General features: G+C 40.2%; 1 protein-coding gene, 1 long non-coding RNA gene and 1 other non-coding gene across 6 annotated transcripts; 1 reads left to right on the forward strand and 2 right to left on the reverse strand.

Annotated features, from left to right (window-relative positions):
* Nucleotides 1-677: 677 nt before the first annotated feature.
* On the reverse strand, nucleotides 678-3318 carry LOC127384789 (uncharacterized). 2 transcript variants are annotated; one of them, XR_007889495.1, is made up of 5 exons: nucleotides 2871-3318; nucleotides 2409-2509; nucleotides 1864-1968; nucleotides 1412-1485; nucleotides 678-942 (listed from the first exon to the last, which is right to left on the reverse strand). It is a non-coding gene; the product is annotated as an uncharacterized LOC127384789 (long non-coding RNA). The 2 variants fall into 2 exon arrangements; XR_007889494.1 differs by lacking the exon at nucleotides 2409-2509.
* On the reverse strand, nucleotides 1615-1732 carry LOC127384995 (small nucleolar RNA SNORA26). The gene has a single exon (XR_007889558.1). It is a non-coding gene; the product is annotated as a small nucleolar RNA SNORA26 (small nucleolar RNA).
* Nucleotides 3319-11250: 7932 nt separating the features above from the next.
* USP46 (ubiquitin specific peptidase 46) lies at nucleotides 11251-44516 on the forward strand. 3 transcript variants are annotated; one of them, XM_051618380.1, is made up of 10 exons: nucleotides 11254-11675; nucleotides 24222-24302; nucleotides 24953-25036; nucleotides 25133-25346; nucleotides 27593-27822; nucleotides 32089-32165; nucleotides 35595-35678; nucleotides 35971-36168; nucleotides 36976-37054; nucleotides 38041-44516. In XM_051618380.1, exons 1-10 carry the CDS (start codon nucleotides 11640-11642, stop codon nucleotides 38140-38142), a joined length of 1185 nt encoding a protein of 394 aa, XP_051474340.1. In that variant the 5' UTR covers nucleotides 11254-11639; the 3' UTR covers nucleotides 38143-44516. The 3 variants fall into 3 exon arrangements, with proteins under 3 accessions (XP_051474341.1, XP_051474340.1, XP_051474342.1); XM_051618382.1 differs by lacking the exon at nucleotides 11254-11675 and adding an exon at nucleotides 13282-13299; XM_051618381.1 differs by lacking the exon at nucleotides 24953-25036 and having other exon boundaries at nucleotides 11251-11675.
* Nucleotides 44517-72089: the final 27573 nt, after the last annotated feature.

Genomic DNA, 72089 nt, shown 5'->3' on the forward strand with positions numbered 1-72089 from the left:
CTACAAACATATCACCAAATTCTCACCCCATTTAGCATGTTTAAGCAAAGATAACCAGAAACACTTCCTGACCAGATGGGGGTTAAACTTGACCAAGTACGTGTGAGTTTGGTCCTAAATCCACAATAACTGACTTTCCTGGGGAGGCAGTGGGGAGTGCCTGGCAGCTACTTCTATCTTATACTCTGCATTTGGAGGAAGCACTGGCTGGCAATAGGGTGCACATAACCCACTTCATGTTAAGACCTACCACTGAGGAATAATTATTTAATATTTATTTAGACATAAGCAACAGAAAAGCACATACAAGCTTTCAATCACTCAACAATATTGATCTTGCTTTTCAAGGCTCTTCACACTGGATGTTCTTTAGATGGAATAATGCAACTTTTTTTTTATTTGAAATAGTCAGGTAATGGGATTCTTGATAATTGTTACTGAAATAGTTGGACAGTTGATCTCAAACTGCTTTTGCATTTTCAAATACTTCAGAAAACCTTGATCCAACATTCAGAATACAAGGCTAAGATTAAGAGGGCTATTTTCAATGGATCTTTAAGTTAAAGGTTAGGCTTATTAGGTTTGTACGTGGCAACAGAATATTTCTGCAGTGTTCACATCCATCAAACCAAATCCTCAGAGGAAGTACCTGGAAAATAAAACAAGAACACACAAACTTCTGGCACCATTCTTATGTTTTAATTTGATTCATTTACAGAGATAAATTACAGCAGTTTATGTTCAGAAACCTCAGTTTTAATAAAGTATGTGCTTAAACACGGTCCTTAAAGATGTGTGGTTTTAGCCATCACTTGCCTTAATTCCACTTTCAAGACAATACATTACAGGCAACAACTGGAGTCATCTCATATGAACTGAGGAGTTAGCCACTCATCACATCCTAAGCTGATGTTCAAAAACCTGCATATGCTGGTTTCAACCCTGTAAAAGAAGTTTTATTTAATTTGCAGTCAGCATCATGCACACAGAAGAGTTAACTGGCCTAAGGCTGAACTACATGAATGTGCTACATGACAAACCCTCAGGTCAGAGCCATTTCTCAATACAAATTTCTTCATCTCTACAGGATGGGATTTTTCTTTCCTGTATCATTAGTCCATTCCAGAGGGCCAGGCAGATTAGACCAAATGGATCCAATAACTACCATGCCTGTTAATTTCCCTCAGATTTTTTTCCAGTTTAGATTGGCTAAATATATATTAAGTTCTAGCCATTTTCAGACAGGTTTCCACTAGCCCAAAATAACTCTGGTTTTAGGGTTGGGTTTTTCTTGGTTTTGTTTTCTTTTCTTTTTTTTTTTTTCTTTTAGTTTCCAGGTAAGGAATAGCTTCAGCTTCTTTAGATGTAGATCCATTCATTAACATCTGATAATTCTTTTTACATTACATACCTGAAGACCAATCAATTTACAAGGAACTCTCTTCAGTTCAAGATGTTAACAAAGCATCAACACATTTGAGAAACCTGGAAAAATAAGATTTACATGAACCTGATACTAAGACTCAGCATGATAATTAGATGACAGTTCAAAAGCTACCTACAAGCTATTTTGAATGCAATAGAGTTAATCTGCTAAGTCCAGCAGTTTCATTAATGTGTTCCTCTCAGCATGATCCAAAGAAGAGTTTCAACCTCAGCTCTGGGTTTGAGAGAGAACTTTTATACCCCTCTGTGTTGGCCGCTTAAGACACTGCCAGACTTAAGAGGGCAAAGCATAAAAGGGGAGTAGACTATAGCACAATTTTTTTCTTATTACATAAGATTATCTGAACTTACATGTACTCAAGAGATCACAGTTTAGCTGAAATTTGTGAATTATCAATTGCAGTAGATCACACTTACCTTCTAGCAGAAGTTACTCTTAAGAAATCTTGAGCATTGCTTCTAATTTAGGTGTGATCATTCATGTCTAGAATGTTTCAAACATGAAGTTGCTGAGCAGGAGCTCTAAACAGAACAAAAAAAAAAGTATATGAAATTATAATTTGTATCTAATTATTTACCTTCTTAAAGCCATATTCTACAAAGTTGCAGAAGTCATTTACATGAAGTTTGTTACCAAATCAAGACCTCTAGAAAAAGAGTAAATGGTTATATCTGTTGAAAAGATTCTTTTTCAAACAGCCCAACTACATGGAGCTTCTCTTCAAATATACTACTAATCAGAAGCAAGGAAAGTTTATTAAACCGAAATTGTTTAGTGTTGCCACTACCTTGAAGTAAACAGTAAATTTCTAGATTTAACAGACTGGTCTTTGCCAGGCAATTCATTGCTACGTTGTGCCTACTTATGACCTGTAACAAATTATACAGAGCTCAACCCGACATCAAAAGTTACTGTTACAGACATACTAAGAAACTGGGCCAAAGGCCTATGCAATCGATACCTTGTGTTTTAAAAGATTTAAAGTCCACTTGAATTTAAGTGCCGTACAGCATTCAATACCCCAAACGCTGAAGGTCATAACTGTAATTTTCTCAATACAGCCTATAAAAAAAACGAAACCACTGCACTGAATCAGATTTCAGGTCAGTGCAGCTCAACACCTATACTTTAAGGAAACATTTTAGATCTGTCAGTCTAAAGTTTAAGGAGGGAGACTTGAAAGGTCATCAAGGTAGCTAACAAAGAAGTATTTTTTAATATACCAAGAACAGGTAAGACCTGAAGATCTTTAAAAAAAAAAACCTAGGCACGGACAGTCCCACAGCGACAGGCCGGTACCCCGAGGCATGTGCTTGTCTTAAAGCAGCACAAAATCTCAGGATTCAAAGCTTCCGAAGCCCAAAGCCCCGCCTGAGCAGCCCCGGGCGGTGGGATAGATGTGTGAGGTGGGTGTGCCCCTTACCTGACTGCAGATCCTCAGCAAGGGGCCACCGGCGAGGCCTCCGCATGGCGCCGCAGGCCATGGGGCGCCGGCCCGGGGACGCCGCCAGGCCTCGCCAGGCCCTGGGGACGCTTCCTGCCTCCCTCCTGCCGGGCGGCCGCCATGGGCTGCGAGCGGCCCTCGCCACACGCTGCGGAGGGGGCGAGAAGTCAGCCAGGAGCGGCCGGGGGGGGAGGGGAGGGCAGGGGAGGGCGTGTGCCTCACGACAGGCTGCAGGGCGGAGGGGAGGGCTCCGCGCTGGGTTTCTGTGAGGGAAAGGTGCTCTATCCCCCTGTGTTGACTCCCCGGAGCACGGCCAGGCTCCGAGAGGGCAAGATGTGAAGGGAAGACCCGAGCAGGCCCTCCCAGGCCTACCACCCCGACACCCGCCGCCCGCCCGGCGGGAGCGGCTGCCGCCACCTTACCGAGCCCGGCGCAGGGAAAGGGCGGCCCCGGCCCGCCGCCGCCTTAAATACCGCCCCGCGCGGCGGGAGGGGCGGGGCCGGGGGCGCCAGCGCTGCCGATTGGTGGGGCTGCCGCACGTGATGCCGCGAGCACCGAGGGGCGGGGGGGGGGGGCGCGGGGGGCAGCCGGGCGCGCGGGGCGGGGCGGGGCGGGGCCGGTTGCCCCGGTCCCCGAGCGGCCGTTGCGGGGTGAGGCGGCCGTGCTGGGCCTGTGCCCCCGGGGCTGCGTCTGTGCCCCTGTGCCTGCCCCCGGGGCTGCCCCCGGGGCTGCCCCCGGGGCTGCCCCCGGGACTGCCCCCCTGCCCCCGGGGCTGCGTCTGTGCCCCTGTGCCTGCCCCCGGGGCTGCGTCTGTGCCTGCCCCCCTGCCCCCGGGGCTGCCCCGCAGCGGGGCCCGGGGCCGCCGCAGGTCATCCGGTCCAAGATGCCACGGGAAAGGGAGCCTCGATGAGCCCGCACCTTGAAAACCTCCGGAGATGAGAACTCCGCCACACGTCTGGGAAGCTGTGCCAGTCCCAGATTGCTCTTTCTGTAAAACATAATAACAGTGACAACAATAATCCTTGCTTACCTTTGGTGTGGCAGCAGCTGTGTAGCAGTTTTAGGAGCTAAACACCGCTGACCTCCGCCCGAGCTCCCCGCACGCCCTGCCTTGCGAGGCTCGGGGTGTGTCTCCAGGGGCAGCCAGGCCGGTGCCCCGCACGCCGGGACACGCGGGGTCGTTCCGCCCCGGCTGGGACCTGCTGTCTGACCGGGGGCACCTCCGGGGCGCGCAGGCAGATGAGCACGAGCGGGCAATTAACAACTTGTAGCACAGAGACATGTTTGCGTGTTGCCCAGCAAAGTTAGTAGGTAGGAACCACACCATCCCTGTTCCCGTGCTGTTAGGAATTCAGCGAGACTCTGCTTCCTAAAGACGTATTGTGGATGTATTGCTGATAATTAATTGCCTCCTGTTTCAGTCAGAAGCAGTGTGTCTCGGCTCATACTGAGTTGCTACCAGCACACCACCTCTAAGTGTGTGGATAAAAAATAACAGTTTGGTCCACTACCCCCAAGAGTTTTCTGAGCCCTGCTTCTACATTACCCTCGGAAGCCCCAAACGCATCATTCGGCCTGAACCTATGGTCACATAGTTGCAATCCAGGGAAAGCGCTAGAAATTGTTTCCTATCACTTCTGGTTTACCTCTTCTGTCTAGTTCCTGATACTTGCTTAAAACATTGTTGCAGGTGTAATCCCTCTGTCCCTGAATTTACTGTGAGCACAACAGGGTTCAAAAGCTGCCTCAGGGCTCAAGGTAAGACATGAGTTCATGAGGCATGTAGCTTCTGGTTATTTCAGGTGGGGCTCTCTGCAATGACCATTTTCTACCGTTAGACACATAGGTCAGATCAGTGCTTTACTATAAGGCAGCCAAGGAGACGAAGTGGGATTCAGCATTTACGTTTTTACCGATGGGATGTATGTCAAGCTCAGCTTCTTTTCCAGTACGGAATGTAAACTGGCACCCCTGTTAGCACAGCAAACCAGTGATCAGTATCCATCCCAGCTGAGCATTTTAATAATTCAGACAAAATCCTACTCCTCCTTCTGCACAAACTTTCTTGTCTTTCCCATGCAAACTTTGGATTGTTTGCCTTCTCTCCGGCTCAATGAAACTTACTTCCTTGTCTGACAGTGGCACGACTTCAAGAGGAGAAATGCAGAGGTCACCTGCCCTGTCTGTCCCTTCCCAGACATTCCCTACAGAATGAATTACTGTCCTAACAATGGTCAGATGCAGATTTGAGCCTCTTTACAGGCAGGCAGAGTTCTCTGCTTCCCTGGGCAAGTGCTGTAACCATGGAATTATTACATACAAGGCTGCAGGCAGATCTGCCCTTCTGTATTTTGCTTGAGGGAAAGGGCTGCCTCTAACTTTTATCTAAACAAACTTCTCAGCTGGGCACTGAGTCTGCCTGCAAGTCTGGGTATCTAGGGGCCTTGTGGCAAAGCGCGTATTACTGGTAGATCTCAGTAGATCTTAATTATGAGATGAATCCTGGATCGTTATCCAGGAGAGATTAATGTTTGGTCATGAGTAGAATTTGTAGGAACTTCCCCTTATGGGAGCTTGACTAGTGGAAAACATTTGGAAAACTAGTGGAAAAAAATGAAAACATTTAAGGGGGAAAGAGGTGATTATGGACAGTTGTTACACAAACTGCACTAAATAATCAGATACTTCATGTGTTACCTTTATTCCACGTTGGTCACCTCATGGTGAAGAAGAGCTTTTGCTTCTTTTCAGTGTGAGAGGTTAGCAGGTTCTACACGTGCCTGGGCAAAACTGTCAAGCACCTGGTAAACATGCCAATAGATGTTAGTTCTGTTTACTTCCAGGCACTTACACTTCAGGTAGGTATGGAGAAGATTATCTCTGGGTCTGCATTTTAAGTGACATGTATGGGTGTCTTGGTTTTTTTGTTTGTTTTGTGTTTGTTTGTTTTTATTTAATGTTGAGTTTTTTAAGGAGTCTTTGGTGATCCAAACTCAGTTGTTCCAATCATGAAGAGTGGTGCTCCAATCAGCCAAGTCTCTCTTTGTGGGATGCACGAATTTAATCTCAGAGTCACTGTTCTGATACCTCTCTTAGCTGAAAGACCTTGGGGGGGGGGGGGGGGGGGGGGGGGGGGGGGGGGGGGGGGGGGGGAAATAAAAAATAAAAAAAATAAAAATTGAAAGCATCATATTTAGTTCACCACAAAGCACAGTTACCATTATTATTTAATTTCAATGTCACTTTCTCCACACTGATTTGAAGGAAAACCAAGCAAGTAAAATCTTGATGTGACCATCAGTCTTTGCAGATAGATGATTGGTCTGCATTAAGTAACTGGCAGGTTTGAGACCTTAAAATGTAGCAGTGTAGCTGCTAATGTAGCTACTTTTAACTTGATTAAAGCTTTGAGATGCTAATATTATAAAAATGTAATTTGATTAATTTATGCCACAATTTACATAACATGAAAGAGTTATTTTAAATTCATGCTGAAAATAGACTAAATGCCACTTACAGCTTGTCTGCTGTCAAAATATCCTTTGTGTTTTGTCCTCAGAGTGTATGTTAGCTAAAATAAGAGCCTGTAGAACAGAAAAAAAAAAAAAAAAAAAAATCTTTGGAGAAGAAGAGGAAAGCAAGCAATAATTATTTACTTTCCAGAGGCAGAAATAGCAATACATTCCTGTTAGAAACTTAACATTTCTGTTATTTTTGCTCAGTGATTCTCTTCTTGTTTGATAAATTACTTCCGTGGCTAAAAAAGTTGTTTATCTTTAGCCAATATGTTTGATTAGCATTTAAATAGTAGCTTTCCAACATAAAGCACACTTAGTATAGGTAAGAAAAATGCCAGTGAAATTTGGTAGTGAACCTCTTTGCTGAACAAAATACCTGATCAGTTCTTCAAGCTTGTACGTTACAGAAATGTGAGAATTTTTTCAGTTGAGTAATGAGAGTAAGAGAAGACAAAACTATGTAAACTGCTGAAGCAATCTACAGAAGTTCTCTTATTCTCTTATTCTCACTGTTCAAAACTCCCAATATGATTAAAAAAAACCAGCCAACCAACCAACCAAACAAACAAAAACAAAACACAAACCAAAACACAACAAAAAAAAACTAAACCAAACCAAAAAGAATGAAACAAAAGGAGAAAGGCCAGAGTAAGATACTGTGACATTATCACACCTGTAAGACATTATCAAGTATCAAACTGACTGTAAAGGTCTAAATAGCCTCTTCAGAGAACAGATAGTTTAATGGTTATCACTGTAGAACTATCAGCCTATTTTACCTACTCAGTCAGCTTTTGGTGCATTTGACATCAATGTATTTGCAACTGTCTTGTTCTGCTGTCTTTGGGCTTTCAAATATGTCAGGACAAAAAATAAAAAATGAAGACAGGTGCTGTCAATGTATTTTGTTCTCTTCTGTAAAATAGCAGTTCCTTAGAAAAAGGAAGAGATGATATTCCCTCTCTGCTGAATATTATAATGTTTACATTAGCAAAGATAGGAAATTTAATTCAGAATTTAATGTAATGCAAAGTTTTATTCTCTATGCTTCATACTTGGTAGGTGACAATATGACTTGTTAGGATCCCAAAGATAAAGTTTTACCATATTTTAAATGAAGAGAAATAATTTCTCAGATAATTTGAAAATGTTGGGTAGGGGTTGCTTTGAAGCTGAGTCTTAAAGAATAGTGATTCCAAAGTTGGGGTTTACTTTTTTTTTTTTCCCCCTTTTTTTTTTAAGACTAAGGGATCCCCAGGAGACTATCCACATTTTCTGAGGATTCCCCTGACTTGTTCATGAACTACAACTCACTCTTACAACCAGAATTTTAGGTGTAAATAGAGTGGCTTCCAAGGGCCTGCTATGAGCCAGGCATTACAGCTTCAGTCCAGGGATTGCAAGTTGACATTTGGCATTGTACTGCAGCTCCCAACCTGTTCTGCAAGGATGGCCAAGCTTCATGGAAAACCTTTAGTCCTTATGCTTGTGTCTACATATTTACCATTCTGTTCAAGACATATTGATATTTTCTGTAGAACATAATTTAATGTGAGATACAAAATATTAAAAGCATTTTTAAAGTTCTAAACATACATGGTCAGCACTAAAAATATTTAGAATATCTGAATTCTGTTTCAATTCTTATTATATATTCTCCCACCTTCCAGAAAACCGGAGGATTGTTTTTTTCCACTAAAATGCCCTTTTAATTGCCCGGAAATGTATCTTAAATTTGATTCTGTTCCAAACACTTGTTCAGCAAAACTGGCTGATGATTACCTATTTCTGGACCAGAGTTTATTACAAGAAAATAAAAACAAAAAATGAATCCTCTGTGGAATTTTCCAAGATTTCTGGATAGGAAATGCAATATCCTCTGTGTGGCACAGAGCAAGCAGGTATTCTAGTCCCAGATTTGCTACTTTCCTGTGTAACTTTGGAAAAGTTGCTTATTTTCTGCTGTCTGTTTTCTTGCTCTGTAAAAGAAGCTAATATTAACTCACCACCCAATAATTTGACAAGTCTGAGTGAACATTTGCAAAGTGCTCTGAGAATGTAGGATGGAAAATGTTATGAAAGTTCAAGTCTCTGCTAGCCAAAGGGAATATTTACAATAGGTTCTTATTCTATGCAGTGAAATAAGATATTGAAGTGTGTAACCAGATGAGACCAATACTGATCTAAAATGAAATGCACAAGGCATTTTTTGACCTTTCAACAGGAATTATATAAGCACTCTCAGGTTATAAATAGTCCTTTGTTTTCCTTCTCTTTGTCTAACACTCAGAAAAAACACAGAGTTAGTTGTTTGTTATGAAGAGATAGGGCAATGCTTTAGAGTGGAAACAAATGTTCACTGTTCTTTATTTATACAGTGCCTATAATGTTTGTAACTAACATTTGTTGCTTACCACTTTTTTATCTTCAAAAAGCTACAGAAATAAACTTCCTAGTCCTGAAAATGACAACACCAGAAAAAAACCCAAAACACTCACTAGCCCACTTCAAGTATGAAAGTTTCTTTCCTCTTTCCCAGTTTGATATGTGACTGAAGAACAAAAACAGTCAGTGCTAAAGTATTGTTAAACTGGCACACAAACACTGGTATATTATTTCCTATTTTTAGTATGAATCCTCAGGAATAAGGCATGAAATTTGCCCACCCATAAACAAAAGTATTTTTATTATCACTATTGATGATACTCAATTCTTCACATAATTATGTGTGTGTGTATGTATGTGCATATTTCCAAATAATTCCAAATAATATTTTCAACAGCACCCATTTCCTTGAACAATCAAAAATTCTTAACTGATAGCAATTTAATTTTGTGTTAAAAAAAAAAAAAAAATTAACAAACAGAAACCACCTGAAACCTTATCCTGAAGTCAAGTAATTGGCATCAGTGAGAGAGAAAAAGTATGGAAGTAACGCATTTTTCTTACATTTTTCTTTTCCTACTTTGTTTTATTTCTTTGGGGTTCATATTATGGGAATTATGTCTTGACATTAAAATACATGTGAGATAAATGGCTTTATTAGTTACCACTTTTTGTTTCATTTAAATTTTTTATCACATTTCAAACCCATTAATTTGCTTCATAACTTTTTACTGAGAGCAAGTACAATGCTCTACATTACACTGGAATAAATGGGCTGCAGCAAAGAGTACACAAGTAACTTTCTGGAATAAAAGGTGTCTGAGTTCAAAAAACAGATATAGTGCAGTTCTATCAGTCTCTAGAAGCTACTTAGAAATGCCCTGGAGACCAATCAGGCCTTGATTGCTTCAGAATTGAGGCAGGGGGTGGCCAGTCCTGAAATGACACCTCAGCTTAATTTTCATTTCCCTTGGTTATGTTGAGAAAACCTGTGATACTATGTAAAACGCAGTCTCCGGAGTTTAATTAGCTTAAAATCTAGGGATCAAATTCACACATAAGACCATTAACTTCTGAGATTTATACAAAAGCTTATTTTTTCCTCAGTGTTACATTATTTGATGGCTCTTTTACATAGTGATTTGTGGATTTATGAAGCAGTTTAGGTACTCCTGAACACCTCACTCCATAACGTCCAAAAATCTTTCTCCATCCTGTATTTTAAATGTCTTCAATGATTTAATGTAACTAATCCAGCTTACTGATTGAAGTAAATTCCGTCTCTGTGACAACTCCATTTTGAGTCTTTGCTGAAACTGTCTACAGGATGCCAACTAATGGCAAATTTGATACGATTTTTATAAAGTGGGCTCTTTAACAATGAGCTGGATCAAGGCCACTTACCTAACACTATTCTCAGAGTAAGAATTTATCTTCAGATGCCACTGCTGGTGCCAGATTTTTATTAATAATAGTAGGCCTTCTCTTGAAATAAAAAAAAAACAACCCTACTGACTTCAGAATGTTCCCACTAAATAAAGTCTGTGGGGCCAGGCTCTACAGATAAGTCATTATATTCTAGCATCATTAAATAGAAAGCGTAGATAAGGAGGATTGTGCCATCCTGCCAGGCACTATTTGGAGCAGAGGTACCTGTAGAAATGTTAGAAGTTCTCTCAATTTAAATGATTTGCACAGCATAGCAGAGGAACAATAAATGGGCCTTAAGCTTCTGCTGAGAACAGCAAGGTCCGCTGAGGAAGGGGGGCTGTAAAATGAGGCATTGTGCTAGCTGAACTCTGCTCCAGCTTCTCTCAGGGATTTGTTGTGCGGCCCCAAGTCACCTGTTTAACAACCTTGTGCTTTTTACCACGTGTGTAAATTTAATTCACTCATCCTGCTCTAGCTGGGAGAAAGGCCCGGGCCTCGAGTTACTTGTGTGCGAGGAGGAGCCGGGCTCGCGCACTGACAGCCTGGCGTGGACGCCACGCGCTGGAAACTTGCGAGTCCTTCGGCACCAAGATGTGCGGTGTGGACGTGGTCCCGAAACGGCATTTGTGAGCGTGTTGTCTGCCTGAACGGCAAAGCCCGTACTGTGGGCAGTAAATTACATCCCAGCCGACTCTTCCGGGGTTTGCTAGTGCCTGCGCTGCCCTGTGCTCGAGATTCGCTGGAGAGAGCAGGTCCCACGGCACGGTGCCGCTGCCGCACACCCGTGTGCCCCGCCGGGCTCTGCCTTCCTCCCCTTCACCCTGCTGCCCGCCAGCACGGCTTCGTGCGCGGCGAAACCCGGCTTCTGCAGCGCTCTGCGGCCGCTCCGGGCCTGGCGGCAGCGAGAGCCCGTCCCGGCGGCGCCGCGGGCCGGGCCGCCCCCGCCCCCTCCTCCCGCGCGGCCGTGCCCCCTGCGGTCCCCGCCTCGGACCTGCCCGTCCCCGGCGCTGTCAGAGCGGATCAGCGGGCGCTGCAATGGAGCGGCAGCCGCCAGACGAGGAGGAGGAGGAGGAGGAGGAAGGCAGCGATTAGCGCGGTGCCGGCGGGCGCGGAGGCGCGGCCGAGCGCTCCGGCGGGAGCCCGGGCCCTGCGGCAGGAGCGGAGATGCCGCCGCTCTCCCCGCGCTGCTAGAGCTGCAGGCCGCCCGTCCCAGGGAGGGCAGGAAGGTCCGTCCTTCCCGCAGCCTCTGCGGGCGCCAAGGCTGCCCGTGCAGTCCCCTCCTCTTGCTTTTATCCCAGCCCTGGAGCAGTCGCCGCCGCCGCCCCCTCTCCCTTCCTGCGCTCTCCCCAGCATGAGCGCGGCTGTTTTCACCTCATAAAGATGGCGGTGTGGGATCGCTGCAACCTTTAGACTAATGACTGTCAGAAACATCGCCTCCATCTGTAATATGGTGAGTGCTGGCGGGCAGGCGCGCCGGCGGGGGCGGCACAGCAGCCCCTCGGGGGGCAGGCCCTGCTGGGGCGGCGGGGGGTCCCGGCGGGGGGCCGGGCGGCGGGGAGCCGGGCTGGGGCTGGAGCTGGGGCTGGGGCTGGGGCTGGGGCGGGAGCTGGGGCTGGGGCTGGGGCGGGAGCTGGGGCTGGGGCTGGGGCTGGAGCTGGGGCTGGGGCTGGAGCTGGAGCTGGGGCTGGGGCTGGGGCTGGGGCTGGGGCTGGGGCTGGGGCTGGAGCTGGGGCTGGGGCTGGAGCTGGAGCTGGGGCTGGGGCTGGGGCTGGGGCGGGAGCTGGGGCTGGGGCTGGGGCGGGAGCTGGAGCTGGGGCTGGGGCTGGGGCTGGAGCTGAGAGTGGCGGTGTCCCGAGGAGTTTGCCCGGAGCGACCGGGGAGTGGGCCGGGGAGGGAGGGAGGCGCGGAGCCGGTGCCGGGCCCTCCGGAGGGGCGCTGGCCCCGGCCGATGCGCATTGCAGCCGGAGCCGCGGGCTGCCCTTCCCTCCTCCGGCTGCCCTAGTAATTCTGAGAAAAGATCCCAAAGTTGGGCTCTGAATCCACATTAAGACAGTGACACCATTTAACCCTCTCAGGCCGGCACCCTGTAGCCTCGTGAGGCCGGGAACTCCCCGGGTTACGCGGATGTTTACATACCTGATGCTACACTTTTGGATCCTGATGCTGAGTACCTTTTCTAGGAAATCTTGGCTTAGGAGCTAATGTCAGGGTTTAGCTTGTACAGCACGCTGCTCAGAGGGCACTGGTGTTTGTTGAGAACTCTTGAATCACAGCTTTCTCTAAACCAGACTAAGCAATTAGGAAGGAATAAGGAAACATTAATATTTTTGTTTATTATGTTCAGAGTTTGCCACTTTCCGCCCCAGGAACAGCTGAAAGGACACCTTCTGCATTGTGCCTGGGTTTATTTTTAATCCTAACAAACTTGGAGCATCTGATTCGGTTTAGATTTTTCAGACTTCTTGGGGGTTGAAGGGACAGCTCAAACTTTGCCTGTCAAAGGATTATGAATACAGTGAGGCAGTAATAACCTTGCCTGAGAAATGAGCGTGTGCTAAGCACCCCAATGCAAACAGAAGAGAAGCCTATTTCTGCACATTTTGTTGTTTTAGTCTCTATTTCCCCCCCTTATTTCCAGGTTATTCAAGAGCAGCTACACGCAGTTGCCAGCTTCCCTCCACGTGGTGCCCCAGCACGCCTTGTGCTGGTGATGCCACACATAACACTCATCTTCCCTGGAGAATGGAGCCTACCTCTAGGGTAAGGCAGCAGGCACAGGCCCAGAGGCCTGGCTCCTGCAGGGCCAGCAGCAGTGGTCTGGGGGAGGGAGCACACATTGCAAGCTTGCTCCCCTTCCACATGTCCACACTTCCACTTAAATGGGCTTGCTCTTTTGCTTCCAGCCAGATGCCCAGGACATCCCACACATAGTTCTGACTTAAGACTCAGTCCTCCCTTTGAAACACCTGCTCTGAAATGCAGAGGAGGAGAGTTGGATTTGGGGTTAAAAAAAATTAATACAAAAAACAGACTTGGGGTACGTTAACCTGGGTGCTCACCTTTCTTCACCAACAGTAAGTAGTTTTTTAAACCTTTCATTGTTCTCAATAATTTCCAGTCCTGTGGGCCAGGGATGCTGCAAAGAAATGTTTAGGAAACATTTTTATTGCTGATGAATGGTGAGGGTGATGCCCTGCAGACTGCGTAAGAGAGCACCGCATGAAGGGGAGCTGGAGACTGTTAGGCAGTTGTAAGACTTTGGCATTGGCATAAAGTAATAGGAGCTCTGTGATTTCTTTTGTGGGCTTTAGGCAGATGCACTAGTATACAATACACTTCACCCAAAGACTGAACAAATTCACAGCAAAACTGATGAGGTGGTTCTAATGGTGTGCTGCTCAGCCCCTGCTGCCAGTGTATCCTGCAAAAGTAGCATCCAAGAAATAGACACATTGAAGGGTCTCAGGTAGAAAAGGCAAACAAGGGCTCATTCTTCCAGGCAGTTCTAGCTCGTGTTACCAGTACTGTGGCAGCAGGTGAAGTTGGTTTAACAATAATGTTTTAAAGCTAGGTATTCCTTGGGGTCTGTGTACTTAGCTTTTAGAGATGTTGTGTGGGTCACATGTAGTCTCTCATGGATAACCCACAGGGAGTAGAAGATCTTTTAGGAAAAAATAGCTGAGATTTTCAGAAGGCTAGAGGGCTTCGGGGCTGTAAGAGAAACATACATTCTTGGAAGTACTGGCAACACTGCATTATGGCTCCTCCAAAAAGATGTCTGCTTAAATAAGGTGATAGGCTTGGATTCAAGAGTCAAGATGTGACAGCCCTGCTTAAGAATGAAACTTTGAAAGGTTAGAGATATGTAAGAAAACCTTTTACCTTTATAAAACCTTAATATTTGCAGTGCTAGTTTGATTTAGGTCATGTGTAGAGATTTGCCAGACAAAGATGTTAATTCCCAGACCTCGTTCCTGCACCATATAACATTGTGCTTGAAGAACTGAACTACTTATTATTTGTGGACTGAGAAATGGCTGCGTAACTTTTAGGTAGTGTATTTTGATATATAATGCTGCATAATAATATGTTTCTAAGTTTTCTAACTTGGTTGAACACAGTAATGGAAAAAAAAAGGTTCTGTACTTCTTTATATTTTCCCATTCCATTACACTTGAGAGTGTTCACAGAGATTTTTTAATTTTTCTTAGCTTTTGCAAAAACATGGATGATGCTGGTTGATTTTCTTGGGGGAAGGGTAAGGAGGTGGAGCAGGGTGAGAGAGACTGTGGGAAGAATTGTTCCTGAAATACGTGTCCTTCTTGAATGCAACATAGAATATGTTTTCAATGGTAGAACTTCCTTGACAAAGTTTTGTGTGTCTTTTGCCCAAGTACTTTCATGTCCTGAAGGGGAAAAATAGACTAAATTTAGCTGCATGAATTTAGCTCAGGGGAACACGGCTAGTCAGCATTTTAGGATGCATGTTTGCTATTTAATTAACTGTTTGATGTCTTGTATCTCAGGTTGTAATTTTTGTGTCCTGAAGATGGTAGAGGTTCTGTCTTTTCTGGGAAGGATCAAAACAAGTGTAGTGGAGCAAGGAAGCCAGGAATAGTATATAACTTGCTTGCAAAAGAGATCTGCTGCAGTACATTAACTAGATAAGCTCTCACATGCAGAAGCAGACACAGTAGGAGCTAATCAGTAAGACAAAAATGTTAGATGCAAGTTTTCCACTTGGCACACTTCTTTGTAGTAAATATTCAAACATACAACTTCTGGAATCAAACAAAATTCCTCTATTGTCTTTTACCAGTTTCATCTCCCTAATTATAATAACAATAGTAGTAGTTACTATTCACTTGTTTGGTTAATAAGACCAAAGAGCTAAAACTTGCTTTATTGGGGTGGAAGGAACGGAGACAACTGTGCCTGAAGGAATTGGTGGGACATGGTGCCTTTCAGGCACTGGGAAAGCCCATCCACTCAGTCTGTGCACCACATTCACCCCAGAAGAAGGTGTGCAAATAGCCAATGATCAGCTTTTCATGTAGTGCAGGTGTGGTAGATGTGAAGAAAAGTAAGACAAACTGAAGAAACCCTTTTTGAGGGAACACCAACACCTGTTGCCATGTAAGCCTTGTAGAGTGTAGACACAAAGTAGGGCTGTGCTTTTAGCCCCTACAATGCTGTAATCCTCTTTGGTGTTGTTTCTGTGAGATCACCTGATGACTCAAGTACAAGATGCTGGTTCAAAGGTAGATAGGCATGCTGGCCTTTTAAGATTCCAGCCTACCGAAATCCTCTGCAATATGTTTCCCCTTTGATGAACTTTTGGTACAGCCTTGAATTCTGAGTTAAACTCATGCTGCAGCTGTGGCCTAGGGATATTACTGCCATGTGCAGTGAAGGACATCTAACCATTTCAGAATGTATTGATATATATTTTTGCAGAGTTGGCTAACAAGCACTGTGTGCCATATTTCTCCTGAACACCTTTTAGTATTCTGAGAAGAGACATTAATTGCTTCTTTCATAATTTTGTAATACTATTTCAAATAATCTAGGCACTTCAGAGTGCCTTGTCTATTTAATAAATAGGGCATTCTGAACACATTTCAGTCACTTCTGATACAAAGTATCATCTGAGATATCTCACAGTTGCTCCTTTGGGAAGAAAGCTGCAGATCCTCAGGTTAATTTTGGTTTTTATTAATTGGTTTTTCATTTTACCCATTCTTCTCATAGTCTCTATCAGTTTCATAACAATTGCGTTTTTTTCTTCAGGAAAACATACACACCATTCATCAGGGTTTATGTGAATATGTGTGAATTTCAGCTTTCATTTTTAAAAACATGAAAAAAGTTTCTAACCATCCTAGAACAAAGTGCATAGAAAAATGTAAAAACATGGGAGCCCATACATTCAGGAAGCAAATAAGAATAACAGTTGGATTTTTTTTTGTTTCGCTGTTTTTAATGTCATGATTTTAGAGATTCATTGCAGTATTTGCTTGAATATAGGGCATTGGCAGGATGAGGACTCAGAATACAAACATAGATTTGAAAAATGCTTGACATGAAAAAAAAAATTACAAGTGTAATGCTGTAAAAATAGTCAAATTCTTCTTCCTACAATAAAAGTATTATTGGATTACACAATTGATCAGTATGACTTTCAGCTACATTTATTCATTTGGACAGCCTGCAGTGTATATTTCTCCACAACTTTTAAAACTCATCAACAGAGATCAAGGCAGAATAATACATGCCGAGACAGTAAAACAGTTATCTGAAGGCATATTTAGACTGATAGAGGAAAATAGATTTTTGCATCTGAAAGATTTGTTTCAGGCAGTTCAAGTAATACAATTTTAGAAGCATGGTCTCAAGAGTGCACAATTTCAATGCGATATATAGAAAATATAGAAACAAAAAGATGAAAACTATAGAGAATGTGAAGTCTCATTATTGTAATAACTTTCTGAAGCAATGAGAAACTGGAGAGTATGGCTGACAAATGGGTACTAGATTGACAAGCTGAAAGTATGCCATTTAATCAAAAGATAAACAGAATTCCTTGGTAAATAATTTTTATTGGATAGAGGAGGATATGTAAAGTGAGAAACACCCTAATACATAATTTCCAATGTATAACCTGGACTAATAACTGAGGCTTATCTTGCATGAATACCTTTTGTGTAGCCAAAGTGAGTATCATGCATTTACTACCTGTTTAGAAGATAAGCACAACAGGACAATTCAAGAATAAAGCGTGTGGTTTACAGCATGTCTTTTAGATGCATGTAGTCTTTGGCTTCAAGTTGCTGAATTAGGAGCAAAGCAGTGGCTATAGTACCATAATAAAGGAACCTCTTAATTACAGCTCAGCAGGGCTGAGTGAGTCTGAATTGTGAAGAGATGGCATTAAAAGCAAACTCTGGACCCTGATTAACTGTGTGTGGTTGGCACGTGCCATGCAGGAGGTGAGGTTCTGATGGGCTTGAAGTGTGTGGAGTGTAAAACATGGCCAGTCAGAGAAGCTGTCAGCAAAGTCCTTAGCCTCAACAGGCTGTTCTTGGCTGGCTGTTATGATAGATACACTTATATACATTCATGTATGTTATGTACTCTTAACAGTGTATCGGTGAGCTCACATCTCCACCATCAGAGCTCCATTATAAGCACGTTCCTGGGTAGGCTCAGATATTGCTCAGAAGGCTGCTGCTCTCATGGTTTCAAGCCAGCCATTATTTGATATTGTGTATTGTGGTTATTTAATCTGATTTCACAATTAATGACCTAGTAATAGTTGCATCTAAACTCTCCTAGGGCAATGAAGTCCCTAACTATCCACTGGAATTCCCTTTGGTAAACATTTCTGATGTATGCCTGTTAAATTTAGATTTCCAGTGATGGTGACTACATCTAGGCAGTCTGTCACAATGCTTCAGTGTCATTAGGACTAAAATGTTTCCTAAGGTCTTACCTGGATCTGCATTACTGTAATTTGAGCTTGGCATTTCTCATCCTGTCCACCCTTGAGGTCAAGAACATAGTTCCCTTCTGTAACAAACTATATTCTTGAAAATACTGTCATACCCTGCCTCAGCCTTTTCTGTCTTATGAAATACAACCAAGTTCAACCCTTTTTTACAGATAATTTTTCTCTAGGGTTGATTTTTTAATTTTTTTTCTGCCCTTTCTTCAGACACTCTCCAGTTATCTTAATCTTTCTTAAAAACCTAGTGCCCAAACCTGGACATAAGGTTGGTCTGAAGGTCCCATCTGATGTCTTAACTGTGAGAAGTTATACATGAAAGTTACTTTAAGACCTTTGTAAACTTCAGTTTGTAACACTGCTACTATGTTGTCAATATTAGTTGTTTGTTGGTTTGTTTGTTGTTGTTTGGTTTTTTTTTTAAATAGCACTGCATAGCTGATGCTTATTAATCTTATTTTGCATGATGTTATCTAGAGTCTTTTTATTACTAGTTGTTTTTTTTTAAGCATTGCTACCTTAGTCAGCTGTTTCCCATTCTGTACATGTACAGGTGATTCTTCTCTTCATGTGCAGAGTCTTGCACTTGTCTCAGCTGAATTTCAACAGGTTTTAGGGCATTTCTCTCAAAGAAAAACATTGTCAAAAATAATCTTGGATTTGAAACCTGTCCTGCAACATACCTGCAACCTTCATATCTCATCGTACATTGAAATTTAATGCAGATACTCTTTCTTCTGTCTCCAGGTTATCAAAGAGTACACCAGCTGGTGCAGCTGTGATGAAGTCTAGAAGGTGCCTTGCATTTAGAATGCTCTGAGGCACAGTGTATACACTCTGGGTGGCCCAGACAAAAATGTTATTGAAGAAATTATGGTCTGCATGCAAACCTCAGTCTTTTTTTCTCTTCAGGCCATCCTGAGGTTACGTGTTCTGAAGAAGGAAACTGGCAAAAAAAAAAAAAAAAGCTTTTGCTACTTGTTCCAGCAAAAGCCTGAGTGCCACCAAGAAAAATTAAGCTGGGAACAGAAACAGACTAATGAAAGAATACTGAGTTGCAGTTTGGTAAAGGTTGTCTAACCATGGAAAATTGAAAGGTCAATATTTCAGAAAAAACAACTTACGGATTTAGATACTGGGCTTGTAACACTTGACTAGAACCTAACTTTCAGTACTTGGTTGCTTTGTGCTTTGAGAAAACCAACTGTTTTGAAGCTGTATAAGACTGAGTGCCTGAAATGCTTTGTCCAAGATTTTAAGTGGTTCAGGTTTTCAGGCCTCTTAATTTATATTAATTTCCTGGTAACCACACAATAAAGAGCTGGAGCTATTTATGGTATAGCTAATACTTAGATATGTCATTAGAGTTAGTTCAGTGCATCCAGCAAAAAAAAACCCAACCCAAACAAGTAAGACATTTCCTTTCAAGGTCTTATAATTTGCCTTATTGAATAGAAAACTCTTTGAAAAAAATGCGCAAAAATAATTTATTTAAACATGTTGTCTTAAATCACCTTTCCTTTAAAAATATGAGTACACTCTGGTTTTTCAGTCAGACAATGTCCTTTTACTGTTTATTATTATGCCCTATGTCTTTCATAGCATTCTCTCTTTCCTCTTTTATCTTGTGGTAACAGAGACCCAAAATAGCTCTGCTGAAGGAACAATAAAACATTTCTTTGCAGAAAGAAGAAAAAAGCTAATCTGGTTGAATTCAACCATCTTGTGGGACTTAACACTTTACACAGAAACATTTCAGGTTTGACATTTAATACCTATGAGTTTGGAAGAAGGCTGGTTCAACTGTTGTAGGTACTCCCCGTATCTCTCTGAAAGTTGAGGTTGTCCCTGAGGACAGTCAAAGTCCAACTTCACAGGTGATGTGTCTGTTGAAAGCAGTTGCATATATACTGCAGAGTGTGGTATTGTTTGCTCTTCTCTTGTTTTCTTTGTGTTGCTTCTGGGAGCTAACTTTGGATTTTATTTGCAGTTGCTTCCTCTCTTTTCAGTTATTCATCGCTGCCATTTCTTGGCCAGGAGCCCTTCCGCATCTTTCTTTTTCTTTTTGCCTTCTCTCCCATATGCTGTGCTTTCCAAAATCCTGAAACTCAGGCTGCCTGGCCCTGAAGGCATTTCTATTTTAATTCTAATTTCTCTTCTACCAGCCCAGAATATCACCCTTAGTTTGTCTAAAGTCTTCAGTTTCACCCTTCAGGAAACAAGTCTATTTCTAGCACACGGCTCTAACTTTCCCTGAATACTAAGAAATAAAATCTAGCTTACAGCTGTATATGATCTGAAGCCCTTCTTCTTGGATGAGCCATCTTTCTTCATTGATCACTTGTTCTTTATATATTTGTTAAATTTCTGTTTTCACTATTTTTTTTTTTAATTGTGAACAAGATATTTCTTGCTATTTATTACTTTGAATTTTATTGTTTGGTGGTTATTCATACTGTGTTTCTGTTTGTTTAGGAGGTTTTCCAGTTGACTTACGAAAATCCTAATTTAATTACTGCACTCATTTACTTTAAATTAAGCACATGCATATTTCTAGAAACTCAGGGCCATTTTTTATAGCTTTATCACACTAGAAAGTCCAGTCTGATTTGCTGTCCTCTGCTGTATCTTTCATGTTAGCTTTATTCCACTTCTTATCCTACACAGAATCATTGTATTTAGGTTATTTTGCTACATGTAATTTAATGATCTAATCTGATGTCTTTTTGGTGTTTTTTTCCCCCTACAGTTATTTTATTTACATGATAAAGTGCAAAGGAACAGGGGAGATTTTTCTTAATCTGTTTCATGTGATTCAAAGCACAAATTAAACTCTTAGCAACATTATCAGAAAGTTCAGCTGAAAAGAAAACTGGCAGACTTATCCATTGGAGGGCCTAGAGTGAAATAACAAGAGAAAAAAATATAGGTCATATGGCCAGAATGTTTTTGGAGCAATGCTGTGGTAGAAATCTTGGCTTAGCCTGAACTGACCCCTGCTTGACTATGTCTCCAACTGTATGTCATTGCCATTTTATAAGGACTGAATACTGATTGTTTAATTAAGTGGTAAAACTTAGTAGAGGTTTTCACATCAACCTAGTTCTCATAAGATCTGGCCACAGCAATCACTTTGTTGCTTCTCTTTCGTTAGTGTATTCTTTGAAGAAGGAGCCAGTCTTCTTTATGGTCTCCATGCCATGCTATGAATTTATTTAATAGTCCCAGATCCCAGTTCATTGACTTACGTGGTCTCTTCATTTCAGGCTCTGTGGCTGCACTGCCACTCTTGGTTTTTTGTGAAGCTACATTAGATTCAGCTACAATAAGATATTTCTCCTAGCTGAAGCACAAGACCATTTATAAACCTATACAGAATGGATTGCATTAAAAATGTTTGAGCAGGTTTTCACTGCAGAAGGGACCAACATGACTTGCTGGGAGTGAGAACAAGCACAATCATGCTTAAAACCATGTTAAGTAGTCATGGTCGATTTTTGCTGTAGATTAACCACAACAGGCTAACCTGTTCTCTGTATATTCTATGGTTGGTTTTAACTGAGTTCTAAATCGCCTTTAACACATCTCTAATAGCTTATCTTTTCCAGTTTAAACATGGCTTAGATGTACAGTTTTTGGTATATTTTGGTTGGAAAAATTTCCAGTCATTTCTCCTTCCATCATTCCTACTGCTTCTTGAGATTTCCTATGCAAAACATGTAATACATATGCAACATGGTATGGTTTGACTTTACTAAATAGTCTTCTACACTTTTTTTTCTCCATGTAAGAAATACATCCTGCTTTGAAATATTAAGTCTCAGTGCTTCTTACCTGTTTTCCTACTCTCCTTTTTCTGTGAATTTAGCAGTATCTTTTTGGAGACCTTAAAATAAACCAGACTGAAACTTCCCTTGATATAAGCAGGCAAAACTCCTAATGAAGTCCACAGGAGTTATGTCAACTTATCCAAAGAGTGATTTTATACTCTCTATTTTATTGGGAAACCTGCATACAGTGCTTTGTTTTCTTTTTGCAAAAGCCAAGGCCTGATTTTGGAGAGGTAAAGCTCTATGATGAGCTGTTACTAAGCAGATGGTGTTTCAACAGCATGCACTTTGGAAATTTCTATGCAAAGTATAGTTTTTATATGAAGATCAGTTAGTGAACATCATGGATTTGTTTGGATTTCAATGATAATTTGTTTGGTAAATCCTGATTCTTGCTCTTTCTCACAATATTCACAAGACAGTTTAAAGGCCGGAAAGAATTTGGCAAACCATCTGGCATCTGAAATAAGAAACTCTGGCCTGGAGGAAAGGCAAATGAGTGATGTAGGAGCAACTAGTTAGCATTACATTCTTATACTTATGTTCTACTTGTCTAACAGTATACACAAACCTATGGTTTATGAAAGAGTAGGAGGTAACCTTTTAGATATATTATTTTCCATTAATTCCAGAGGGAGAATTTTTTTCTTTGTGGAGAACACTTCCAGCAAAAACCGGAATTCTTATGTTAGGGAACTTGATTTGAACACTAGAAGTGTAATTGAAGAAAATTTTTGCTTTGCAGTGCAATGAGTATTTAATATGAAGACGGTTTTCCTCAGAAGCTGCATTAATGTTCAGTAGGCATGTTTTTCTTTTATCAGACAAGATTCAAGGGTAACAGTGGCTGTTTGCTCCACTGTTAATATCAGATAGGCAAATGTCACATCAATTTCCTTCCTATGCAAAAGTTGGGTGCTTTGCTGAATCTGTGTATCTTTGGCAAGGCTGACTTTCCAAGCAAAGAAACTTATCTTCATTTGGAACTTACACAATTATCACACTGTCACCTCTGTTGAAAGGTAGCCAATAATTGCTCTGTATAGATCACTTGTTTTCCCAAGTTTCTCACTGAGGTATAGCAGAGCTCAGTGAGGACATATAATGTACCCTTAAGCTTTACATGGAGCCTTGTGCAGGCAAAGTACTTCAGTCTCAAAGGGAATGTCTGGGAAATCAAAACACATGGTCTGAGCAATGAGCTGTGTGTGAGAGAGAAACTGAGAGACTGGAAGAGATCTGATAAGGGGATATGAAATACAGAATCTTTGGAGCTTTTCTGGAAGAGCCAACTTGAAGAAGCTGTTTTACTTTGAAGGCTTGCAAATTCTCAGAGAGGATGTGTACTGAGCTTCACATCATTGATTCTGTTGACTAGAATACTCTTATTTTGATGAGTTGACATGAAATAGTAATCTAATATAGCAAGCAGGGGTGATGGTAGGTATAGTAAGGAAGCATAGATCAGGCTTTGGGAAGGGGACAAGGAAAGAACACCAGAATTATTACATTTGATTACCAGTAATTTTGAAAATTTTAGCTGATGAAGTCTCTGAGCTAATTATATGTTGAACAAACCTCAGTAACACAGGGAATTCCAGAAATTTTCAGACATTTTATGTGTTGGCATGTTTACAGGGACATTTTACATGGTTTTATGAAAGTCAACCAATTGTGCTGTTCTTGTGTGGTGGAAATTCTAAGGCATAATATAATGATTCTTCACACTGCAGAGCATGCTCAGTAAGGAAATAAGTATATGATGTTAGTAAAACAATTATCATGCAGATTTAAAATTTACTGACTGATAGGTCTTGAATAAATGTATGTAGGGAATACTTGTACAAATACAGTATTTTTTGTGAGGTGCTATATGCTTGTGGAATGGATAGGATTGATGACATTTGCTTTTGCACCAGTCTCGCTTGCTTGGTAATCTAAGCTTGTTTTCAAATTGGCATTTTAATATAGCAAAACTACAGGTAACATTCAAATATAGTGGTTGTACTTCACTGACCAGTAATTATGAAAGCAATTTTGCTGTTGAAGGTACAGCCGAATGTCACTTGCCACACTGAGACAGTGGTTAAGAGATGTAACCCTCTGATGTTAGATGGGACAAAATGGCAGACATATTACACTTGTTTTTAATGTTTGTGATGTTGTTCCTAGAACTGGGTGCCAGTCTGGAGCCCAAGTGTTGTTAAAGGCTGCTGACAAATCAGAAGGGAGTCGGAGAAGTTTCAGTAATGCTTAGAAAACCTGCCTTACATCTAGGAACTGGTTTATCCAAGATAAAATTAAGGGTTTTGGTTAAGATCAACAAGTATCTTTAGGAGGCAAGAAGGTAATGGGATCCAGCTGTTCATATACACAGTAAAACTAAGGTGGAGGTGGGTGTGGGGAGAGCCACTGTTGTTGTGATGTGTTCACTTCTAGTCAACCATTACTAGCATGTCCAGGTCAGGCCAACTCCACTACCTAGAACTGCAAATATATTTGTTGGCTCATGTGACTGTCATGCTTGCCCGATAGATAGTAAGACAGAGTTAGCTTGGCTAATTGTAGCTGAAAGGAAAAAATGAGATTCTGTCTTGATGCTTCCATAACTTTATTTTAGAATATTAAGATTCTAAACAATTGCTTCCCTCTTCTTTCACAGGGCACCAATGCCTCTGCTCTGGAAAAAGATATTGGTCCAGAGCAGTTTCCAATCAATGAACACTACTTTGGATTGGTCAACGTAAGTACCGCTTTCAGTAGGCAAACCAGATACAGAACTATGGCTTTTGTGTTACCTGACTTTTGATTTGTTTGTTTGCGGTTTTGTTTGGGGTTTTGTTTGAGTGTTTGTTTTTGTTTTGTTTTCTCCCCCAAGCCTGCTCCAATGTTGCATTGTCTTATTTTGAAAAAGTGATGCTCACATTCCAATTTTAGGCAAAAATGGCTTGCAAAACTGTATCAGATGTTGATGATAGTTTCATTAAACCCCCAGAGAAAACGGTTTACTCTTCTATGAATGTTTCTAGGGATTAGAACTTAAACTTCCATGAAGTTAAAAGCCTATTTTAGCTATGAAACTTGAGGGGGAAGTGATAGAAGTATGTACAAGCCTGGGTATGGCAGTCTGCATTGGTTACTCTCTTAGGAGGAGCTTTTGTATCTATGGCGAGAATGAGTGAGAAGACTGTTTAATTCCTTGCTTGTTTCCGTATAAATAAAACAGATCTAGTAATTTTTTTTTCCATTTAAAACATTAGTTATTCTGCTACTGAGCAGTAAGATAGAGCCCAGCCAGCGTATATTTATGTATGGAAACAAGCTTAACAAGACCCACTACAGTAAATATCTCTCGCAAGTGGAAACTTTTGCTTTGTGTCCTTGTTAATTTAGAACAACACTGCAGCTTTTTTTGGTGAAGTGTCACGAGTGGGTGTGAAAATACACTTCTACAGCAGCTGCACAGCAAAACAACTGGTACGTGACAGGAGCACACAAGCCAGAAGTTGAACAAAGCAACTGGTTTTATAGTGGTGCACAGGGACTAAGATTGTTTTTAATTTTACATGGCAGTTTGGGAACACCTGCTACTGTAACTCCGTGCTGCAGGCATTGTATTTTTGCCGGCCGTTTCGGGAAAATGTGTTATCATACAAGGCCCAACAGAAAAAGAAGGAAAATCTCTTGACTTGCCTGGCAGATCTTTTCCACAGTATTGCTACTCAGAAGAAGAAAGTTGGTGTTATTCCACCAAAGAAGTTCATATCAAGGTTACGAAAAGAGAATGGTAAGTGTAAAACTGGAATCCTCTTGGTCATTCATGCACTGATCAAGAAAGTATAACTAAATATTGGGCGATGTGGTGATGTTAATTAGATGTTCAGGTTAGATTTGTAAATTGCTTTTAGTACTCTTTGGGGTTTAGATATTAATATTTTATTATCTGTGTGCATGATATGCTTGAAATAACCATACTAGGTTTAGTAAGTTCCCAGATGTGTATGAATTAATGATGTATGCACAGCCTGGTGGGACAGACCACAGTGTACAGTGAGCTAAGGCTGGGAATAGGGTGCCACTATGCTGTAATTTTTAAATTTTATTTTGTGGATTATGGAACAGAGAAACATTGAGGACATTGGTGGTATATAAACTGTGTGACTTAGGATTGCTTCAGGCACCACTAGTCCAAGACACTCTGGAGGGGACAGGTAGCTTTGCATGTTCAGTGGACTACATGTCAACTGCTGCTCTTGTTCTTAGAAGTAGTGGACACAGTCTTACTCTGTGAAGCATCAGGCGTTTTGAGCATTAGGTTGGCCACAGCATATGCCTAATCTTGTAGTAGTTCTGCCTCAGGGATATGAGGAATGTCTTGAAATAAGGAAGCCTTCCACACAGCTCCATTTTGGCCTGGATTCATATCAATGTGGGTGGTATGCCTAGAAACAGGGGAGCTTTGAATGAAGAGACAAAATATGAGTCAAACACCTGGAAGAAATTGCTTCCTGGTGACAGCATATAAATGGGCAGACTGTTCATTCCAGAGCAGGCTTTTGAAAGTGCGATAAAGTCAACTCTGAGTCATCTAGTGATAAATGCCCCCACATGGCTGGGGATCACTTTTAGGGGCTGGACTTTATGATTTTAGCTTTCTTTAATTAGGACCAGACTCAGTGTGTATTAACCAGCTTATGTGTCCAGGCTAGAAACTGCAAAGCCAAAGAATCTGTGCAATATTTTCTGAGGAAATACACATGAGCTTTTTCAGGAGCAGGGGGATAAAAATATACATTTTTTGAGTACACAGATTTTTTTTTTTTTTTTTCAACATAGTGGGCAAATTAAGCCTTCACTGGAGAAGTGTGCACTAAATCACCATTGAGATATTTTCCCCTCCCCCTGCAAGCATTTCTTATTGCAGAGGACAAGTCTCTGCTCATCAGACTTGTGTGTGAAAAATGAGCTTTTCTAGATGGTGTTATTAGGGTTACTACTTGTGGTGGGTTAAAGTTGGCTGGCTACCAGATGTCCACCAAGCCTGTCTCTCACTCCCCTCTTCAGCAGGACAGGGGGAGAAAATAAGATTAAAGCAGCTGGGCGTTGAGTTAAAGGTAGTTTAATTAAAAAATCCAACAAAGGCCACATGCAAAAGCAGCACAAAACCAAAGGAGACTTACTCTCTACCTCCCATCAGCGGGCAATTTCCAGCCATTACCTGGGAAGCAGGGCCTTGGTATGTGTTTGAGAGGCTTCAGAAGACAAATGTCTTAATAATGAATGCTTCCTACCTGCCTCCTGCCCTGCCTTTCTCTTAGGTTTTATTGCTGAACACACAGTCACATGGCTTCGAATATCCCTTTGGCCATTTTGGGTCCCAGTTATGTCCCCTCACAACCTCTTGCCCACCCCCAGCCTACCAGCCCTGGGAGGAGGGAGGAGTGGGGGACAGTTGATGCTGCCCAAGCACTGCTCAGCAATAGCCAAAACATGGGTGCATTATCAACATCCTTCTAGCCACAGGTACAAAGCACAGTATGTATGGGCTGCTGTGAGGAAAGGTAACTCCATCCCAGCCACAGTGCACTAGTCTGTGTCAGCATACAATGTCTTCAGTTTCCCCAGTCGTGGGTCTTATGTCCAAGTTCTGTGATGTCTTTAGGTGTCTAAGGGACTTGGAATATATGTGTGGGAGTCAGTTCTGCCTAAAGTGAGGTATCTAGTCTAAACAATTAATTTAGGATGAGTCACTATCTTACTTTCTCCATTGACTGTAGTGGGAGCCTACACAACCAGCTCCAAACAGTGAAACCTTTCAGGCAGCTGAAGTGAGGTGAGATGAAGCCTTGCCCCAGAGCAGCTTCACTGAGGCCACCATGACTGCAAAACTGCTCTTCTTTGGCATGATTCTAAGTATTTTGCAAGGGCCAGTGCATGTATTTGGAAAGAAATAATGAATTTAGTTTTCTTTCTTGAAGGAAAGGATATCCTGAGAATATACTGGGATAGAAATCTCAACTCTCTTCTTCACAGATCTTTTTGACAACTACATGCAGCAGGATGCACATGAGTTTTTAAATTACCTTCTCAACACCATCGCAGACATTTTGCAGGAGGAGAAGAAACAGGAAAAACAAAACGGGAAACTGAAAAATGGCAACATGAATGAAGCTGAAGAGAACAACAAACAAGAACCCACCTGGGTGCATGAGATTTTTCAGGGAACACTGACTAACGAAACTAGATGTTTGAACTGTGAAACCGTAAGCATTGGGATAGATTTTTTTTTTAATTGTTGCCATTAATTGATAGATACATTTTATATATATACATATATGAATCTTTTCAGACATCTGAGAATTGTGGATATTCCTGTAGACTTTACTTCTCGAAGTGAGTATATTATTTTCTAAAAATCTGTTTTTCTAAGCATTACTTGGCTAACTATGCCAAGTTTTGCTGTCCTAATATTTATCTCTACAGATAAAATCCTTGCTAGCTAATCAATACTCTTATTACTGTAACTTTGAGAGAAGATATTCACATCATTATTCTATAAATAAGTGAAATGTTAAGATGAATTTGTGCTAGAATGTAACTGGCATACAGATGGTTTGTTATTAACAAACCGTATGTTTTATCTCCCTAATATTTTCTGGACAATGCTGTCAATTTTAAGTCTCTTATGTTTGAAATATGAGTAAAAATTAGTTTTAGTGAGGTAACCTGATTGCAAGTCTCCTATCATTTTCTGTGATTTTCAATTACATACTTCAACTTCAAGGTAAAAAAAAAAATGGTGAGGTTGCTATGTGAAAGAGTAACACAGGCAGGAAAAAATCTGTTTGGGGCAGAACAGTGACACTGACTTCCCAAAAAGGTTGGAATAACCTCACCTAACCTTTGCTTTGTAAAAGGTAATTTTCTCAGCTCCTTCTGTAGATGATGGAGATTGCAAAGGAGCTTCTGCAGGGAGCTCTCTCCATCTGTCTGTAGGCTGCTTCCTGAAGCAGAGAGTTTTTAGCAGTGTCAGGTATTCTGCTCCATACACCCTGTCCCATCCCCATGGTGTTAATGAGCTGTTGCAGTTGTTGGTGCAGCAATGCTGTGAACTGGGCCAGCAAACTCATCTGGCCTAAGAATATATTTTTTTACTCAGACCAGTACTGGTACCAAGGACTGCCTCTAAAGAAAGTACAGCTTTAGAATATCTGCATTAAGATGGGAGCAGATACCTAAAGGAGATGTCATCAGACAGCAGGCTGAGGTCAACTAGCCAACTTCAGGCAGTTTTAGTTACGTGAAATAAACCCTACTGAGGTCTTACTGGATGTATAAAAGAACACATTCTGATATTTCAAATCACAGAGAATAGCTCTGTACTCTAAGAAAATATGAATTCTCCAGGGATTTGGGTCAAAGAGGGGAAAAAGAAGAGATACAGTGACAGTCAACAAGAAAAAAGGAGTTGGACCAAGTTTGGAACAAGCGTGTATAAGTGAAAACATGCAAGAGATATTGAAAATTAATTCTTTAATCTTTTTTCAATTATAAAATCCCAAGTCATAACATCAAGTTAAAATCAGTAAAAGGGTAGAATTAACTGACAAGCTTCTTTAAACAGTTACGGCCTAATTCTAAATTATTATCCAGTGTTTCCTCAAACAAACGGTACTGAAGTCAGGATGTGTCCTTGGGTAACAGCAAAGACTTTCAGTGAGACCTAGACAGGCTGGAGAGTTTGGCAGGGAGAAACTTGATGAAATTCAACAAGGGCAAGTGTAGAGAGTCTTGCATCTGGGGAAAAACAAGCCCATGTACCAGTACAGGTTGGGGGCTGACCTGCTGGAGAGCAGTGTAGGAGAAAGGGACCTGGGGGTCCTGGTGGACAGGAGGATGCTCATGAGCCAGTAATGTGCCCTTGTAGCCAAGAAGGCCAATGGCATCCTGGGGTGCATTAGAAAGGGTGTGGTTAGTAGGTCAAGAGAGGTTCTCCTCCCTCTCTATTCTGCCTTGGTGAGGCCACATCTGGAGTATTGTGTCCAGTTCTGGGCCCCTCAGTTCAAGAAGGTCAGGGAACTGCTTGAAAGAGTCCAGGGCAGAGTCACAGAGATGATTAAGGGAGTAGAACATCTCCCTTATAAGGAAAGGCTGAGGGAGCTGGGTCTCTTTAGCTTGGAGGAGACTGAGGGGCAACCTCATCAATGTTTAGAAATATGTTAAGGGCAAGTGTCAGGACCACAGAGCCAGGCTTTTTTTCAGTGATGTCCAGTGATAGGACAAGGGGCAATGGGTACTAACTGGAACATAGGAGGTTCCACGTAAACATCAGAAAAAACTTTTCCTGTGAGAGTGCCAGAGCACTGGAACAGGCTGCCCAGAGAGGTTGTGGGGTCTCCTTGGCTAGAGACATTCAAAGCCCGCCTGGACACATTCCTGTGTGATGTGCTCTAGGTGATCCTGCTCTGGCAGGGGTGTTGGACTAGATGGTCTTTTAAGGTCCCTTCCAACCCCTAAGAGTCTGTGAAAACTGCACAATACAGTATTTATAATTCAAAGTGACCAAGCTTTATGGGAAAAAATAGCACTAGGTATTGCTGCTGTAGGGGGGCTTGTCTGTAGTATTCTGTGAGTGCAGAAATACTATGCAGGATACTTTTCCAGGTTTTTTTTCTTGTATTATTGCATCTTGAAATCTTTGGGAAATATTACAGTAGATTAAAAATGTGCCTCTGCTAAAATATCTATATGTAGTGCATGAAGAACCATTCAGATTCTAGCAGTACTAATTCTCACTTTAAGAGAGTGCATTCTGAGTCTGATTTTTCAGTTAGCTTTAAATTTGGTCTCTTATTATTCTAGCTCCAACTAGCTCATCTTCCCCTTTCAGTAAATATTTTATGTGCTGAAATCAATAACAAAATTCCTAGCTTCTTTGTGGTATTCAGATAAAACACTGTACTTGCCAAAGACTTCCTCTAAAAGTATTTAACCTCTTTCTTGATCTGCAGTGTCTAACAGAATTGTAGTACCAGCTGCAGAGACATAATGTTCTCTGAAGCTTTGTTGCTCTATCTTTCATACTTTAGCAGTGTGTTTATACTGCAGTTGATTGCTGCCAGTTCCGTGGTTTCCTGTCCCCTGATGGTCAAATCATGTCTCAGGGAGGGGTTTTATTTGAAGAACTGCTCTTCATGTTAATTCGGTGCACATTGTGCCTCTGTACATCTTTGATAACATTAAAATTCATCCTGCTAGAGGTGTTCCTCTGGATTCAGGACTGATACAGGCTGCATTCACCACACTTATAGGATCCCTGACGTAACACAAGGATGAGCTGAAAGCAGAGCAGAATGTTCACATCCATAAAATGGTAGAAATCTGAGCATGAGGGACTTGTGGCAGAACAATGGATTCAACCCTTCACTTAAGTTCTTGATTTAAACTTAACTGTTCTGTAATCTGATTTAGTTATTCTAAGGAAATGCAGTCACAGGAGGCAAAATACGAAGTGTTCCTGCAGCATTTTATAAACATAATTGGTTGTTGTGAATATGACCAAATTCATGGACAGTAAGTAATCCTGCAGTCTTTTTGACTCAGTTGAATTATTACAACAATTATCCATTTAGAGGTTTGGGGTTTTTTTTACTTCATCTTCAAGATTAAACACTCTAAGTGAAAAATCATTTTCAAAGCAAAAATAAAGATCTGTAATTCTGAAAATGTTTAGGGTTATATTAAAAAAAAACACCAAAAACAAAACAAACAAACAAACAAAAAAAAACACAACAAAACAAGACCCAACCCTTTACTAGAATTTTTCTCCTGTCTAAAAAAAAAAAAAACCAACATTGGCAAAATTGACATTATTTTGCAAAATATTATCACTTTGCCATTTTTACCTTTAATATTTTAATCAAAATAGAACCAGGAATAATATTCAGTGGAGAAATGTAGCTGTATGAACCAGAAATATAAAGCCAGTCTTTTGAATGCTCAAAGGAGAGAAAACATTACATGGTTAAATATGAAATTTCTTAACAGATGCTTATTTGGAAAATATCTTCATTGCATCCTTAATAGCAGACATAATTATGTAGGGAGCAAACTGTGATTATATAGTGTAATGTATTATACAAAGGGTAAATAAAATTCCAATAAAATAATAAACTATTCTGTGTTGCATAACAAGGGAAGATATGCACTGCAGCAGTCCTAGCTAACAGAGGGGGTGATGGGCCCCTTTTAATGAACAGTAGACTGTGGTCACTAGCCCATGGCTGATGGGCTTGTATAAGTGGAAGGAACAGAAGTTAAATTAAAAGAAAGCTGGACGGGTAGAGTTACTAATATGGGCACGCTGAACTGGAAAAAAAGTAAATAAAAGCATTGTAATTAATTATTTTTGTTTAATTTATTTCTGCAGAAATTGTTCTATCATTAGCTTTTGCACGTAGATATAAAGAGCATTCAGATGTTTGGTGTTTTACTAAGTCTCCATTTTACATCTATATTTTTTGCAACAGGTTAGTAGCAAAGATGAAGATTTTCTTGACCTTTCTGTTGATGTGGAGCAGAACACATCAATTACACACTGTCTAAGGTAAGCTAATACATCTCTTTGGCAGATAGTTCTGTCTGACTTTGCTAAATTTTCCAAGTCTAGTAGATACATAAAAAAGAAGTAAAATAACATTGGGTTTTGAGCTTTTCCTAAACAGAAGAAAGACAGACTATAAACTGGATCTTTCCTCTAATCAAGATATACATTAATTATTATATTCTACTCACTTTCAATTTATGTTTTTGAAAGAGCATCTCTTGGGGAAAATAACTGATTGCCTTGTCATCTGGAAGAACTGCTGCCGAATAATAATTGGCTTCAAAGGGATATAGTAATTGGCTTCAAAGTGCTTATCTTTAAGCTTCTATGCCAGAGCTTTGTTGATTAGAACTTATGTGCATATTAGAAGTTGTGTGTGCTTTGCAGAATGTGTGCTAGAGCCTCTAAGATGGCAAAAGTTTTCAAAAGTACCTTTCTGCCATATAAGTTTCTTATTCTGAGTCCCATCTTAAAAGCATGGGAGGAAGTCTTTTATCCTGTTTCAGTTCTGCTCATGGTACACTCTTAACTACTAAACAAATACTTAAGAGATCTAAATATTTTTCAGACTTGTATGGATGGTTATTCTGAAAGATGTAATATATTCAGAGATTTGGTATTGATACAATAAACCAATACGTAGCTTTAAGACAATGTTACTGCTCTAAGGTGGTAACACCTATAGTGCATATCCATTGTTTTTATTTCCACTAGGAGTTGCAAAGTTTACCACTCCATTTGATCCTGACTTCTAACTAGTCTTTAACTGTGATTTTTTATTTCACTAAGAATTCTGTCCTCTTAAAACAGAGGGGTTTTTTTGTATTATTTATGCATGTAAACAATAGAAAACCTCTTTCACACTGTAGTATAGAGGCTGTAGAGAAACAGACTGTGCAAACACATGAGGTCAGTGAAAAATGAGTATATCTCGAGCAGGCATATTTCAAATTCCTTTCTACTGCAAAAATCCCATATAAACAGAATGCAGATTGGCCTGTTAATGGAGAGAAAAGAGATACGTCCTGAAGCTAGCTCTGAGGTATAGAGAGAAGCTCCTCAAGTCTATAGTTCTTGTACATGCAGACTTTGCATGAACTCCAGTCAATTTTAACTGTTCAACGTACAGTAGAAGTGGAGCACTGAAAATTCTCAACTGATGAAACAGCCACTGAAGTTGCAGTTGTAAAGGGCAGCAAAAGCATCTCATTCTCACCTGCATACATCCCTTCCCCAAGGAAAGAGTTATTGCTTATAAATATGCCACAAATTTTGTTTCTGGTACAGAAAAAGCAATTAATATGTGCTGAATAAATTAATTAGTAGTGCCTCTGAATTCCCTGACTGTGCATCGCCTGCTTTGGTAGAACAGGGCACTGGCCTGTCCAGTGGAAGTAGAAGACAGAGGAACAAAAGAACAAATGCTAAGGGACATGCAAGATAATGTTTCTCAGCATATCAAGTATCTGCATGGTTCTCCAGCTTTCACAGATATGATTCCCCTAGCAGTCAACTTATAATGTAAAATGCTAGATATTTTTAGTTTCAGAATAATTCACACATTTTAAAAAGAATATAGAAACTCTTTGGGTTTAATTCATTTTCATGGGAGGCTTGGCGTAGAACAAACATATCAAGTTTCTACCATCTGTACATGTTTCTTTATGGTAGAAAAAATACTCTTTCCATTCCTACTTTGAAGTGGGAAGGAAACTAATACATTCCACAAGTTTGTTTGTTTGTTTGTTTTAAATTGAAACTTTAGTCTTTGAAGATAAATGTCAGATTCTTTCCTTAAAAGAAGACCTAAAACTTAACATAAGCATGTTCTGCTGAATCTTGCAGCATTATGTTCCTCACACATTTAACCTGTCTCTAATCTGTTTTGAAGTTGCATCTCTTCACTCATGACTCCCTGAAAGGTCACAATTTTTTTCAGAATTCAGTTAATTTAGTCTTTAAATTCAAATGAAAAATCAGATATTTGTGATCAATGTTTAGCTCTGAAGAAAATTCTTTCAGTGATCGTATTTCATCTTTCTTTTAGATAGAAAAGTGTATTTATGATCAAAGTTTTGTTACAAATTATCTCTCAAGAGATGTATTTTGTCCTAAATTTCAGCATTTTCTGATCAACTTGTTTAAGACTATATAAAGAAAAAGCCCTAGTAAAAGCATTCTCAGTTAGTACAAATATTATTCAGTCATATGAAATGCCTCTCTCTCATGCTCTGTCAACCTTCAAGAACTTAAAACTTAACAATGAAAATCCTCCCCTTTTATTAAGTTACATAAATAACTTCTAACACCTACGCCCTGGCAATCTGTATTGTCTTCAGCTTTTCCATTTACCACTGCAGTGATGATGCCAAGAAGAAGTTATCACCCAGAGTCCTTCCTTTGCTTTTTTGCAAACGGTGCAGCTTCAGCCTCTGTGCGTGTGAACTGCAATGGTAAAATGGAGTTTATTTGGCCTGGATTTGTCTGTAGTTCAGAATGCTCTTAGGTACAGTGTCAGTGCAAGCAACAGGACAATTCTGTACTTCAGATACATCTATTTAAGGCCAAAGTTACAAGAAAACTTCTGTGCTTAAAGTGGAAGGTAGGTGCTTATGTCTGCATTTACAGTTCTCAAAACACCTCCCTAGCTGCAATGTAACACTAGAGGTGACAAAAAAAATACTGTCATTTTACAGCTAAGTTTTTTTTAGTTACCTAAATTCTGCTCCAAAACGTATCAGCACTGGGACTTCTGACAAATCTTTTCTGTGAACTGAGAGACACGATCAAGCCAGCCTTCTTCTGTCTCTCCCACTTTAAAAGCTCAATCAAGAAACATTTCCAAGCATATTTACTTGATCAGGATTTACAAAATCTTCCATACTAGCTGACATTTTCATTTTTTAGGCAACAAGAAGGTATAATCAAGTAACTTTTGGATAACAGTTCAAGAGATTAGAGGATGCAGAAAACTGATTTCAATGTACTGCTTCTGTGTAAGAGGATTCAAACTTGTCTTACAGAGGAAAGCCATAAAATGTGAGCTGTTTGGGGATGAGAGAAGTGCACTTGAAGCTGTTCCATTCTGCAAATTATTTTAAAAGGGACTGGATGGATAGAGTGACTACACCCAAGTCTAGGCAACCCCTGACATGTAAGAGACCAGAATATAAGTCCCATTTAGAGGTACCTGACCCTCCACATGTATTATATGGAGGGCCTCAGCTCCTAATACAGGGCTGTCATAGCAGCCAGATACTTTAAGTGCCTTTGCTAACCCCAGTATAGTTGCTTTAGATGTTTTAGAAAACTGGACTCAGTGGAGAAAGGATTTAATCCTGTGTGTCTTTCTAGGGTTCCCGTTCATCAGCTCCAGTGACGTAATAGTGTTAAGATCCTTTAAGAACTGATAATTCTATTTATTTACAGAGACTTCAGTAACACAGAAACATTATGTAGTGAACAGAAATACTACTGTGAAACTTGCTGCAGTAAACAAGAGGCACAGAAAAGGTAAGCAAAGAGTAGGCTATTTCACCATGTCTCTCCCGGTCTTTGACAAACCTCCTCCTTTCTGTTTATTGTGTTTAGATACATAGGAGACTTACACCCCACCTGTGTTCTCTGTGGGCCAGAGTATCTACAGACAGATTTAAAGCTATTACGTATGGTTTAGTCTAGAAGCTACTGCTAGTTGCCTACTCTTACTTACAAAGTTCTTCTATAATGCCAAAGTTTACTCATTAAGGCAGAATTGCTTTGAACTGGTCAGGTCTTTATCGCATGCACTCTAATGGTTTCACAGGATGAGAGTAAAAAAACTGCCAATGATTCTTGCCTTACACCTCAAGAGATTCAAGTACATGGAGCAATTGCACAGGTATACCAAGCTGTCTTACCGTGTGGTATTTCCTCTGGAGCTACGTCTCTTCAACACATCTGGCGATGCCGTCAACTTAGATCGGATGTACGACTTGGTAGCTGTTGTTGTCCACTGTGGAAGGTCAGATACTTTCGTGTGTATCTTGAGCTACTGGCAGGGTCAAGGGCATGCCTGACAAAATGTAGGGAGAGTGGGAGGGAGGACACAAACCCTGCTGCTGTAGCAACTCGCCTGTGTCATGGCCTGAACTTCTTAGCAACCCTCCATCAAAATAAATCTGTACTTGCTTAAAAAATAATGTCTCAGGCCTCCAAAAGGCATAAGATTGACTTAAATGCAGCTGCCTCCTTCCTCTTCAGCCCACTTGGAGAGAGAGTTTGGGAGCCAGGACTCTGAGGGCCAGATGCTGCTAGCGTGCAGGCCCTACAACAGATCTCCTTGGTTTCCTGTCAAGGCAATGAAAATGTTAGCTTTAATAAAGATTTTTACAAATGGGGTATTGTCAAGTATGAAACAAACAAAAATCCTAGGGGCTCTAGGAATACAATTCGTTCTTCCTCTTCTCAAAGGCTGTACATAACTAAACATTCACAGTTGATAACAAACAATTTTCCCACTTAAATTGACTTCATACTGTTGTTAAAATATTTTAATAGTTGATGCCTGTCATGAGAAAATTGTGTTCTATAGCTTAATTTGCAAATGATCATGGCACAGATGAAAAACAACATGTTTAGCTTTCAGCTGATTCAGTTTTTGCAATAAATCAGTAAAAAGGTGAAAGTTGTAAATGTCTACTGTACCACCAGGGGTGGGTTTACTATGTTCTTCTTAATATGAAATTATAATTCAGACTGCTTGCATATAGCAATGGACTCAATGGCATCTTCTGATATTTTGGGGTTTGTGTTTCTGTTTTCTTTCTAGTGGACCAAATCGAGGGCATTATATTACTATTGTGAAAAGTCACGGGTTTTGGCTTTTGTTTGATGATGACATTGTAGAGGTCAGTATGCTGAAGCTCATGAGCACAACTTCTGTGTTTGTTATCTTCTCTGTTTGGGGTTAAAATTCTGATCTGGATCTGGGTATAGATTACTAGTCTGCAAAGCCACAGTTTGGTTGTAATGTGACATGTAGCTCAACTTTGTTAGGAAGTAAGATTGCAAACAAAATTATTAATCCTGTAGTTCTTACTCTGACAATGTCAGAGGACATAATCTTCTTTCAGAGCAATATCAAGTGTTTTTAATACGGAATTTTAATTTTGCATGTTTTCTATATCTAACAAAATAAATTTAATTCATTAAAACCTAAAATATCCAGGAACTATGTTGCAATCCTGGGCAAGATCACTTGGCAAAATTGGACTGGGTAAAGCTATCATTGCTGTAGAATTTTAATTTTTGAACAACTGGGAAGTTACAAGAAAGTATGGATTTTGTGGTTGATTTGGGTTTGCCTGAATGTGAATTAGAGCAGTATCTGGCCCACAGCTATTGCAAAATGCTTAGGCTGGTTCTGCAATTAATTGCTAAGCAAACCCTTTATGTCACTGTGACGACTTGGCAAAACCAAGGGTTTGAGTCCCATTTCCCAGGAATAAATGAAATGGAGGAAAGTACGCACTGGGACATTAGATGGAGCATGTCTTGAAGAAGGTTTCTGGAAATTTTAGAAAGATGGAGTCACATGGTTACATTTGTGTGTTTTAACTGTGTTAATACTGCATTCCAAGGAGTGTCTCTGTTATTATATCTTATTCAGTTAGTTTCACTGAGATAAACATTCCTATTGACTTCCGTGACTGAGACCAGCAGGTTTAGCCCCTGAACATTACCCTTTCACTGCTTAAATTGCAAGCAGAATTTCCTAATTTCTACCCTGAAAGAGATAAGTGAATTGGTCTTTTGTGTTTTTACAGTCATTTAATCCATGTTTGGTATTTCTCTTACCCAACAACACATTAAAAAAAAATTACTTATTTTGCAGAAAATAGATGCTCAAGCTATTGAAGAGTTCTATGGTCTGACCTCTGATATATCAAAAAATTCAGAGTCTGGCTATATTTTATTCTACCAGTCAAGAGAGTGACTTGGAAAACTGTGACAACTGCGCACAAGGAGGCTGCACACAAAAGGAGGTGACGTCCCCCCTTGACTGACTGACACAGACCACAGCTTGTGTGGTTGGACAACAATACACTCTTGTCTCCTGTTCAATGGTCTATGTGATATCAACTATAACCTTCCATTTTTGACGTGCAGAATTTTGCTTGGGGGATGGGGAGTTGTTTGTAGTTTTTAAGTCTGATTGAAGAGTTAATTGCCATCAGATTTTAGTGGAATTTATATGGACTAACATTTACAGATAAAATGATTTGGATGTCAACTGTTAAAGTCAATCCAGCTAGAGCAGTATTTTATATGGAAGTGATCATTGCATTTACTGCAAAATTGTTGAAAACTTTCTAAATGGCTTTGGGTTGTGTTGATTTACAAAGCATTCCTTTAAATAGATCCTGACATATACTTACCCATTTTAAGTGGAAAGAAAAAAAATCTGTGTAATGATGACTGGAATTTTGGTTGAATGGGGGATTTTTTACATTACTCTCTGCCGCAAATATATATATGTATATTCTTCCAAAGTTATTTAGGCTTTGGGTTCTTAAAAAATTCAGTGCATAATCTCAGGCCCAAGTGCCACATAGAGGAGTTTAAATTACAGTGGAAATAAGTAATTTTCTATGTCCAGTCACTTTGTTTATCATGAGATAGTACAGATGAGGTGAGACTTCGGAACTTACAAAGCACTGGAATAAAGGGAGTGAGATGACACATATGACACCGAGATAAATTACATTTATAGAGACAAAATTTATCTTTCTCTTAAAATAATATCAGAGGTTGTTTATTTAATTGAGTCTGAAGAGATTACAATGCTGCTTACATATAACATATCCCTCAGGACTGAAATTACATAGTCCATTTAAGTAAGTGTTGTTTGTATAACACATATGACACAGCTTGATCCTGCAATTTTCTGACTATTTGTAGGTCCCATTTTCTTTTCTCAAGAGAGAGTCCATTTCTTAGCAATATAACATAACGACCATTAATTTACACAAGCTGTCATGTAAATATTGTCTCTAAAATGTTGGCCATGTTTGACAGCATTTGGGCCACCACAGCAACAGGTAAGGCTCTAAAATGTCTGATTTCTAAAAATATCAACAGGCTTAGGGGAAAAAGCCTTGGTTTGTGTTTTTACAGGAAGAATTTGTCCTGCCCTAGTCATGCATGGGCTAATAAAATTGCTGAACTCACATACTGGAATTTAGCAAAGAATGACTGTAGAAGAAAGTATCAGTAGGGTAGGAGAAGGGATGGCTAGCAGGCAGAGGCAGTGGCAGCACTGGGTAACTGCCTTGCTTGGTTTTACACTTTAACTCTCATTGTACAATTCCTGAACTTCAGTGGCCAAAGTCCTATTCAAATGGAGTCAACAGTAAAAACACTCTTGTCTCCATTGGGGCTGCCATTGGTTCTAGTAATTCCAAGGAAATATTCTCATCTCACAACAGTTATTTCTACCTGTTACATTTCATTCACTCTCATAAGTATTTATTAGAAAATGTTGCTTTTGGTCCTTCTTTTCTTTATGGCCAACACTCCATTTCAAGAAATGGCTTTTCAAGTGCAGCTAAATCTTAGTCTTCTGTAGGAAAGAGAATAGTTTTTTCACTGTAATCTACTGTGAATGTGAAATATCTTTTGTTAAATAATGGTGATAATTAAGTACTAGCTTCTACTGTAACATCAATCAAAGTTCAGTTGAATTTACCAACGGTCATTTTTGTAAACTAAGGAAATGTAGCACTTTATACTGAATGAGAAACAGAAGTGGACTTTTGATCTAAAATTATTTGTGGTTTATCATGTTGTTATACCAATACAAGAAAACAGATGTAGAATGTAACCTTAGAGCATTTACTTAGGTGAATAATTGTAGTGGTCTAGGGAGATCACTCACAGGAATGAAGGATGGTGTGCAGGCTCAAGACAAGCATGATTTGGATGCAGCTCTGGTTATTTACTGATGTTAGAATGAAATGTTCTGTCTCTAATACAGAAGACATCTTACAGGGGACTTCAACTCTCACTGAGGTTCAGGAGCTTTTCCACTGAAAAGCTAAACCTGCAATTCCTTCTTTAATGCATTTATTTACAAGCATTCAGAATTTCTGGATAAAAATATAATAATCTCTTGCCTTTTAAAATGGGTAAAGGTTTCCTCATTGTGAATGAAGGCATTTTCTAGATCAGCATTAACCAGTGCTGGTCCAAAGGTCTGTACTTCACAGGTTACTGGTGAGTATTCTTTGGGCATTCTTCAATTTTAAAACAAGCAAAAAAATTATATTCTTAAAGTATCATTTGGATGTTTAGGACTCATGTTTATATAAAAAGTAATTTTTCATTAAAATAATGTTTAAATCAGTTTAATTTTAGGAAACGTCTTCTATATCTCAACTGAATTACCTGAAAGTTAATTTAAAAACAAGTTAATAGTATTCATATCTAAACACTAAAATGGAGGAAAATAATCTTAGGTTTCCTCCAGCTGCAAGACAGCCATAGGTTGTAAAATAGACAAATAATTAGATAATTACAGTATGTTATCAAGAGTAAAATTACTAGAATAAACCTTTCATAAGATATGAAAAACCAAATTCATGCTAGCCCATGAAAAGATCCTAGCACTGGTATCACAGCAGTCAAGTGTCAGTGGTCTGACATCAACTCTGAAAAATTGTGGAATACCCACTTGATGTCAAGACCAGTTAAACTAATGAGCATTTTCTTTTGATTAAAAAAAAAAAAGAAAAAAAAAGAAAAAAAACTCAAACCAACCAAACCAAACCAAAAACAACAACAACAAACCAGTTACAATTCTGTAAAACAAACCCAGTCTGCAGTGTGCTGAATGTATTGTCTTGAGCCCAGCAAAAGCTGTCAATCATGGCTGGATGAACAGTGCCTGTCTAGGTAGCACAACTTCTCTCATGTGAAATGAAGCACATTGGCACAGGTTTTACAGGACTGGGATCCTCACAGGAGAAATCTAGATGATGTAAAGTATTTTAGTTGACCAAATAAAACAATCATTTTTGTCCTATGCTTATGTGTAGCTTTCCAGTCCCTTATGAAAGAATGGAAAAATACCTAGGAAAAGAAGAGGTCTTCTGCCAGCAGCTAGAAAACAGAATTGTAGCACAGATGTCTAATAGTATTCTGTGCTTCCCTAAAATGACTATTTTTATGGTGTTGAGTTATAGTAGACCTAATGGCATGTGAAGTTTTCTACTTCTCTGACATGCTGTTGCTGACTTGCATTATCTATTTATAAGTCTTATTACTATGCCCTGACTTAGAAAAAAAGAGCATTTTTGTCCTGTGCTGTTTTTCCATTGAATACCAGGAAGCTCTGCAGTGCTGATGAATCAGTTATCTTAAGGGACAAGCTCAGACCTCAACTTTTATGTTTCACAGAAGAGGCCTTCAAGATTTTATGTAATTTCTATTTTTGGGACATAGCAGGGGGAGGCAGCAGAGGGGAGTGATGGAGAACACCTTGTTGAAATTAAGTCCCAAAATTACTCCTATCAATTTTATTTTAATTTACAGTTACCTCAGAGCAGTAGATTGCATCTTCAGACCTTGTTCTTCTAGCAGTTGGATTGAAGAAAATAAAGCACTAGGTGTTTCCTTTGCATTAGATTTAATAACGATATTAAGGACTTAACTAAGCTGAAACTGAAATTCACATTACATGGTGGGTCCTAAAGTGCTGCCATAATCTGTAATTTATCTTCAGACATTACATTTCATTCACCCATCTGTTACTGCATCATATACTTGGGACCTGAGCTGCCAGCTTGCAGCTGGCAGTGATTTGGTGCCTCTCAACAGCAGACTCTTCCTGTTCCATCTCTTTTTTTGCTGTTTGTGGCTGACAAATGTGAGCAGTATCTTCCAGCTGAATGTGTGCTAGAAATTGTAAGAAGTTCTGTCTGTGTACCTGTTCTTTGCTAGTACCTGTTATCAGTGTTTTAATTTATTTCTCTTTTGTTGGTCTCTTACTCTATTTGTATAATACCTTATGTAGTTAATATTATTTGTTTTCTGTTTTAATTTTTATGTACTTTGATTTTTTTAAAAATGTAGTCAACCCAAGCACTTTAAGCAACAATGTCAATCTTGTGAAATTCCAATCAGTTTAACATTTTGACTTGGTCTTTTTGCTTTTGCAGCTGTTTGCTTGTGATCCCACACCTCTAGTTACAAGCTGATGTGGTCCTAGTTGGGTTGTTAATTTGTGCAGCCCACATTTGTTCATAAATGTTCATACATAACAAGGATGCAGTGTTTAGTACATGTCTGCTATGTATGTGACAAGTTGCACTCCTCAGCCTTTTTTGCACTCTACCTGCCAATCCAGCTGAGAATGACAGTAACACTCCAGTCTGTAGCACAGTTACCAGTGACTACAATTTAGAAAAGCTCCACATCTCACAGGAGAATTCTCTTTTAACAAACACAGAGTTTGCTGTCAATCAGCTGATGATACAGGTAGTGCTCTCTTTGCCATTTTATCTGTGCTCTGTAGAGTCTCAAGTATGAATAATCTTAAGAGATGCACTTATTCTTGGCCCTGATGTGAGTGCTAGCAAGGAGAGCAATCCTTTTGCATCTCCCTTTTCCTCACTTGGATTCATATAAAGGTAAAAGATAATCAAGCAGGATAAGTGCTGAAAACCAACAAACCATCTATCAAAAACACTGGATCTTTTTAGAGGCCAGCATCTGTGGTATCTATATCAGAAAGTCACTGACTTTGTGTTGCTAATGCAAGGATAATTCTTATTTTTTTAAATATGATCTTCTCTTTGACTAATGAGAAAAAAAAACGGGTTTTCCCTATTGCATCAGTTCTGTTGCTGAGGTGTTTCTTCTCAATATAACATGGCACTTACCTAAATAGCCCTTGGGATGCCTCGACAGACACTCTCTTGATTTCAGTTAACATGCATTGCTTCAAAGAGATTTCTTGAACCTGTCCATAATACTCACTCAGCTTAACACACTCCTTTTGTATACAAAGTCAAATAACACCTATCAGGAGGTATGTGCCCACCCGATGGGATCATCTAGGCTAAGCCCACACCTTTTTACACACTTCTTTACCCACTAGGAGGTTTGCTCACTGGCTTTGCCTGAATGATTTAGTATGAAACCACACTCTCATTATTCATGGTTTCAGAGTTGCTATAATTCTTTAATAATTTTGCTTCATTTGGTTATCAAGACTGAGACTACTACACAATGTAAAATAAACTATGTTGTTGTTCACAGTGGTCAGTTTAACAGACTGGTGCTTCTGATGAAGGTTGTTGCAAGCCGGAGTTTCACTATGTGTAAGAATATTAAAGAGTAAGTGACTTTTCTGTGCCAGCATGGTAGGTCTGTAGGAGGAGCTGGATCAGCATGCAGCTTTCTAACCCTCAGCTTCTACTCAGTTGAAGTTGGTGCTCCATCCTCTACATAATCCTAACCCTTCTCCTATGGGTTCCAAACCCTTTGTGAAGACACCAAAACATCTTGCTTCCCACAATAGATGATTAATAAATGTTTGCAACCCCCCTCTCTGTGCTCCCCAAACCCTCATTAATAGATAAAACACTCCTTAAAGAGGCTGAACTTAAACATCAGCTTTGCATTTGCAATGGTGTTCATATTTGCAAATATCCCAGGCTGTGTTCACATACTACATTTTTTCCTAGTCCTCTCTCAACTCTCATTTTAACAGCAAGAGCAACATCAGGGCAGTCGTGTTACAGGTTCAAGTATTCTTCCCAGAGACAATTTCCTGGCTACAGTGACTTTTTTTAAAGATGACCTAACACAAACTCCATAACTTATCCATGACTCTTTAGAAGTACAGCCACCATGTGCTGTCAGAATATGAGTGTGGAGTAGGGGTAAGAAGAAAGAGTAAGAAATATGGAAAGGGCTGGTTTTTCAGAGGCTTTGAATATGTACATCTGTAAATATAGTCTCTCTCTACCTTGTCAAAATGATGCAATCATAATAAAACTACTTAAATACTTTGTGCTAGTTTTTTAAATGGAATAAGAGGTAGTAAAATTATTAGGCACAAAATCGGGGACACATAAAAATACTGAATTTCTAGTAAAATGTTACAATACACGGTGTGTGTGTGTGTACAATTGAGTATCTGCTATTTTTAATCATGTACATGTAATTAAACCCTGCACTACCTGCAGAACTGTAAGATAAATCTCATGTTGGTTATTAAGGTTGTAACATAAGAAAACAGTATTTTCTCCTGTTAACATGTTTCTATTTTACATAAAATAAACTCCCTAGCTGATCTTGGTTCCATTCAACTTGCCTTGAATTCATTTGGAGCCAGGCTAAGGCTGACCACTGATGTTTGTTGTTACACAACATGCTTCTGAACATCAGGCCGCTGTATTCTGACAGATGGCAAGACTGCTGATGCTCACTTTTTATTTCAGTTAATGGAGTCATTGCATTTTAATTGACTTCAGAGAATATGTCACTACCTGGGTTACCTACCTCTGAAATGTCTTAAAAGGAACAAAGTTTCCATGCAGTTCAAGAGCTGTCATGGTGGAATATCAATGCGATGGCATCCCTGAGCTGTACTGAGTTAAAACACATCACTGGCCTTGCCAGTGTTCCTGAGAACAGCTAAAGCTGAACAGAATTCAAAGCAGCTAGAACTGGACTACCATTTGCATCAGGGAAGAAGAAGAATCCCTTTCACTTGGTATTTTACCTGTGACTACCAGAGTGGGAAAGGGTTTTGCTAATGATGCCTATGATTCTGTCAGATAACTGAAAGGTTCTTGTAGTCTGCTCATTTCACTGAAGTTACTCATTAGCAAACACAATTTACTTTCTCAAAAGTGAGGTAACTGAAAGGCTGGAGCTTCTTGCTCTTGTCTAAATGGATTCTTGTTATTCCTTCAGAATAATTTAGAGAACCAAAATCAAACATCGCTGTTAAACTGCATGTTAAATTTATAAGTGACATGCTATAAAATTTATGGCACATCAGACTATCAAAGGACTATGTAGAAAAACATCTTACAGTACAGATTTCCTCTCAAATGAAAAACCTTGAAGGACCTTCAAATTTATTCCTAGCTTACTGGAACATAAGCTTTTAACTGCAGGATGGAGACAGAAATTTAAAACTCAGGAGATTACTGAAATAAATCACAAATCCATACCTTTTAAATATTGTAAAGAAATAAAATGTATAGTGCAGATATAAATAAACCAAGAAGAGTTTTCCAAGAGCAGGATTCACAATCACTCTATGTTGGCACCACTAGAATTTCCCTCACTTCAGAAATGTATTTTCCCAGAGGCTGTCTGATGCTTACCTATGTCTCTGTTCCTTCTTTTTTGGTGAGTTAGATTGATCCTTTTAGATTACATGGAGTTGTGTCCTGTGTATCAGATAAACAGAAATGCTAAAAATATCATTTCATCTTGATAAAAAATCCAGATATAGAAGGAGAAAATTATAAAATTCCTCATTTAAATACACCCACCAATCTTGAAACAACATTACTTAGATATGACTAACCATATGACATGGAAGACCATGTTTCTGGAGATGTTAATTTCCTTGAATGTGTGCAAGCAAGTAAAAATTTTTAAAGAAGAAAAATAGGACAATCATTTCCAAGATATATAAATACATACATATGGTAACAGAACATTTCAATTATCTGTTCTGAAAAGGGTTTATCTTCACTCAGTTTTATATCAAACAGTAGAAATTACTCCATTGCCTTGTTAAAGCTCACCCTCCCCTCACTGCATGACTCATTTGCCTTCTCTACTGTGACCTGAGAGCTTCAGGTTTTCCTCAGTCTAAAGAGTTTGTGTCCCCATTTCCTGGCTGTCTCTGGGAGACTCCTGTGGCACAGGTGGTGGGGTCAGCAACCCTCTGAAGACTTGAATCCTTTCTCCTAGGACACACTAGACCAGTCATGGCTCCTCCACTCTACATCCAAGCAGCTTCAATCCACATTTTCCCCCAGTTCACCTTTCCAGGAACATGTGGTGCACGAGTTTTGTATCATTTCCAGTACAGAATAACTTTGCTTTACATAAGAAAATACAGCAGATTCTAGAAGATCTAGGAAAAAAAAGCTGAACAACTGTATGTTGTCTCTTTCTCCTGTTTGCCCATGTGGTCTGAACCTAAGAATATTCCCTTAATCTCTTTCTTTTCTTCTTTTCTTCTTTTCTCTTTTCTTTTCTTTTTTTCTTTTCCCCTTTTCCACCTTCTTAGACAGCTAGGGGAGGCACTCACAGTCTGCTTTGTCACAGCAGGTGTCTACTACTCTAAGAACAATGCTAGAGTTCAGATGTGAAGGATGGGCTTGCTGTGGAGAAAGGCCTTGGTATTCACAGCTGTGAAGAGTGATCATTACCAAAGTGAACATACTCTTTGCCTGTATCAGCTTTACCAGGTACAAACACTTCACCTGGTGCTAACAGTGCATTTCATCTCACCATGAACACAGAAGCAGCAGAGGAGACAACAACCTGAGTGCCCCTGAGTGCATGGAGAGACCTGCCTGGATCAAAGAGAACTGAAGAGGTGGAGACTGACAGACATTTCTTGCCAAATCATGGCAAGGGTAAAATAAAGAGGACTGGGATGAAACCTGGAATAACCCAGAGTGAAACATTATCCCTTGGATTTCATTTCACACACACATGAGGAAAAATATTTTAGTCATATCCCACAACAGCAAAGATGAAGATTTCACCCAACATTGCAAACTAGACATCACAAAAGCTTAGGCATCAATCAAGGCACTACCTGATAGAGACCAAATACTACCATAAGTCACTTTGATGCAGCTGTAAAGAAGCTCTCGACAGGTTTGCAGTGGGATTAGTAATAACAGAAACTGGAACAGAGTTTCTTAGAACATCCTCATAGAACTTTTGGTGTATAGAGCTGTGTTTTCTGTGCAGCTGTAAGAAACAGTTGTGTGTGGAACACTGTAAGCACCAGAGAAGAACTACAAGTAGGATTATCTCTGCTCTCTAAAAACACAGTTCAGGGGCACAAAATCTTATACTTTATCACTAATCATAAAATTTCCACTGTCATTTATAAATGTTTTTCTTCCTCAAAATATTTTACCAGGTAACGACTTTCCAACTGTTAATTTGGTGGAAATTTTAGAAACTGGTTAATATGTACCAAAATCACTATGTGTTTCAGGTAACTACAACCTGAGCCGAATCTGGCCACCCCTCAACTAGACCTGTTTAACTAGTAGGAACATTTTCACTGGCTCCTTGACAGCTGCCTTAATGACCTATTCACTTCTGGATGCAGTTCAAAGTGTAGATCTTGTAGCACAATGCTCCAGAATAACCTGATCCCTGGCTATCTCTGAAACAGCTTGTCTTGCCTGGAATGCACTGGGGCAGCTGAGGTTACTTGGGAAGTTTATCATAATAGCACTTTGCTTTCCAAGGAATGGATTAGCTTTCCTTGGCCCCCTATAATTGTTGGTTATTATACACTAGCACAAAATATTAGGTAAAGCAAGGGTAATGTAATTTATTTTTCTTTCTTTCCCTCTTCATTCTGGATATTTTTAGTTAGATTTTCAGATGAACAAAAGCATTCTGAGATAAGGTCATTGAAGTTTTGACTGTTTTGATTCTGCAAGATGAGTAGTTCAGGCAGAGACCAGCATTGGCTAGACACCAGAATGACATTCTGTTGTCCCTTAGAAGCTGTCCTTGAAGACAAAAAAATAGGCCTAAAGGTAAGCAGAATTCTTCCCCCTAGCCTTTGCCACTAAGATGTTTTTCAAATGGTCAAGTACAGGCTGCTAATTCTACTGTTAACATATACGGGGATATTGCTGCATGACTATGATGTGATGTGGCTTCAACCAACATTGAATGAACCACACTCCTGCATTAACATAATTCAGAGTAGTGCGCAATATTTGTATTAAACTGTATTTTTACCACGGTTTAGAGATGGTAGTGCATGAAACTTAAAAGCTTTACTTTATGGCAATTTTACACATCTGTACTCATTTAATGTTCCCAAATGCAGTTACAGGGGATGAGGAAAGACAATCTCTGTATCATAAAATCAGCAGTTCTGCAGAATACAGCCCCAGCACAGCCAGAATTCAGTGTGGTAACAGCAGTGAAAAAAACACTCACTGTTTGGGTGGTCCATTTAGTTGTCATGACACTTGTAGAAGAAATGTACCTAGAAAATGTGTTTGCTTAATATACTGAATCTCCTGCTCACACACTCATTCAACCAATCTCAGCCTCCAGATACTGAGCTGAAAACAAACCACTCCATTCACCATGTTTTATATGCAATTGAATGTCATTTATCCAAAGGAATTTTACTCAAAATCCCTGTAATACAAAAATGAGCCATGTCCCCCAGGCAAACCATTTTCTGTCTTGAAACTCTGTTAAACATGAATTCATGCAACAATTTCTTAATTAAAAAACAAAAACAACAAATACAAACAAACAAAACCACACACACACACAAAAAACCCAACCCAAAATCATCAAGATGCAGGTCCCCTGGCATAATTTCAAGTGTCATTCTGCCCACTTTTATTGGATTAGTTTTTTGTGGGCTTTTTTTTTTTGGTGGTGATGAGGTTTTTTTTCCCATAAGCCATGATGTATGGGCTGCTTTATTTTTACTATTACCCCTGGAATTTGGGACAGTCTCTTCTACCATTCTAGCTGTCATTGAAAGGAAGAGTACCTAGCTTCTCTCTCTCTGAGGGACTGTAATATCAGTCCACCAGCGTTAGTGAAATTCACAGCCATTTATTATCCACTATTATATGGCAAATTCACAGGACTCATCCTTCAGGAAAGGATGTTCAAGAAAGCAACAAGGTCTGCACACTGAACACAAGAGTCTGTGATTTTCAATCTAATACCCATCAAGAGCTGATTGTATTACACGAGGCAAATAATGCAACCTCTCCCTCTCTTTCTCACCTAGAAAATGGGTATGACAATATTTATCAATCTCTGAGAACTATGGAGCTTAGGTTGGAGGACTTGAGGCTGAAGCCTCAGTTACTCTCATATGCACAATAATTGTAACGGTGTATTTTTTTCTTTTCAGTCAGTCTTCTCTCAATAACTGCAGCACTCCCTTCAAGGGGAGAGATTTGCAGACAGTAAGACAGCTAACCATTGTTTGACAGGAAAAGATCTTTACAAAGAGATCAAATAACTGTCCAGATGCGGCAGGAATTAAATTCAGTGATAAAAATATACTCCCAGTTTATCCTGAAATGTCAGTATTATTGAAATATATTTCCAAGCAAGATGTCCCATCACAACCCCACTCAAAATTCAGAGAGTGAAGATCAGGTCCAGCGTGAGCAATGGGTGATCTGACAGGGGAGCTGCTGCACATTTATTTCAGCCCCTTGTCTCTCACAATGACTGTATCTAGAGATTTCCAAAGAAGGGGAGGAACCCTTATTGCAGACAGCTATGAGATAAATGACCCATTAAAAGAAGATAATTTCCTCACAAAGAAAAGCTTCCAAAAGGAATGAAACTTTCTCTCTAAATTTAGTCAGTTAATTATTCCCTTTTTTACAGACAGAAATTAGACTAATGGGATTTATGCACTGCCTGGTTCTTTACATATTTGCTTAGCTCATTTCCTCCCTAAAGAATATTTTGCCACCCATAATAGCTTTCCATTTACGTCTTAGATAATATAAGATGCTTTTATGTGATTTACAATATTGCTTATTATATCTTGGGCCCTTGGAAGGTTTTAAGTATGACTATAAACACAACAAACAAAACAGACTTAGCAAGGATAAGATAATACAAAAACACACCACTCAACCCCTCAATAGTTTTATGAAGATAAATATTGAAAAGGTGAAAAAAAATGTGGTTTTTTTTCAGAACTCTATCCTTAAATTATTGCTCTGTTGGGTTTTGTACTCTTAATTTTAACCTTATATTTCACATCTGCAAAGAAGTCAGCTAAATCATTGCAATGTTCTAAGAAGGAAATGGTTAATATTCATGAAGGGGAGTAAGAAATTCTCTGTTCCTTTTGTAAAGGGCAATTCCTCTCCCACATGGGTGTTTGGAGCTCATAAGGATCAGGTTCCAAAAAAACCCACATTTTGAGGCTGGAACAAACACTAGCAAATACGCAGAAGTGAACCACCCTCAGCTGTTACTGTGAGGAACTGGTACCTTCATTTTCTATGTCCATTCTTATCAGACCCTTTTTACTGGGCAGTGAGCAAAGAAAAGGCAGCTATTCTCTTCCAAGAGCTGATAACATCTTTTGTAGAAGAAAATTTGCACTTGATTGAACGTTAATTTTAGAATGCTGCCCAACTACAGTGGAATAATTTGCTTTTGTTTCCTCCCCACACCCAACACATGCACACAGCCGGGAAGGGACTCTACCCAACCTTTTCATCTCCTTTGGACAAATTAAGAAAGCCTGTATGACTGTGTGGCTTTTCTGCTTAACAGAGAAATACTTCACAGAACAAGTAAGAGTCAAGGACATTAAACCACGGAGACACTGTCCCCTGGTTCTGGGTGATATCAGCTATGTGACACAGTATGTTTGTGCTTCTTAGTACATTTCTTTGTGGACATTTACCAAATGTTATTTTCACTCTTTGGCTTTGCAGTCTTATCATAATAACATCAGCATTCCCAGTCTTTGGGAAAGGTCAGATCCAGACTGAAAACCAGTTCCAAGTTTTATGAGTTTGATGTAAAAACATTAGTAATACTTGTTTTTAGAAACAGCACATGGGACCCAACTACACTCATTAGGACTGCTATGGGGTTTACAGGCTATATGCTTCAAATCCATTTCCAAGAGGCAAAGGCTGGATAGCTTGTTCCTAATCTCCTGGAGGGTGAGACAGTGGATTAGATAACTAACGCAAGTGCATAACACAGGAACTTGTGACAAGGATGTCTTCTGAACAGTTAAATCATCACCCACTTTCACTTGCTTCTCAGTCAATACACAATTTCACACACAAATAATATTCTGGCTCACAGATTTGAGGTCTGTTTGAGAAAGTGATGGGAGAGTGATGGATGACTGACTCAGGCATGAGGCCTATAGTATGGGCATCCTTGTACTCTTTGTCCTGCAATTATAATTAAAGCATTAAGTATCATCTTACTGTCACTTTTTAAAAAAAAATATTATTCTTAATATCATGAGCGATCAATTATTTTGCAATAACAGCTTCTCCTCCTGTTGCTGTTTTCTCTGGACTGGAACAGATATTAATCAAAACATAGAAGCTTCAGCAGGAGAAAATGGTGATCTTACTGCCCTAACACAGTGTATTTCCTTGGCAGCAGATGCCTTTTGACACTGATCTCATTCACCCTGGGACTGTATTTTCCTAATTCTGTGAGCTGTGGTTAGCACTGCTTTTCTACCTCCCAAATCCTACCTGCCATCCTTCTGTAACAGGAATCTAATAAAAAGGCAAACAAAGCAACCCCTCCACATGCCTCAAAAAATCCTACCTGCCTGTGGACGAAACAGACCCAAGCACTGATGAACATGGTCTGATGAAAAAGATGAGCTCAGAGCAGAACACCACACCCACCCAGCCCCCAAATGGCGTGAATTAGCATCATCTACATTCGTGCAGTATTTGACACACACAAACAGATGGGAAAGAAATCCTGCCTTTTAAATACTACAACTCAAAGTGCTTTGGGACTTTCACTGAAGTCAATGAGTGCAGCCTTTATCCCGATGTGTTGGAAAACTGGCCGGGACAGCCGCTAACGAGGTGTCTGTTAATTGAAAGTACAAATATAATACTCATAACTAGGTGCATGTTGCTCTACTTGAAAATGTAGTGTAGAGCTGTTGGACCTTGACAGTCTGTGATTAATTTCCTGAAGTTATAAGTCCTCTGACAGTTTTGCCTGTGCTTTCCAGGACAATTTCCAGACAACCTGAGCCTGAAAAGACAAAAAAGAACCAGGTTTCTGGAGGAAATATCAGCTGCAGGAGTATGGTTCATCAGGAAATAGTGCAATTTGAAGGTGAGGAATTTTTTTCTCCTTCCTTTTTTTTAGTACCTGGTCATAATCTAAGGACTTGTACAACCAGCTTGTACAAAAGGTGCTACAATAAAAACAACTTCTCAACTGTTTGATCAAGGGTCTGCTTGACAGAGGGCTCTGTTTTTGGGAGCAAAGCGAATTTAGAACAAGTATGTGCTAAATCTTAAAAAAAAACAAATCAGAAATATTTTCATGTTGCCTTTCTTTTGATAAAACTGTCCACACTCCATTAACTCTTTCCTGCCTGAGTTTCTCATCAGTATGTATTTTGTCTCTGCAGCAGTAAATTTTCAGTCTCCAGTATTACAGCAAACAGAAGCTAACAGTTGAATTGAAAATTATATCTAGTATTTAATTATTTTATGACTCCTTTCACATAAATCACTTGCATTTAAAATACCTAAAATGTCTCTCCTACAAAGATCTTTTGTATATATCTCTATAGCAACGCATAAAGGAGCAAAAGTTTTTGTTTTACTGTGTACATAAAATATAAACCCACATTTAACAGATCCTGGCAAGATATGTAATCACTATTTCTTCTTTTTTTTTTTTTTTTAATGCTGGTATGCCCTTTGCAACAAGATGGGGGACAAGTCTTAGTTTCCCTTTCAGGACTCTTTGAAAGCAGTTATGAGTCTTTCATCCTCTCCTTAGGACCCTTAGAATCATAGAATCATAGAATCCTAGGGGTTGGAAGGGACCTCGAAAGATCATCTAGTCCAACCCCCCTGCCAGAGCAGGGTCACCTAGAGCACATCACACAGGAAGGCGTCCAGGCGGGTTTTGAATGTCTCCAGCGAAGGAGACTCCACAACCTCTCTGGGCAGCCTGTTCCAGTGCTCTTGCACTCTCACAGTAAAAAAATTTTTCCTGATATTCATCTTAAACCTCCTATGCTCCAACTTGTATCCATTACTCCTTGTCCTATCACTGGTCATCACCGAAAAAAGCTTAACTCCATCGTCTTGACACTCACCCTTTACATATTTGTAAACATTGATGAGGTCCCCCCTCAGTCTCCTTTTCTCCAAACTAAAGAGACCCAGCTCCCTCAGCCTTTCCTCATAAGGGAGATGTTCCACTCCCTTAATCATCCTTGTGGCTCTGCGCTGGACTCTTTCCAGCAGTTCCCTGTCCTTCTTGAACTGAGGGGCCCAGAACTGGACACAATATTCCAGATGTGGCCTCACCAATGCAGAATAGAGGGGGAGGAGAACCTCTCTTGACCTACTAACCACACCCTTTCTAATACACCCCAGGATGCCATTGGCCTTCTTAGCCACAAGGGCACACTGCTGACTCATGGTCATCCTCCTGTCTACCATGACCCCCAGGTCCCTTTCACCTACACTGCTCTCCAGCAGGTCAGCCCCCAACCTGTACTGGTGCATGGCGTTTTTCTTCCCCAAATGCAAAACTCTACACTTGCTCTTGTTAAACTTCATCAGGTTTTTCCCCGCCCAAGTCTCCAGCCTGTCTAAGTCTCTCTGAATGGCAGCACAGCCTTCTGGTGTGTCAGCCACTCCTCCCAGCTTGGTGTCATCAGCAAACTTGCTGAGGGTACATTCTGTGCCCTCATCCAGGTCGTTGATGAAGATATTGAACAACACCGGTCCCAGTACCGACCCCTGAGGGACTCCACTAGTCACAGGCCTCCAACTAGACCCTTGAAGTTACCTCTGGAAATACAGGAGTGTGCCCTTTTGCAAGGACCCAAAAGCCCTTTACAAGTACTCATCCATGTAAAGTCCTTGGCTGGAGGTACACAAGACCCCAGTGAACTGTGATCAGTAAACTCAGAACTCTGAATTCCTATGTCTTCCTAGGGTCAACAGGGCCTCTCTCGCCCCCATCCATACCCTGGACCATTTGCCCTTCTTCCTATGCCTACTGGCATGTAGGACCCTGAGGTGATTATCCAGGTTGCTTGTTCCACCCGTAAACAATATGCTGTTATTACAACAAAGGGGAGCAAGTCACCTGGCCCTGAGAAGGACTAGGACTCAACTAAATAATGCCACTAACTGCACCAAAATGTCTCCTATGGAGGAGACATTTCCTAGGAGGAAATTCTTTAGTGTGAGGGTGGTGAGACACTGGAACAGGTTGCCCAGGGAAGTTGTGGATGCCCATCCCTGGAAATGTTCAAGGCCAGACTGGACAGGATTTTGAGCAACCAAGTCTAGTGGGAGGTGCCCCTGCCCATGCAGGGGGTTTGGAACTAGATGATCTTCAAGGTCCCTTCCAACCCAAACCATTCTAGGATTCTATTATTCTAAATTTAAGTTACTAGCCAAAATGCTGCTTTTTAATATAGCTATTTATCTAAATGTCAGAATATTATGATTGTTTAATAAGCAGTTATAGATAAAAATCAGGGTATTCATATTCCGCATTTCTTTTTTACCTACAGATCTCATATGGATTTTAACAGAAGTTTAAATTTCACAGTAATATTTCTTGTTCTTCCAGGCCCCCTCCATAAGTTCAAATTCAGTCTGTGATCATTGCTGCCCTTCACGAATTAAATTGCTCCTGATTCCTTATTCATTCAAGTGAGAACCTTATAATCTCATTAAAGCCATTAAATTACAGAGTTCTTTTGCAGTCCCATCATATCTTAACTGATGGGCTTGTCATAAAGGAAATAAATCAGCTAATGAGATTAAATAATCAGATAGCTGAAAGATGGGATGCAGATTGTACTGTTTGAAGCCTATTTAAAAAGTTAGGCCAGTTTATGCCCCTTCAATTCCATTAAAACCCCCTAAATTCACTTCTCTCTTACACACTCACAAACTGATACCTCTTCTATGTGAAATTTGCAATGGAAAGCTTCCATCCAGGCCTTTCATCAGTGTTGTCTAGTTCTTAGAGCTAGGAAGAAGGCACTAGAAATCCTGAGCTTTTCCCCAGCATCAACACATGTTGAGTCCAGAGCTTCTGCCTTTGTCTCTTCTTCTGGGGCTGCCCAGTGTGATAACCCTGGTGTGTATTTCCCAGGACAGAGTCATCTTTGACAAAAAGCCATGTAGACATCTAAGGAGCCAAGTTCTCTGCTGGAATAGACTGGGTAGCTCTACTGAAAGCTGTGAAAACTTGCTGATTTTCACCACATGGAAACCACTCTCCATCCTTAATTCTTACTGTCTTTTCTGAACCAAGTGTTTCTGATTTCAGACGTGTAGCGTTGAGGGCATGGAGGAGCTGGTATGTGAAACTCCTCGTGAGTACCCCTAGAATGTTTTGATACATAATATCATGGAAAATTCATCTATCCCCTTTCTTTAGTTTGCAATAAAAAAGGATTATAGAATTACCAAAAAGAGACCTATCCAAGTTTCTGAATTATGCTGTCTCAAACAAGAAGGCTGTCGTTCTGTGCATGTCTCACAGGAGCCTGCAGGAAGTGAAATAAAATTCCATTTTAACCACTCTCTTCACGATTAGGTGATGCAAAGAGTATCTGTGCTGCATACCTAATGCAGATAGTTGTTTCTTCTATTTGTTAGAGACCCTGACATGGGCTTTCAAGAAGCACCTAAGGTAGAGTGACAGCTTCTCTTCACTAATGCAAACTTGAAACTCTCACATCAGCAAGCTTTTTGTCTAGATAGGCGCTTCTTCTGATTCATATGGCAGTATAGTTGAGGTATATTTGGTATGTGCACTTAAAAAGGGAAAACTATGACCACATACATTTAGAAATCAGCCCTGACTTTTTTTAGCTGTTGCACTGAATCATTAAAAGAAGCTTTGCTATTTTTCTTAATCTTCATAAGCTAGGGGAAAAAAATTCCTGAAGTGTCCCTCACTCAGAATAAACTACTCCACAAGGATGATCCTTTGGTTTAAAAAAGCATGGGCAGAATGCAGTAAGAAGTGGAAAGGAAACAATTGTCCTGGTGGGAAGCAAAGTGTGGGTATCATCTTTCCAGCCTGGTGCATCACCCACACAGCAGCTACAGACCAAGAAACTGTTCTGCCACCCTTGAAACACAGGACTAAATGTTGAAGGGAAAAAAACCCAACATATAGCTCCCCACTCCAAGAAATTTAACTCATAAAGGCCTGTGGGTTCAGTGGTAATAAAATCTGGGCTGAAAAAAATTAATTGCCTTAAAACCCGATAAGGATACAATATTAATATAACTAAAGATGTCAGCTGTAATGAATCATTGAGCTTCCTGGTTACTGGACTGACTTGAACCATTTAAACTTGAAATGCTTTTATGCAATGCATAATGGTTAAGTGAATCTGGGTAAGACATGATTGCATTCGTGTCAGTGTGCAAGAGACAGTCACATATTTCTGACAATAATAGCGAAGAGTAATGTCAAACACACAGCAGAACAAAGCACTCCTTTCTTAAGTCATAAGCCAATACGTAAGCATTAAATAATGGTTTGATGTCATATTGGGAGGCAAAAATTGCACTGACAATATCAGAAGCAAAAACCACATAAGAAAATACCAAGATGACAGTATTTTTGAAACTGAGAAGGAATATGTCTGTGATAACTTATCTGTGGGTTTTTCTTTTGTCTTTCCTGTTACTCAGAAACAGCTTTTTGTTACTCAACATCAGGATTAGGCTGCTACTACAAAAATATTACTAGTTTCTCTCAAATTTCAAACAACAGAATTTTTTTTCTGATTTAGGGTGCTTTGTACTTGCCTGATCATCCGCGCTGTCGATGGCAGCCTTGCTGTTCTCTGTCAGGTGGCGCAGGGTACAAGCAGACATGCAGGTATGCTGTCAGGGTGTCCCAATCCTGTTCCTGGACACCAGCCTCATTCATGAAGAAGCCAAGTGGCACCAGATGGGGATCCTGGCAGAGACAGAATAATTTGTGTGATATAGAAATTTGTTAATTTTTATCAACTGAAGCATCTGCAAAGCTTGGTTTATACACCCAGAGATATGGGGCAGGAGACTGGAATATCTAACTACCAGCAAAGACAGGTCAACTTCTTATTTGAACCAGGCCTGGCAATGAGATTTGGAAACATTTGTTTGCACAGACCACTACAATCTGCTGTTGTTCTTACAGGGTCACTCATGAATTCAGCATCAGTAAAGGAAAAAGACACTGTCTTTTTCTGTATTTCTGCAGAAGATGTGAGCACATAACGCCAACAAAAACTATGTGAAACTGGAGAACTCATGGAGAAAGCAGAGGGCTCATAGGCAGTATAGGCGGAAGAAAGAAGTATTCAATACACATTATAAAAATTGTCAATTGTGAAGAATGCCAACAAAACGATGTTCTGTAAAACAAGACTTCATACATTTAAACCTCTGCATGAACACTAAATAGTTCACCTTCACAATACTCTAATAAGCTGTTGTCTTCCTTTGAAAGACAGAAACTTGAAACAAGCAGATTAATTGCCTGGCGTGAAAGATCAGATCAGTGACACACCCAGGAGCAGGAGGTGACAATTCCCACCTTATTCTTTAAAACAGAATAGAACCAAGAACTGGTTGGGGATTCCACCTTTGCCCAATGTGAGTATAGTTCAGCTGAACCCTACCCATGTGGACCACACTACACCCAATGGAATTTTCTTTACCCATAAACATGATTAACTGCAATGTCAGTATGTGTTGGTCTTCCATAGGACCATAAAATATTTTTGTGTTTTTTCTTTTTTTAAAAAAAAAATTTTGTGTTGTTTAAAGGTCTTTACCCAGTTCTACTGCAGTGACTTTGTTGGTCTAGCTTCCCTTCTTGCACAATACCCCATTCTCTTGTGTACAGATATTTTGCAAATACAACTCTTTGTAGCTATTTCTAGGAGATACTTACTGCAGTATCTCTTTAGAAGAGTTTTGTTTTATTAAGGAGGCCAAGCATCACACTTCTATACCACTGCAATTACCAGGTGACAGTGTTTTTACTTTTAAAATAGCATTTCCAAGTTTATCATCCTACTCAGTGGCTTGTAATTCTTCTGGATAAACGTGTTTCAGATCTGTGATGGTATCCCTGGTGATGGTTACCATAGTGCATCACAGGATTTTATTTCTGCTCATTCCTCCAAAGCAGAACTTTGATTCTCTGTGGGAGGCCCAGAGTTGCTCTAGTCTCAGTTCTTACTATCTCTACCATTCTGCCCTAACCAGGGAACAAACTACCCAGAAATGGCACTGTCATCTTCACCATATTCCATCCACTTTGCCCAAAATACATGTCACAAAACATTATTCACCCTTCTGTAGGATCTTACTACACATCTGTTGATGTTTCCATTGGTTTCTACTTGGTTTCCACCAGTTTCTACTTTGTTTCCATCTCACGCATGGATTATTCTCCATTAAAATTTCAGACTGCATTTTTTAATAGTTGAGTTTTTTAAAATTTTGGTTATGTTAAAGAAATACTTCAGAAGACTTAAAACCATAAAATAGCAAAACCGCCATGATTCTAACTGCTTCAAAAGTTATACTTCCCATGAGAGCAAATACAGCCAGCTGTGACCTTTTTGCCTCACTCCTTCTGCTAAATGACTTCCCCAACCTTTTTTTTTTTTTCTCCTAAGAGATATAGAAAAATTGCTGAGTCTCATTTCTGTGAAATGACTGGTATAATGACTATCTCAGAGGCCATATCCGTGGCAATTATGCATCAAAAAATCTTTGGGAAGCTAAGCCCTGCTGATGCATTTGAAGAGGTAGAGCATTTCCATTAGCTTTGCTTATGGTAAAGGTACTCTCAGCAGTCCTTCATCTAAAGAAAGCCAAAGCTGAAGGGTCATTTCCTATAAAAGAGGCAGAATATGGTTCACTACAGTTTTAAAGTCAGGTGTTCAAAGTGTGGTTTCTAAAGGGCATATAAAAAAATTGTATAATACAATGAAGCTTCTCCTCATGGTAGATAGAGCGGTAATTTTAAATGAGTAAGCATGGATAGATTTTACACAAAATATTAGTAACTGCCTCTCTTCTGCAGGAATTGCATCTTCTGAGTGACTGAAGACCAGAGAACAAATTTGGCATGAAATATTCAAGAAATAAGCAGGGTGCGATTGAAAGATACTGAGGAGGAAAAAGCTCCCAGAGCAGCATGGGCACAATACAGTCGCCCTCCAGATTCCCCAGACAGTTGTTCAGAGATGCTGGTGTTATAAAAACCCACCACTAAGGCAACAATTTCATGACACCAGACCCAGTACCGAGCAAAGCAGGTTAAACGAGCAACAGCACTTGCCCACGCAGGATCTTGTGTTACAGACTCAACATTCTCAAGGATCTGCAGTTTGGTGTGGCATGATGGAGAGGGCACAATAACATTCATCTGGTCAGAGTTACCTGGGAAACAGCTTTCTCCAGCCCATGAAAGTTTAAGATTGGAGAAATTTGCCCGATCCTTGCCAAATAACTTTTGAAGCTTTTCTAGTTTGTAAAGCAGTAAAAAAAACCCACAAAAGTTGTTTCTGGGAAGACTCATAGTCAATTTTACTGCTAGTGCCTGTACCAACAATTACACACCTCTCACCTCCCTGTGCTTGCTCAGTCATAGCAGTGAGTAAAGAGCCCAACCTTTGCCTATTTCCCTTTCCTTGTTGTATATGGACCTACTTACCTGAACAGAGAGTGACTGCAGCAGCTGCAGCAATTTTAAGTTTAGATCATCTTTATTCACAGCAATAATTCTCCTTTCAGGACATTAAACAATCTGCATATGCTGAAGAAGAAAGGAGGTAGAAACCACCTGCCTGGAGTGCATGTAAGGCATGGCATGCCCTTTCAGGCTATCAGAGCTAACTAGAGGCAGCTGCTGATGGATAGCTGCTCCAGGTCGTGCTCTGCCTCATGGCCAGGATCATGAGCTTCACCTGTGAACACCTGATGGACACTTATCACTCTGGGGAAAAATTATACCACTTACTAGATGAATCATGCCTACATGACACAGAGTTGTGCTCAGGAAGAAAAACAGCTAAGTTAAAAATCCCATCATTGTACAGTTCAGCCTGGGCAAATGGACCTTGATGATTAACAGGCTTCATTAATTTGGAGAGCTGTATATAGCTTTGCTGCTGCAACAGAAACATTCCCCAGTGCCTCACCAGGACAGAGTTTAAACCAAAAAGAAAGCACAGTGCCAATAAATCATTAAGAAAACAGTGTCATCGTTTCATAGGGATGTCAGTAAATGTTCACCTACTTCAGGTAAAAATAGAAACTCTCCTATAATGACCTAGTTCTTCTGGTTCACATTTCTACCTCTGAGCAAACTTGCATTGTTCAATGGGAAATTTTAAACTTTCCAGAGAAGCTAAAGCCTGCATTTATAAACACATCACAGGAGATTTACTGTTAGACCAATTATATTATGTGTGTCTCTTAGAAACACCCAATAAAAATTATAAATACTCCAAAGAGGCTTTAAGTACTAATGAAATAAATCAACCCTGAGATTGGAAAGAGCTAGATACGGTACAGGCAGGCGCCAGACAAGCTTCTTCACATACTTCTCCCCATGTCTCTAAGGCCTGACCTGCAATACCCTTCTTTTCCAGGGACAGGTTCCTCTCCTTCCACCACTGCATGTATATGCATGCAGCCAGGCAACCATCCCCAAAATACCTGCCATCAAAAACGAGCACTGAGGAGGCATGGTCTGAATAGATGAAATACATACCTACATGCATATACATACCCACCTCTGCACACGTACTGGACTAGCCTCAGGGCTTTTAATTGCTGAGAGAGCAAGTTGGCAGAATAAGGCCAGAGAGTGAAAAGGAGAAAGTAAAAAGGTGATCAGAGGGCTGAGGCACCTCTCCTATGAAGACAGGCTGAGAGAGTTGGGGCTGTTCAGCCTGGAGAGGAGAAGGCTCCAGGGAGACCTTATAGCAGCCTTCCAGTACCTGAGGGAGCTACAGGAAACATGGGGAGGGACTTTGTAGAAGGGCTTGTAGTGAGAGGACAAAGGGTAACGGCTTCAAACTGGAAGAGGGGAGATCCAGGTTAGACATTAGGAGGAAATTCTTTAATGTGCGGGTGGTGAGACACTGGAATAGGTTGCCCAGAGAAGTTGTGGATGTCCATCCCTGGAAGTGTTCAAGGCCAGACTGGATAGGATTTTGAGCAACCAGGTCTAGTGGGAGGTGCCCCTGCCCATGCAGGGGGGTTGGAACTAGATAATCTTTAAGGTCCCTTCCAACCCAAACTGTTCTATGATTCTATGATTCTATGACAAGAATAAGTACACACTACAAAGACAGGAGAGGTGGCTATTAAGAACAGGAAGAAATGGGACATGTATGGCCTCTTAAGAGGGCAGATACATCCAGACACATTGTGGAATACACAAAAAGATCAGGGGTATCAGATGGCAGTGTTAGGTAGGAGAGATAACAGCACTTAACCTGTGCTGTCAACCAGCAAGAAGTGAAACAAAGATTGCACTGGAAGACGTGCAGCCAATCTCTGAGGTGAAGCCCAGCAACAAGCATCTGCCACCATCAGGAAGCAACCAAAGGGCCCAGCAAGGGCAGCCAGGCAGTGGGAGCAGTCAGGGCTTTCATGGGTGAATGAAAACAAGATTGGTCAGCCCTGCCTTAAAATCAGAGGAGCAACAAACAAAAAACCTGATTTTTTGAGCTGCTACAGAAAATAGGAAAAGCAAGAGTTCTTTGAAGAAAACCTCCTCTTTTTAGTATCTTGTTTCTTTTGCTGTGTTATTGCAGTTGAACACTCTTTGAAGCTGAAATAATTTCCTTCATCCTACTTTCCTCTCTCTCTACCCTTGTTCTTAGCATGGCTGAATTAACAATTTAAATTAATTAAAAGCATACTTGCCTAAGTCAAAGCTCTTTTATACAATGTGTTAAGGAGAAATATAACACATGCTCAAGTTTAACAGATTTTAGCTTCTAAATCCTGCGATTTTCCCTACAGAGAAGACCAATTTTCTCTGATTACAGTGGTATCTTCAGACCATAATTGTCACAAAATTTCATTCATTCCTCCTTCAGGAAAAGCCCATTTTGGTGATTTTTTTTTTAATGAATAATACTCAATTGTTTTTCAAATTATTTACATTCTTCCCTTTGAAACATTTTTTCCTTGTCCAATAGGATTTCTACATGCTCACAATTCCTGGGATATTTCCTCTCTGTCTGTGTGTTCCAGACTGAATTGGATTTGGGATTTTTATGAACTTCTACACATATTCCTAGCAATACAGGTTTCACTGTCTCTGCTTACTGATCTTATCATAAGTCATTTACCATTCCCATTTTATCCTTCAATTAGACCCTTCTTCAAACCCATTCTTTCACATTCCTTCCCTAGGTTGTATAAAAGAGAGGTCTTTAATCTCTCCTTTCGTCTAATTGAAGCTGTCCTTCACAGCATGTTTTCCACTGCAATGCTCTGGTTTTCATTAAGCAATGTCAGCAATATTTTGGTTGCTGTTGCTTTCTGTTTAATGTGGCTGTGCAAGAATAATAACAACTTCTTGCCTTTCCACAGAACACGGAAAGAAAGTTTTAATTTATTACGTTCATAAAACATAGCATTGCAGTGCTGATGCCGTATGAGAACTAGGGTAAGGGAAGGACAAACTTCTGTTTCTAAGACCCAAATAGGTAATGCATTACCAAGAGTTGCTGCCTGATTAAACACTGACACACAAATACCTTCTAACTGTAACTGGAATGACTACAGGTCAACTCTGTTAGGTAAACAACATGAAAAGGTAGAGCTGGGAATGAAAGGAGGAAAGGTTCTCTGGGGCATGTAATTGTGATATCCAGGGGTATGGCACATTAAATAGTCTCAAAAACCTGATCCAGATCTGCATCTGGAGGAGCTGGGACTAGCAAAACACAGCAGTAATTCAGTGTAAAAAGGGGGGTTGAGGGGTGGGTGAGATGCTAAACATTCATACTTTGTTCTTCACTGGAAATGCACTGATTAGCAACCACTGAGGATCTGATTAAGTTAAAATAAGACAAATAATGTCTATTTCCATAAGAAGAAAGTCTAGGCTTCCAGCAATCCACAGAGCTCCTCTATTATCCACCAGCCACAAAGCTAACATTTTCTCAGATAACACACAAAAGCAGTGGTAATAGAACTGACTAGTTCCTAGCCTGACTTGACTCAAACGTGCAAGATTGCTGGTGCTTTTGTGCTGTACAGTTCCTTAGGATCACACTAAGAGGCAGCTAAGTTTGCTCTGTGTCAGACAAGTGATGAAAATGAAAACAGCATGCTGTAAATCACATACAGCTGTTGGAGTAGGATAATACCTGCTTTTCTTGTAGTTTGTTTTTAGTTAAGAATAAAAAGCAAGAAATTACTGGTTTTGAGAGGAAAGGGAGGAGGAGAATTGAGGAATGAAAAGTAATTAGAAGCTCATCAAGACATTTTCTAGTGTTTGTTCTTGTCCTCTTCCGAGATGACATCTCAAAGCCAGAGTTAAAGATCAGGTTGAATCAGAAGCAGAGAACACGTCGATGTTCAGAGTTGAATCAAACTCAGGGTTACAAAACACTGCACGTTTGTGCAGCTTGGCACAAACCCAGCTGCTTCTGTCTTGCATGGTTCAAAGCCACTGCCAAATCTACAGGATGCCTACAAGGTGCTTCCCAGGCCAGCAAACTGAGAACAAGGTATTTCTAAGTACTAAGACATGTCCTGGAAACCAAGTTACAGGTCCTTCAGATAACAAGGGGTCTTGGGCTAAAAAAGGATTAACCATCTTCCCTGGTATTTATTATTCCAATTACCATTTTCCTCCTTTATAGATTTGTAGGTACTCTGTAAGTGCTCTGCCTTTTTCAGTTTTAAAGTGTGAGCAGAGAGCAATTTCCACACCTGCTAGCCAAAAAAGGGTCTGCCAGCTCTGACAGCTACTGAGAGCCTGTTTCTCCACCAAGGCCATTCTTCTCTCTGCGTGGTCCCAGGCAAAGGCTGGTTGCCTGGGACAAAACCTGAGACTGGGAACCCAGACAGGCTCCCAAATGCCAAACTTCACCACGGGTTTGGGTTCTCTATGCTTTGGGAATATCTTTGCCTCACAAAGGTGGCTCTGACCAGGTCAAGCACAGCGTAGCACCACTTCCAGACACTACTATGGATGCTAAAATCCGAATGAGCCCAAAATCGTCTCTCTCAGCTTGATTCCCTCCCTAAGTTAGCAACCAGGTCTGGAGCTATGGAAGTCATGGCCAATTCAGGAGCTTGCCAGCCGTAGCTACCTTCCTGGTTTCCTTCCCATATTCACTTTCTCCTATTGTGCAGTCCAGTAGGTATAGCAAGACATTCAATGAGACATCATTCCAGGATTTTGGAATAAGTAGAATGGACTGAAATTCAGAACTTGTGTACCACAAGGAGGTTTTGACATTTCAAGGTAATTTTTGTTGCAAATTAAAGTTTGACACAAAATGTCTGCTGGGTATTGATAGTATTTTAGGTAATTTGTTTTGGACTGAGTAAAATGTTTAGTGTTTGTTTAAATTACAGCTTTTTACTTTGACTTAAAAAAATTACAATTGTTATACATTTATTAAACTAAAACTATTAGAAAGCTAATTCTGGATGGTAAACAGAAGAGTTACATTTGGGAAATGGAAAAGGGAACATTATTATAGGAACACTTTACTGACTTCTTTCAGAGTGATATTTCACATAAACAAACACACATAAAAAAACCCCACAAACAAAAAAAAAGCCACTAAAAGAACCAAACAAACCACCAAACAAAATAATTATGAAGCAGCATTTTCTGATCAATAAACACAAGGATGAAAGTTCTTTGTTCCACTTCAAGAAGAGTGCTGATTCTGTGCCCTAGTGAGAAGGCCCCCATGAAACATCATTTGGAGCCAAGAACATTGACAAGGAAGGCTATTATGGAAAGAGTGTTGATCTAAGGAGGCTTTCAAGATCTAAGCTTGCTGCTCCAGTTCTTAACTCATCTTTTTCTAAGCTTTTTTCTTGTTTGGCAGGCAGCTCTTGCCTGGGTTTATTCGCAGCCAAGTCCATTTAACTTTTCTGAAAGAAGACTATGTAGAACAAGTAGAGCAAGACTTCTCCTTCCTTTCTTCTTTAAAGCCACCATGGGGAGTCAAAGACACAGTATTGGTCACCAAATTTTTGTAAATAAAGCTCTTCACAATCCAGGCACTGTCAAGTAACAGGTTTAATTCACGCTGCATGGTTAGTGCTGCGTGAGGATTAATCTAGTCCCAAAACCTGATAATTCTGGTTTGTGTCAGGCAATTTTTAGAACAAAAGACATTCCTCTTTGCCTTTTGTCCCCAGTCAATGCTACTCCATCATGGTGTTTCCAGATGGTTATTTTACTATAGTATTTTTGTGAATTTTAAAAAAGGCTTTGTAATGCACTGTGATTTAAAAAAAAAAAAAAAAAAAAAAAAAAAAGTGTTTGGTTTAAATACCTGCTTTCTTTTAAGTGTATTGTTATGATTTATTCTAAAATCTTTTTTCATTGTTATAATATAAAAGTATTATAAACTGTAGAACAAAAAAAGTTAAACCAGCCTATATTAGTCATCTGCTGGCCTGTAAGTACAGGCCAGGTCTCAAATACCTGAGTAATTAAAGTCAATGACAATTTATTTAGGAACTTCAGTTTTGACAGCAATGCACTTAAACCTTCAATTTTTCTCAAGCCTAAGTAGCCATTCCATACTTACAAAAAAGTAACCCAATATCCCCTCTCCTGCTGAGTGAAACCTGCACGAACTGCTGCACTTCCTAACCTCAGCAAAGCCCTCCCAGTGCTGGGATGTGGCTCTATACTACCTGCCCCCCGTAAGGAAAGTATTGCACTGGGAACACTTCCCTGAGACAACATCTGTTGTGTTTTTGCCATCACTGGAAGCTGGGCTGAGCAGTTGTTGTTGAGACATCACTTCTACCTGCTGTCCTTCTTTTTCACTGGAGTCATTTTCCTTCCTAGCCCGGGTTACACTGGGGAGATGGCAGTCAGGGAAAGGAAACCTCTTACCATATTTCTGCAAATATGAAAAAAAAAACCAAACCAAACATAATGAATAATGGAAATTGTAGCTTGAGTCACTGAGCAGATGATGCAGTTCAGGAACCAGGCAAAGAGCAATAGGGGCTGCTACACTTCAGCAGTGCCTCTTTGCTCTGCATTGGTCAAAAAACTGTCTTTTGGCAGGGAACACCTGAAATGGCAATGCAGCTGAGGTGGGAGGTGTTCACTGAGAAAAGGCCAAACTCAGCTCTGGGATTTCACATAAACTTCTGTTCCACTAGGGCAAGAAAGCAATAGTTAATTAAGAGTGTGAATTAGTGCATGCCATGTGTACTGCCTGTTCTGGTACACCTGGAGTAATTTCAGTACTAAGCCCTGGTCCCTGTGCTGAGATATGCTGATTTCAAGCTGACTATTTTTGGATCTTCAGTCATTCTTCAGTTTTTCAAACTGTCATCAAGAGTGTGTTATATTGCAAAAGCATCTGTGACTGATGGCAGGCAAAGGTCAGACAGAGTGTGTCAAGCTTTCTTTTTTGGAGGAATAAACTTTCTGTTGCAAGTGGCCTCAAGCACCACTCTTAGTCTTATCACAAACTGTCTCTTTTATCAGTGTTGCATAATCTACCTTTGGTTCCCTCAGACAGCTTGCAGTGTCATGATTATTCACTTTGTTTCAGTGTTTTGTTGTTACAGTCCCATCCTTCATTCATCTAAAAAAAAAAAAAACCAAAAAAACTCTACAGGGCTCCCCAGACTCACACAGTTGATTCTCAGTGCCATGTAGCTCTCTCCACCTAACACCAGACATGGCAAGCTGGAAGAATCACTAATGTCTCCTGCATTTTCTCTGCTACTCATAGAAACACAAACCTTGTCAACTTCTCGGTCCTTTTTTTGCAATGGACCTTAACAGAGACATGTGGGTGGTGTTTCTGCAGCATGGGGAGTATTGCATTTTGGCAGAAATGTTTTTACCAGTACTTTAGGATATGATCGGTGAAAAACGTTTCCATCAAGCACTGAGGATCTTTTCCTTCCAGCTCTGATGGAACATGAACATCTCAGGAGTGACAAACATTTATTAGCATTCCTGCTATGGAAACAGTAACTTCCTACTTATAGTTGGTGAGTACAACATACAGTTAGAAGTTATAGGTTGGGTCTCCCTGGTTGGGAAGATGCACTTTCCCCACCAGGCAGGGGATTCAGGCTGAGATGACCTGTTTCTTGAGAGACAAGGACAGTGCTCCCAGTCCTACGACTTGTGTGCATAAAAAGGCTTTGGTGCACAAAAGCAAACATACCACACCTAACACAGCTTAAATACTAATTTGATCTTCCTTTCTGCTTTGTCTCCTTTGTGGAGTCTTGAAATCATCCTCCTTTGTAAACCAGGAGCTGCAGTCCACACCACATTGCTTAGCTCCTTATGAATGGCTTCCAGATGTCTGACCAGGACTATGTGAAGTGTTCAGTAACCAGGAGACCCAAACAGTAGGGTCACAAGGTGCACTGTAAAAAGGCATTGTATATCATACACATTGTGTCTTTCTGCCTCATTACTTCTCTTCCAGCCAAAGGTGCCAAATATTAGACCCATTTTTAAACACTCATCTGTCTCCATGTAAAAAACCCCCACATTTATTACTGCATCTTCTACAGTATCTGTCAGATTCACAAACAGCCTTATGTTTTCTCCATTAAAAAAATTGCCTGACCTTGTTTTCAGAATTCTAGGAAGATTAAATTTCATTATTTATATGGAAAAAAAAGGCTTATACATTGTATATGCTATTCTTTAGGTAACAAGTACTATGAGGAAATGGAACGATGAGATGCAAGATGATTTTCCCTCTAGTTCTGTTCTGCAGTGTTTCAAAATTCAAGATCAACTCAGGCACACAACAGCACATACTGACAAAGATATTTTACCTGTTTGTGTTTATATGACTGCTAATTAATGGGGTGATGGTGAATGAATTATATTGGGAAAGCTGGAAGAAACTGAATAATCTATTTATTCTCATGTCCTTGTCAATGAACAAGGAAAAAGAAATATGGAAAAATAAACCAGAAAAGCCCACTAAGAAAATTAATATGCAAGAAAGTTGGTTTATATGTGATAGGAGGATTCAATTCAAGCCAGTTAAGTTTTAATGGCCTCTTTCAATGCCCACTTAAGTCAAGTAACATAGCCCACTGACTCACACCAGAATAAGTAATGGCCACAATGCAAAAGTATCATTTATCACGACATTTTCACTTTCCAGGAACTGAACTGGTTAAGTGTTATTTAGATCTTTCACTTTTAAGCTGATCACAACTCTGCATGAATTGTCATCTATTGTCTTCAGTCACAAGTCAGGGCTGGAGGGAAGCAGGGTTTGCTAAAAATGTGGGAATTTTGACAGCACACACCATCACTGGACAATGTGGCATGTGAGAGCCAAAGCATCTGATGAAATGTACCCATTACATCATATTTTCTTTGCTTTACTCTCAGGGGTCTAGTCTGCCAGCTGGCATTCCAGCTTGCCAAGGCAAGCTGTCTATGGGCCCACAACCTATCAGAAAGACTGCTCAAAGGCCAGCAACCCTCAACCTTCAGGCTGTCAGGGAGCACACCTGAAGCTGTGGGAGTGAGAGATTTGGGTAACCTCAGAGAGTGGCAGCCATGATGCCTTCACATCTGGGACTATTCTTGCAGGATGACCTGGACCCAAAACCAACTTAAGACTTGCAGCTGCGGAACAGGAGCTAACAGAGTCTTACATCTCTTTTACCTGGAGATGAAGGAAAACCTTCTGACAGAGAAACTGGGTATCCAATCTTTACATTAAAAATAGCTGTTTAAAAAGGCAATCTCGGATTCTGCAATCCCTTCTGCATATGCTTATATTTGCTCTCCAAACAGGTCTGCTGGTCTTAATAGAACTGCTCATATACATCAAACTGATCATGCCTTGCAAGAATGAGCCCTTTCCCCTTTTCCTTACATCAGACCAAAGACCAGATCTCTATAGTAGAAGAACATGATGTGCCAGCCAACTTACAGCATCTTAATGTCATAGCACAGACTTAGTTGTGCTACCCCAAGGATGGTGGTCCAACATCAAGTTGTCCCTGACATATCCCTAGGAAAGAAGGTGGCAAAGAATGGAGACACAGCCAGGGTATGAAGAGCTGGGTGACATGGCTTGGCTGCTGCTGCTGCTGCTGCTGGGGCTCTGGCTGGATAGGTGAACCCCTGCCCTTGCTGAGCAACGTCACCGTCCTTCCCCACTCCTGTCCCACTTCCATGCCAATCTATGTTCAGTCCCATGGGGCTGAGGTGGTTTTCTTGCTGGTCTTACCAGCCTGATGCCAAAGACAGCTGGCTGCCCGCACCTATATTGCCTTCACACCACAGTAGATCTCATTGACTGGTTTAAAACCTGCAGAGAGAGCAGCCAGGATTTTTGGCTAGAAGGAGACCTAGATCCAGACGTGCTGGTGTTATTATGCATGTACATAATACTGACCTGTGCATACCTGTCAGTTAGGACATGTGCTGGACCTGCCTGATTAATTGGCTATTTGTAAATGCCTGGCACAGCAGCAGTGCCTTTGTTATGTGTTAGCTCTGGAGCGACCATGCATGCACAATCTAGTTACACAGACATATTCATCATTTCTGGAGGTAACCATTTTGTTTGCCTTTCAAGTAAGACAGTTGGTCACAGATGGATTATCTTTATCCCTGTGCACAATGCCATGACCTTTCTGGACTGCTATATAAATATTTTGTTCTTTTGGTTTTTTGCACCCAGTCATTTCCTGTGCTTCAAACAAAGAGATTACTAAACACAAACAGATTTTAAATGAATACTCAGATAAGAGTAAACTCATCATTCTCTTCAGTGAACAAACACAGTGGAAACCTGACAAGAACAAAACTGTTGTAGTCTGAAATGCATTCATTACTGACTGAACATGTGCTGTGATTGTTACTACCGTTTATCATTGCTTGGCAGCAAAGCAAGACCCATGACTAAGCAGTGTCATTGATCACATAATGCCCATCTCTGTGCATAGTCACAGTCTTCTTATAGCTATAAACATTACAAGTTCCCATAACATATAGATTTGAAAACCTTGAATGGACTTGGGAAGGTAAAAAGCCTGGAGATATTTGAACATCAAGACTTCTCAGGTCATACAAACCCACTCTCTCCACTGTGTGCTCCTCCCACAGTCCCATTTGATAACCCCATTAGTGAATTTAGGACAATAAAAGCACAAAAAAAGTAATGTACAATCCATCCTGACCATGCTTTAAAAGGGCATTTTTCCAGGCAGCTAGCCAGGCTCACATTAGCCTCATTCCTGACCTTTCCAAGCGACAAAGTATGCTGCTCACCAGCGACAGTGCTATTAACCACTGAGACCACACCTGAAGTGAAGAACCATTTCAAGAATATTCATTCAAAGGTACCTTATGTCCAGATCTCTTTGGGCTGAACAGATGTTAAAAGATTTGGTTGGTTCTGCAGCTGTGAACCCCTTGCAAAAGCATCATTTCATAAGCAACCTTTCCATTTTAAGCAAAGACAGATGCTGTGCTGAAAGGGGCTGCGTCAGTCTAGCCTAACAACACAAATAAAGTAGTAATTATTTCCTTCTGTGCTTTTCCACCATTTCAATGCGTTTGAAGCTATTGCTGTATTTACTGGTTCTCTCTTTACCATGTAATATGAAATCCCTCAGCGATGCTTCAGATTGGATGTGACAGCAGCAAACAGCACAGACACACCGAGAAACTGGGAAATGCTAGAAATGCAAGAAGTATTCCCCTTCTTTTGGCAAAAGCTCAGCATGGGGAAAAGAGCAGACATTTTCAGAGGAAATGAGGTACCACTTTTCAATCAGTTCTTTCGTAATCAAAGATTGTAAGATTGTTTGCCTCCTCAAAGGTCATTTTTTTTCAGACCATAAAGCAAGGCACTGGCAAAAGAGCTTCAAAAGCAAAGAAAAACTAAAGTCAAACTACTCAGAGAAGCAAAAGCAGAGCAGAACCTGAAGTCTGAAAAGCTTCAGGCAAAATTAAACAGAAAAAAACCCAGAACCAACAGAACCCAAAAACCCCCAACAACAACAAAAAAACAAAACACCAAAAAAACTCAATAAACCCTCAATAAATAAATTAAAAAAAAATTCACTGTAATGTAACTAAAACAGAATTACTCCTGTGAATAATGTCTTATTAACAGCTGAAGGAAGACAAGGTGATACAAAACATACTGATTATACTTCACACTTCACTCTTGTAGTGTTAGAAGTGGGATCAGTGATCTTGATATTTCTTATATTTTATATAGCTTTGAATCATGTCAGAAGCTTGAAATAAGACCTGTAATTTGCCTAGAAAGCAACATTCCAGTTCCAGTATGAAGACTAGGAAATTTGTTTCCTAGAGGTGTGTTGGACCAGTCCAGAACATGTAAAAGACAACAAGAAAGGAGGAGGCAGCACCTCCAGAGCAGTGTTAGAGAGTGAGGAAAGGAGCAGATAAAGCATCAGCTCTGATTCCTTAGGTGTATGGCAAGAACTGAGGCAGGCTAAGGAGAAAAGAAGAGGCCAGATGGGGAAGGTGTGAGGTCTGCAGACAGGAGAGCGGAGCGGGAGGTACAGGTGAGAGGCGAGAAAGCTGCCAAGGGTCAAGGTAAAGAGGGCAGAGATGAACTTCTGAAGAAAGGAACCTGGTTCAGTTCATTTCCTTGGGGTGACGGTGTTGAGCAAAGAT

This window comes from Apus apus, chromosome 4 (genome assembly GCF_020740795.1).
Source record: "Apus apus isolate bApuApu2 chromosome 4, bApuApu2.pri.cur, whole genome shotgun sequence".
Classification (NCBI taxonomy): domain Eukaryota; kingdom Metazoa; phylum Chordata; class Aves; order Apodiformes; family Apodidae; genus Apus; species Apus apus.

Bases quoted from the DNA above. Each gene is read 5' to 3' on its own strand.
- USP46 (XM_051618380.1), top strand. From the start codon at position 11,640: ATGACTGTCAGAAACATCGCCTCCATCTGTAATATG. The intron at 11,676-24,221 runs GTGAGTGCTGGC...CTTCTTTCACAG, and splicing joins TCGCCTCCATCTGTAATATG to GGCACCAATGCCTCTGCTCT. The intron at 36,169-36,975 runs GTCAGATACTTT...TTTTCTTTCTAG, and splicing joins GTTGTTGTCCACTGTGGAAG to TGGACCAAATCGAGGGCATT.